Source organism: Cucurbita pepo, chromosome LG05 (assembly GCF_002806865.2).
Source record: "Cucurbita pepo subsp. pepo cultivar mu-cu-16 chromosome LG05, ASM280686v2, whole genome shotgun sequence".
Classification (NCBI taxonomy): domain Eukaryota; kingdom Viridiplantae; phylum Streptophyta; class Magnoliopsida; order Cucurbitales; family Cucurbitaceae; genus Cucurbita; species Cucurbita pepo.
The window spans coordinates 10,190,063-10,254,172 of NC_036642.1; the positions used below are offsets into that span (position 1 = coordinate 10,190,063).

At 38.6% G+C, this 64,110-nt stretch overlaps 15 protein-coding genes, 1 long non-coding RNA gene and 6 other non-coding genes across 30 annotated transcripts; 9 read left to right on the forward strand and 13 right to left on the reverse strand.

Annotated features, from left to right (window-relative positions):
- Positions 1–1,427: 1,427 nt before the first annotated feature.
- On the reverse strand, positions 1,428–3,087 carry LOC111794601 (putative cyclin-D6-1). Its single transcript, XM_023676655.1, has 5 exons — positions 3,076–3,087; positions 2,762–3,041; positions 2,379–2,682; positions 2,171–2,301; positions 1,428–2,087 (listed from the first exon to the last, which is right to left on the reverse strand). Exons 2-5 carry the CDS (start codon positions 3,023–3,025, stop codon positions 1,818–1,820), a joined length of 969 nt encoding a protein of 322 aa, XP_023532423.1. The 5' UTR covers positions 3,026–3,041; positions 3,076–3,087; the 3' UTR covers positions 1,428–1,817.
- A 2,520-nt stretch (positions 3,088–5,607) lies between these two features.
- LOC111794600 (equilibrative nucleotide transporter 3-like) lies at positions 5,608–9,577 on the forward strand. Of its 3 annotated transcripts, none has more exons than XM_023676652.1 (10): positions 5,608–6,032; positions 6,251–6,332; positions 6,405–6,509; positions 6,597–6,752; positions 6,841–6,984; positions 7,113–7,218; positions 8,001–8,173; positions 8,248–8,408; positions 8,484–8,742; positions 9,361–9,577. In XM_023676652.1, the coding sequence occupies exons 2-10, from the start codon at positions 6,291–6,293 to the stop codon at positions 9,466–9,468; spliced, it is 1,254 nt and encodes a 417-aa protein (XP_023532420.1). In that variant the 5' UTR covers positions 5,608–6,032; positions 6,251–6,290; the 3' UTR covers positions 9,469–9,577. The 3 variants fall into 3 exon arrangements, with proteins under 3 accessions (XP_023532420.1, XP_023532421.1, XP_023532422.1); XM_023676653.1 differs by having other exon boundaries at positions 6,258–6,332; XM_023676654.1 differs by having other exon boundaries at positions 5,608–6,030; positions 6,248–6,332.
- Positions 9,578–9,707: 130 nt separating this feature from the next.
- LOC111794602 (uncharacterized GPI-anchored protein At4g28100-like) lies at positions 9,708–11,054 on the reverse strand. The gene is made up of 2 exons (XM_023676656.1): positions 10,290–11,054; positions 9,708–10,170 (listed from the first exon to the last, which is right to left on the reverse strand). The coding sequence occupies exons 1-2, from the start codon at positions 10,863–10,865 to the stop codon at positions 9,844–9,846; spliced, it is 903 nt and encodes a 300-aa protein (XP_023532424.1). The 5' UTR covers positions 10,866–11,054; the 3' UTR covers positions 9,708–9,843.
- Positions 11,055–14,697: 3,643 nt separating this feature from the next.
- On the forward strand, positions 14,698–17,619 carry LOC111794621 (vesicle-associated protein 4-2-like). Its single transcript, XM_023676693.1, has 7 exons — positions 14,698–15,256; positions 15,526–15,596; positions 15,684–15,765; positions 15,874–15,992; positions 16,698–16,775; positions 16,869–16,988; positions 17,078–17,619. Exons 1-7 carry the CDS (start codon positions 14,992–14,994, stop codon positions 17,135–17,137), a joined length of 795 nt encoding a protein of 264 aa, XP_023532461.1. The 5' UTR covers positions 14,698–14,991; the 3' UTR covers positions 17,138–17,619.
- A 2,714-nt stretch (positions 17,620–20,333) lies between these two features.
- On the forward strand, positions 20,334–21,872 carry LOC111794779. The gene has a single exon (XM_023676917.1). It carries the CDS (start codon positions 20,447–20,449, stop codon positions 21,800–21,802), a length of 1,356 nt encoding a protein of 451 aa, XP_023532685.1. The 5' UTR covers positions 20,334–20,446; the 3' UTR covers positions 21,803–21,872.
- Positions 21,873–22,008: 136 nt separating this feature from the next.
- LOC111794778 (external alternative NAD(P)H-ubiquinone oxidoreductase B3, mitochondrial-like) lies at positions 22,009–24,572 on the reverse strand. The gene is made up of 8 exons (XM_023676916.1): positions 24,484–24,572; positions 24,099–24,390; positions 23,558–24,015; positions 23,163–23,487; positions 22,679–22,951; positions 22,473–22,594; positions 22,274–22,393; positions 22,009–22,116 (listed from the first exon to the last, which is right to left on the reverse strand). Exons 1-8 carry the CDS (start codon positions 24,570–24,572, stop codon positions 22,029–22,031), a joined length of 1,767 nt encoding a protein of 588 aa, XP_023532684.1. The 3' UTR covers positions 22,009–22,028.
- A 1,110-nt stretch (positions 24,573–25,682) lies between these two features.
- LOC111795775 lies at positions 25,683–27,428 on the reverse strand. Of its 3 annotated transcripts, none has more exons than XR_002815250.1 (2): positions 27,352–27,428; positions 25,683–27,069 (listed from the first exon to the last, which is right to left on the reverse strand). It is a non-coding gene; the product is annotated as an uncharacterized LOC111795775 (long non-coding RNA). The 3 variants fall into 3 exon arrangements; XR_002815249.1 differs by having other exon boundaries at positions 27,221–27,417; XR_002815248.1 differs by having other exon boundaries at positions 25,683–27,083; positions 27,221–27,417.
- Positions 26,004–26,109, reverse strand: LOC111796294. Its single transcript, XR_002815339.1, has one exon. It is a non-coding gene; the product is annotated as a small nucleolar RNA snoR97 (small nucleolar RNA).
- On the reverse strand, positions 26,233–26,346 carry LOC111796279. Its single transcript, XR_002815324.1, has one exon. It is a non-coding gene; the product is annotated as a small nucleolar RNA Z278 (small nucleolar RNA).
- On the reverse strand, positions 26,442–26,555 carry LOC111796278. Its single transcript, XR_002815323.1, has one exon. It is a non-coding gene; the product is annotated as a small nucleolar RNA Z278 (small nucleolar RNA).
- LOC111796276 lies at positions 26,634–26,726 on the reverse strand. The gene has a single exon (XR_002815321.1). It is a non-coding gene; the product is annotated as a small nucleolar RNA Z223 (small nucleolar RNA).
- On the reverse strand, positions 26,777–26,864 carry LOC111796302. The gene has a single exon (XR_002815347.1). It is a non-coding gene; the product is annotated as a small nucleolar RNA U36a (small nucleolar RNA).
- LOC111796303 lies at positions 27,172–27,310 on the reverse strand. The gene has a single exon (XR_002815348.1). It is a non-coding gene; the product is annotated as a small nucleolar RNA snoR134 (small nucleolar RNA).
- Positions 27,429–28,523: 1,095 nt separating the features above from the next.
- Positions 28,524–31,732, forward strand: LOC111794910 (probable galacturonosyltransferase 10). The gene is made up of 2 exons (XM_023677102.1): positions 28,524–28,958; positions 29,456–31,732. Exons 1-2 carry the CDS (start codon positions 28,809–28,811, stop codon positions 30,896–30,898), a joined length of 1,593 nt encoding a protein of 530 aa, XP_023532870.1. The 5' UTR covers positions 28,524–28,808; the 3' UTR covers positions 30,899–31,732.
- A 281-nt stretch (positions 31,733–32,013) lies between these two features.
- LOC111794912 lies at positions 32,014–34,994 on the forward strand. Its single transcript, XM_023677104.1, has 4 exons — positions 32,014–32,266; positions 33,309–33,379; positions 33,939–34,025; positions 34,675–34,994. Exons 1-4 carry the CDS (start codon positions 32,155–32,157, stop codon positions 34,693–34,695), a joined length of 291 nt encoding a protein of 96 aa, XP_023532872.1. The 5' UTR covers positions 32,014–32,154; the 3' UTR covers positions 34,696–34,994.
- A 77-nt stretch (positions 34,995–35,071) lies between these two features.
- On the reverse strand, positions 35,072–37,372 carry LOC111794911 (golgin subfamily A member 6-like protein 22). The gene is made up of 2 exons (XM_023677103.1): positions 36,463–37,372; positions 35,072–36,353 (listed from the first exon to the last, which is right to left on the reverse strand). The coding sequence occupies exons 1-2, from the start codon at positions 36,655–36,657 to the stop codon at positions 35,214–35,216; spliced, it is 1,335 nt and encodes a 444-aa protein (XP_023532871.1). The 5' UTR covers positions 36,658–37,372; the 3' UTR covers positions 35,072–35,213.
- Positions 37,373–37,613: 241 nt separating this feature from the next.
- On the forward strand, positions 37,614–41,895 carry LOC111794914 (formimidoyltransferase-cyclodeaminase-like). Of its 3 annotated transcripts, none has more exons than XM_023677107.1 (4): positions 37,614–37,796; positions 39,052–39,469; positions 40,363–40,843; positions 41,828–41,895. In XM_023677107.1, the coding sequence occupies exons 2-4, from the start codon at positions 39,079–39,081 to the stop codon at positions 41,886–41,888; spliced, it is 933 nt and encodes a 310-aa protein (XP_023532875.1). In that variant the 5' UTR covers positions 37,614–37,796; positions 39,052–39,078; the 3' UTR covers positions 41,889–41,895. The 3 variants fall into 3 exon arrangements, with proteins under 3 accessions (XP_023532875.1, XP_023532876.1, XP_023532877.1); XM_023677108.1 differs by lacking the exon at positions 41,828–41,895 and adding an exon at positions 41,569–41,806; XM_023677109.1 differs by lacking the exon at positions 41,828–41,895 and having other exon boundaries at positions 40,363–40,983.
- Positions 37,732–38,498, forward strand: LOC111794915 (oral cancer-overexpressed protein 1 homolog). The gene has a single exon (XM_023677110.1). It carries the CDS (start codon positions 37,853–37,855, stop codon positions 38,264–38,266), a length of 414 nt encoding a protein of 137 aa, XP_023532878.1. The 5' UTR covers positions 37,732–37,852; the 3' UTR covers positions 38,267–38,498.
- Positions 41,896–42,131: 236 nt separating the features above from the next.
- On the forward strand, positions 42,132–43,717 carry LOC111794913 (glutamate formimidoyltransferase-like). Its single transcript, XM_023677106.1, has 3 exons — positions 42,132–42,546; positions 42,609–43,020; positions 43,099–43,717. Exons 1-3 carry the CDS (start codon positions 42,289–42,291, stop codon positions 43,611–43,613), a joined length of 1,185 nt encoding a protein of 394 aa, XP_023532874.1. The 5' UTR covers positions 42,132–42,288; the 3' UTR covers positions 43,614–43,717.
- Positions 43,718–47,686: 3,969 nt separating this feature from the next.
- On the forward strand, positions 47,687–51,399 carry LOC111795254 (protein ULTRAPETALA 1-like). Of its 2 annotated transcripts, none has more exons than XM_023677559.1 (3): positions 47,687–48,297; positions 49,408–49,732; positions 51,047–51,355. In XM_023677559.1, the coding sequence occupies exons 1-3, from the start codon at positions 48,087–48,089 to the stop codon at positions 51,219–51,221; spliced, it is 711 nt and encodes a 236-aa protein (XP_023533327.1). In that variant the 5' UTR covers positions 47,687–48,086; the 3' UTR covers positions 51,222–51,355. The 2 variants fall into 2 exon arrangements, with proteins under 2 accessions (XP_023533327.1, XP_023533329.1); XM_023677561.1 differs by lacking the exon at positions 47,687–48,297 and adding an exon at positions 48,318–48,775 and having other exon boundaries at positions 51,047–51,399.
- Positions 51,400–51,452: 53 nt separating this feature from the next.
- On the reverse strand, positions 51,453–54,119 carry LOC111795253 (H/ACA ribonucleoprotein complex non-core subunit NAF1). Its single transcript, XM_023677558.1, has 3 exons — positions 53,165–54,119; positions 52,971–53,048; positions 51,453–52,815 (listed from the first exon to the last, which is right to left on the reverse strand). Exons 1-3 carry the CDS (start codon positions 53,942–53,944, stop codon positions 51,607–51,609), a joined length of 2,067 nt encoding a protein of 688 aa, XP_023533326.1. The 5' UTR covers positions 53,945–54,119; the 3' UTR covers positions 51,453–51,606.
- Positions 54,120–56,383: 2,264 nt separating this feature from the next.
- Positions 56,384–59,385, reverse strand: LOC111795809 (probable protein phosphatase 2C 52). 2 transcript variants are annotated; one of them, XM_023678399.1, is made up of 6 exons: positions 59,219–59,385; positions 58,080–58,372; positions 57,590–57,943; positions 57,390–57,507; positions 57,093–57,316; positions 56,384–56,988 (listed from the first exon to the last, which is right to left on the reverse strand). In XM_023678399.1, the coding sequence occupies exons 2-6, from the start codon at positions 58,338–58,340 to the stop codon at positions 56,503–56,505; spliced, it is 1,443 nt and encodes a 480-aa protein (XP_023534167.1). In that variant the 5' UTR covers positions 58,341–58,372; positions 59,219–59,385; the 3' UTR covers positions 56,384–56,502. The 2 variants fall into 2 exon arrangements, with proteins under 2 accessions (XP_023534167.1, XP_023534168.1); XM_023678400.1 differs by having other exon boundaries at positions 58,080–58,369; positions 59,206–59,385.
- Positions 59,386–64,110: the final 4,725 nt, after the last annotated feature.

Consider the following 64,110-nt stretch of genomic DNA (forward strand, 5'->3'; position numbering starts at 1 on the left):
ATTCTTAGCGTGGAAACCTCACATTTTAAAAACTCTGGTGGGAAGCTCGAGGGTAAAAACTCAAAAAAGACAATATCTACTAACAGTAAACTTAGATCATTACTAGAAAAGCACACAAAATAATGGAAAGGAATCCATGTTTACGTGAAGTTCACTCCAAAGGGACTCGATCTCCAACCAAAAAGGATTCTAAGGCATGAATGAGAAGAACTGGGAAAAGGGTTAAAGTATATAGAAAAAGAAAGGAACAAAGCGACTGTCTAGAAAGCTGATGAATTTTCAAGTCCAAACCCACTCATTTAGAGAACCTATAAAGTGAGATGAGCAATATATTATTAGAAGGAAAGCAAGATCAAATTAAGGTGAGTTGATGGATTGAATAAGGAGGTGGGTGGTGTTAATATCATCAAGCCCTGCCTGTATGGCTGTTGTGTAGTGTCCCATTCGTGAGTTGTGTGTAGTTGTTATCATGTTTTGGGTGCAGAGAGAATGGTGATCTTGAAATTTAAGAAATGGGTCCAGATTATATTTGATAGGGAAGTTTCATTACGGGGGACCATCGTATGTATGGGTTACCTAATTTCAAACATGTTATCTTTCACTAATCAACCCTTTCAAACCCACCCATTACTCCTTTTCTTTTCTTTTCAACCTTTTCAACAGTGGAGAAACAAAGATTTGGTTCTCTTTTTCACGTTGTACAACCCCTCGTGTCTCTTAAACATCGTATGATATTGTCTATATTGAGCATATGTTCTCGTGACTTTACTTTTGAAGAATGAATTTCTTATTTATAAACCCAGGATCATTGCGTAATTAGCCTGTAGGACTCCCTCCCAACCATCTTCCCCTAGAACAAAGTATCCATAGAGCCTCTCCTTGATTGAGACTCGACTCCTTCTCTAAAGTCCTCGAACAAATTACACTATTTGGTCGACACTTGAATCACTTTTGATTATACCTTCAAGATTCACAATTTCTTTGTTCGACAATTGAGAATTCTATTGACCAAGCTAAGTTAAGGACATAAATCTAACATCATGTAAGGAACCATGAGGCTTCACACTGGTATGATATTGTCCACTTTGAGTATAAGCTCTGATGGCTTCACTTTTGGTTCCAAAGGGTCTCATGATCCTCCCTTAATTAGACAATGTGAGACTCTTTTCTAACTATTGGACTATAAGTAGAATGAATGTGACTAAAAATCTTTAATTTTTTTTTTATAATTCATCATGACGTCATGGTTTCATCTTCATATAAATGGGTAAGAGTTCGATTTGAAACTTGAACAACTATAGACATGTTGGACAACGATTTAGTTCTTAAAAAATTGGACTTAAGCTCCTCACTATCAATCTCTTTGTTTTGGGTACGTCTTTCTTTAAAAAGCACATTCATATTTTTAGTCAAATTTCAAAATAAAATACGGTTCAAAGCTCTTTATTTTGGATTAGTATATACTACCGGAGCTCGAGAAGGAGATGTAAGTAAAATTACCAACTTGACCTTTTAACTTGAAAGCCAAGCCATACTAAAACCAAAAAAAAAAAAAAAAACACAAAAACACAAAAACACAAAATCCAAATCCAAACACCCCAGCTCCACTTCTAACTTCAAAGCTCTGTTTTGTCTTTGTTTTGGTCCCAAAATCCCAGCAAAAAGGAACAAAAATTCCCTCTTTTCCCCTTCCCCTGTTTTTTCTCCCTTACCAGAATCCCTCCATTGCTTACATACATACAAATCCCCTCTTCTTTCTCCTCGCCCCTCTGACGAGTCAGGCCACTCAACTGTCACTTTCAGTCTTCCTCATCTCATCAACATTGCTGGATCTGAGACATCCGCACCGTCTGATTCTTGCAGTACCCAACCATTACTTTTCTCTTCTTTCCACCCTTATCTGCTCTGTTCATCAGGCTGGAGGAGCCTCTGCCCGGCATGAACGTATTTTCACTTTCAGAGCTCGAAAAATGGTGGTCGAGCACATTGGCCTCCGTGTCTGACCTCTCTTCCATTTCCAATCCCCTTTCGTACCCATTTATCACTATCTCCTGCACTCTCTCGAAGCATTTCACCAACATTTCCTCCTGCACCCATACCCTGTTTTTATCAGAATCTCAAAAAACGAGCTTGTGTTCTTCTTTTAAACTTTTAAAAGTGGGGTATTTACTGTATTTCCATATGAACACTCAAGGATTGCTTTTCTAAAGCAAGGATATTGAATTGGGAAGAGCTCGTGCGAGGCTGAAAGCAGAGCTGCTGCTGCAATTACTGATGGCTTGAACTCCAAAACCTCAATCCCTACAGTCAAACAAAACAAATGAAATGTTTGTTTGTTTGTTCATTGATGTTTCTTTTTTAAATGTTTAATGAATTACCATTTTGAGCTATGAAGATGATCTCTGTAGCTCTGGCTTTGAGGGCTTGCAAGAATGGTGGGTCTCTGAGTTTGAAGAGGGAAATGAAGAAGGGGATGAAAGAGAAAGGAGTGATTGAGCGCATTCGCCATTTAAGAGCACCCAAGATGAGAACTTCCATTCTGTGGAGTGTTTGAGGATCAAATATGAATCCCTCATTGCTCTGTTCCATAAAATCGAAGAGATTGTGGTCTGTTTGCTTCATTTTCGCAGCCAGAGAAACACAAGCAACGGCGAGAAGCCGCAAGACCCATGGCTTCGGTTGCTGTAGCAGAACAGAGAAGGCAGAGTCAAGCAATTAGCTTCAATTTGCAAAGCAACGAAGAAACAGGGGAAAGGCTTACCGGAACTCCCTGAATGGAGAAGAAGCGGTCGAGATAGTTGACGGCGAGGTAAGAGAAGTGAGGGTCGATGTTGGAGTTGGAGGAGCAGTGTGAGATTAAAGAAATGGTGTCTCGTCGGACGGCGAAATCAGACGGAGAAGCTTGTAGAGAGTGAAGGTAAGATTGAGAGAGCATGTGATCGGATTCGATGAGGAAGAGAGAAGGGGCGTCGGAGGAGTGGAGATCTTGGAGATGGGTTAATGGGTTTTCGAGATCAAACTCCATGGAATTGGAGAGAGAGAGCTGAGAGAGCTGAGAGAGCTGAGAGAGACGAGCAGAGAGGGAGTTTCAGTTCAAAGGGATTGAGCGTGGAACACGCAAGGCATCCTAGTTTTAAGGCTGGGAGGAGAGCAGTGGAGAGAAAAAGGCCGATCTTTTTTAACATATTTTGTCTTGTCTAGCGTGTATTTTGAGAAAATTCTCCGACTGTCATCTAACATTGGATTGCTAAAGTAAATGTGAAATTTCACGTCACATTAAGAGTAAAACGAAATATTCTTTATAATGGTGTGTAAATCTCTTCGTATCAAATGTGTTTTAAAAACGTTGAAAATTCTCGAAAACAAAAACCTAAAAATGACCATTTCAATTCTTTTAATTTTTTTTCTCAAGATATGATCTCGTTTCATTCATGTATCAATTTTTTACTCATACGTCACACTTCCCCCGACTTCTAGCTTGGTTTGTCCCTAAACGACATCCTACTAGGAGAATAAACCCTAAACCCTAGGAGAATACTGTTATGATTCCTAAACCCTAAATCCTAAAATCTTAAAGATTTGTAATGTCTCGTGTCCAAAAATTTAGATCATTTCTCAATTTGTGCATGTCATCGTTACTTGAAGGTCATGTTAATCTTCTCGGTATGTTGGATGATGAAAGTCCCACATCGACTAATTTAGAGAATGATCATGAATTTATAATCAATGAATACTATCTTCATTGGTATGAAGTCTCTTAAGAAGCTCAAAACAAAGCTATAAGAGCTTACGTTCAAAGTATTATTATTATTATTATTTTGGATGGAAGAATAAAAAAGGATGGTGTCTCATATGGCGAATTTGATCGGGTCTAAATACTTTCAAAGTTGTAGAATAAAGTTGCCCAAATAATATGTAGAATAAAGTAATTTAATATATTGAAAGAAAATGCCTTGAAAAGGGAAAAAGAATTGCCAAAATTTATTTAATACAGTAATAATTTTTTTCAATCCAAATAATGAATTCAACCCAATCTAATTAGTCATTTATTCAAAATTTTATTTTTAATAAAAAGTAAAATGTTAATATACATATTTATTTATTTATTTAGTTTCAAACCTGATTAAGATTTGTAACTTAATTTTAGTATATATTTTAGAAAAATTCATGAATCAATATAATCTAGAACACACGACTTAAATCATACGAATTGGGTTGAGTCGAACACACAACTCAAATCTCATACAGGCTTAAGAGGCCCTTGGGGTTGAGGGCTAGCAGGGGCACAAACACAAGGGTCTACGTGGCATGCGCATGCATGAGATTCTACACACCTAAGTGCGCATGTTACGATCCATGCATCCTTCTCATTGACACCGAAATTCACGTGAATCCAACGCACCCATGCACTTAGACGATGTTGCATCAAAGCCCCTTTATAGGTATATAGTGAGGGATTGAGTTTTGATGTGTGGGTGTGTTGGTGTGCATAGATGGAAGAGAAAGTGTAAAGAAAGGGAAATAGAATGGTTAGTATAGTAAAGAATTGTTCCACACATATCCCCTCATGCACCCCTTTTACTACTTTTGGTGCATTCAAGTAGAGACAGAAATGATGAGCGGATATTTCACGCCGAAGCCCCCCATGCACAATACATAATCATCATCATTCAACCCACCCACCCCTTTTGCTCTTTGTTGGACTCTGTTTTCGTTTCATTTGCTGCACATTATCAGTGACTAACTGAGTGTCATCGAATTTGGATTCGATTGGATAAATGTTCTCGAATCTTCTCTTGAGTCGTATGTCTTGGTCTCTCGTGTTTAAGATTGAACTGCTTGTTGGGGTTAAGAGACATAATCGTTATGGTTATGGTCCCGAGATTTTTGGGTTGATATTGAAGGATTGGACTAAGGCGATTGTAAGTCAAATGAGGATAAACTGGTTTTTGGTATGGTTGGAATGTTTGAACTCTACAGTAACGATATAGTCATGTTTTAGAAGTTGGGTCATTATCGTTTTTTCATTAATCTTTTTAGAACATAGTAGGACGACTAAAAAGATTAAACTATAAGAATGAATTGAAATTAGATATTGTCAACTTAAACATAACTCAACTAGTTAAGACATATATATTATATTAAAAGATTAGGAATTTGACTATTCCTTCTATACTTTATACCATTGCACTCGAAAAAGAAACCAAAAGTAATATTAAGGCCAATTTGTCCTAAAATGTCCGAGGTTTGAATCAACCCGAGCTTTAAAACTAGACGAATTTATATGAATTATGACTCAATTTAGTAGGGGTAATTGGATTATAGTGGGTTGGGTAATTGGATTATAGTGGGTTGGGCAATTGGGCCTTGCCACGTTTAGAAAGAAAACCAATCATGGATCCCTTCCATTTCTAATATATGGATAGGATATGAGCCCTATATAATCCGGATGAGGGTTTGATGGGGTCAGTCCAATTGACCTGTTTTTTAAAATCTTTAGTATATAGATGGATGTGCATCAACATTTAGCCTATCATGATGATCAACTTTTAATGTCAATAAACATTCAAAACATTGTAATGACCTATAATAATATATTTTTTTCAATCAAATCTCGATGACAAGAATCCAAAGACAACATTAAAGATAATCTTTAGTGATCGGTGAAGAAGATAAGGCGACGACCCAATATCGTTTCGACCTTTCTCCGATTTTTTTTTCAGTGACAAATGTTCCAATTTCTCATTTTCTAAGAGAACCCATGATCAGATCTTTTCTTCCCCTCACTTCTTTGTTCAGTTAGCAAAAGCTCAATGAATTTTCAGTATCTACAATTCCCTTTTCGTTAACTGTGGCTCAACTTCCGATGAAACTGTTGACGGTCCAAAATGGGTTCGGAGAGAATTTAAAGAATACGAAGATCAGGATGAGGAAACAATCATGAAGATGAGGATCACCGTTTATTGTTCTTCATCATTGCCGTGGGATTCAGCTTTCGATTCCTCCTCTGCTTGAAGATTTAGACAAAAAAGGTCTGTCCCTTGAGATATCTTAGCTTGTTTTTATTACCATCCATGTTTTCTATTGAAATAAAAGTCAATAGTTAACAACTTCCCGTTTCAATCGGTAGTGGGTTTGATTTCTTCAAGCTAGATATTATTTATGGGAAGTTAATCACGCCATTCTTCGTCTTCTTCATTTTGTTATTCTAAATTTAAACATTCTCTTATTATACTGCTCGCGGCGGAAGAGATCAGGGGTCTTCTAAAAGCTATTGAAAGGAAGTGATTATGGCGGTGACGGATGAAAAAGCGGATGTCGTAAGGCTTGAGGTTTGTAATCAAAATCTTGGGTAGTAATGAAGTTGTGAAATCTCTGATGGGTATTGTTATTTTTGTTGAAAGGGTAAATATACTGCAATGATTGTGTGTTGGCTTCTTGGAAATGGATGCCTGTTTTCTTGGAACAGTATGCTGACCATTCAAGATTACTATGGCTATTTGTTTCCGGTAATTTTCATTGTCTTGAGCAATTTAGTAGCCTTGAACTTGAAGGATTACAATGATGGTATTTCCCCCTTTTGAAATGTTCTACAGAACTACCATTCTTCAAGGGTTCTCACTCTTGTGTATCAGCCATTTGCGCTTGGAACACTCTGCATACTCGCATCTTGGGAAGCAAATATCAATACCAGAAAACGGAATCTCTTTGGATATGTTCTGTTCTTCATTTCCTCCCTCTCGGTTTTAGTTGTAAACACTGGTTTCTTCTTTCTTTTTGTGTTCTTGTGTTCTGAATATGTAAAAAGTTTATGAAACTGCCATTGTTAATGTTTTGTAGTTGGATTTAGCAACATCTGGAAAAGGAGGTCTGGGTCCCTTCATAGGAATTTGTGCCATTAGCGGTGCTTTTGGGATTGCAGATGCTCATGTTCAAGGAGGAATGGTTGGGGATCTTTCTTTTATGCAACCAGAGCTCTTGCAGGTTAATAATGCCACTTTCCATGGTTTGTTCATTGACTTGTCTGATGATCTTTCCCTGGCATCAATTTTGCTTTACCTTGTCTCAAATTTGTAACTTTTTTGGGTGTTTTTTGATCTTGAATTCCTCAGTCTTTTCTGGCTGGCTTGGCTGCCTCCGGCGCTCTTACCTCGGGTTTGAGGTTAATTACTAAAGGAGCATTTGAAAATTCTAAGGGTGGCCTTCGTAAAGGAGCTCGTAGGTGCTCTTGTTTCTGGTTTATGGTTTGTTTTAAAGCAAATTGGTGTGTGCTTGGATTATAACTTTGAACTGCTATTGATATAAACATATTGCATATGGGTTTTGTTTGTTGATCTCTATATAGTTGGCCAATGGCCGTATAAATTAAGACCGATCTATCGAATCACTGTTGTAACAGCCTAAGCTCACCGCTACGCTAGCAGACATTATCCTCTCTAGGGTTTGTAACATCCCAAACTCGCCGTTAAGAGACATGTTTTAAAACCTTGAAGGGGAGCAAGGAAGCCCAAAAAAGACAATATCTGCCGGCGGTGGACTTGAGCTGTTACAAATGGTATCAGGGCCAGATACCGTGCGGTGTGCTAGTGCTAGTGAAGATGCTGAGCCCCGAAGGGGGTGGACACTAGGCGGTGTGCCAGTGAAGACGCTGAGCCCCGAAGGGGGTGGACACTAGGACGGCGTGCCAGTGAAGATGCTGAACCCTGAAGGGGGTGGACACTAGGGCGGTGTGCCAGCAAGGACGGTGAGCCCCGAATGGAGGTGGACACTAGGGCGGTGTGCCAGCGAGGACGGTGAGCCCCGAACGGAGGTGGATACCGGGCGGTGTGCCAAAGAGGAGAATATTTTCTAGCAACTATTTTTTTTTTTTATATTTTCATTTGATGTTTATGAAGAAGTGGCTTCCTTTAAACTAGTGTGTAATATACAGAGAACACAGTTATAGCCTTAACGACATCTGACCCCTCCCTAAAGACTGATTCTTCTACCATTCTCTGCAGTTTTGTTCTTTGCAATCTCAACATTTTTTGAGCTTCTCTGTGTTATCCTCTACGCATTTACTTTTCCAAAACTGCCAATTGTGAAGCATTTTCGGGCCAAGGCGGCATTAGAGGGGTCAAAAACAGTTTCAGCTGACCTTGCTGCTGCTGGGATCCATGGGGTAGCAGATGAGGTATGTAACATCTCAAAACATCCAAGCATCTTCTTATCGAACTTGGTCGAATAACGCATAAGAATTACGTGTAGGCCATGGGGAAAGCAAACGAAGTCGAGCGACTAAGCAATAAAGAACTGTTGTCACAGAACATAGATTATGTAGTTGACATTTTTTTGATATATGCTCTCACATTGTCCATTTTTCCTGGATTCTTATCTGAGGACACTGGATCACACAGTTTAGGAACATGGTATGTGTTCTCATTTGCACAATTCATTAAATGTTTTATTCATGTCGAGGATTGAGCATCTCTTGCTTCTCTCAGGTATGCACTCGTGTTGATTGCATCATACAATGTTTGTGATCTTATTGGGAGATACATTCCGCTCATAGGATGTATAAGGCTAGAGTCACGGAAATGGCTTATGGTCTCGATCGTTGCCCGTATCTTACTCCTACCGGCATTCTACTTCACAGCCAAGTACGGCGATGAAGGTTGGATGATACTACTCACCTCATTCTTGGGCTTGACTAATGGCTACCTCACCGTTTGTGTGCTCACTTCTGCACCAAAAGGTTACAAGGTAAGCTTGGTTAAATAGAAGCTAAAAAGGGGAAGATTGAGAAATAGTTTGTGTTAGAAATTACGAACCTCCACAATGTTGTCCACTTTAAGCATAAGCTCTCGTGACTTTGCTTTTGGTTTTCTTAAAATGCCTCGTACCAATGGAGGTTTATTCTATGATGATTCCCTTAATTAGTCAATGTTTGACTCCCTCCCAACAATCCTCTCCTCAAACAAAGTACACCATAGAGCCTTCCCTGAGGACTATGGAGCCCTCGAACAGCCTCTTGAGTTTCGACTCCTTCTCTAGAGTCTTCGAACAAAGTACACCCTTTGTTGTACTTTGTTCGACACTTGAGTCACTTTTGACTACACCTTTGAGGCTCACAACATCCGTTGTTTGATACTTGAGAATTCTATTGACATGGCTAAATTAAGAGCATGACTCTAATACCATATTAGGAATCACGCCCTCAACAATGATATGACATTGTCCACTTTGAGCATAAGCTCTCATGACTTTTCTTTTACTTATAGACCCATGATCATTCCTTTAATTAGTCAACGTGGGACTCCATCCTAACAATCGTGTTATGCATTATTAAGTTTAATAATGTTTGTCTCACTTGTTGTGCAGGGACCAGAGCAGAATGCCTTGGGGAACTTGCTGGTTCTGTTCTTACTTGGAGGAATATTTGCAGGAGTCACCCTGGGCTGGCTGTGGCTTATAGGCAAGGGCTGGTAAAGTAGTGTGTAGATTTATAGGCTGTTTGGGAATGCTCTTTAATAATTGCTTCTTGCAAAGCCATTTTCATTATAAGTGATTCATTACAATTCTCTTAGATTTGGTTCTATATCTTTAAACGTTTGTCTGTGACTCGTGGAGAAACCCCATTTTTGTGAGAATATTTGAAACGTTTCACAGAATTCAATGCACGTCAAACTGGAATATTTACTGCTGTAAAAGAAAACAAAACTGAAGCAGATCTGTCCCACCAAACCCAATTTTACTGTAGGGTTAAGAAAAAAGACACAAAATCAACAGCTTTCATGTGACAGACACGACATGGTCTTTCCCTCCAAAATATCCCAAGAAACTACGGCCCAACGGAAGCTCATATTACGGATGTGTCAAGAACCAGATGAAGGGCACTGCTGTTAAGGGTAAGAATGGATACATGAAGGTCGAGGGTGATGAAGTGGAGGACTGTGTGTTGTCTAATTGAAGGGAATCAACGGCCAGTGGCATGTTTTCTTGATCTGGGCTGCACTTTGAGTCGTGAGGCGGGTGGGCACTGTACATTATGGCTCTTAGAACCGCTGAAACTGTTGGAATGTACGCCGTTTTGTTGCGAGCGAGCAGCCATGTTAGCCCCATCAGTTGGCAGTCTCTGTTGAACATTTTGGTTGCTCTTTCGGTGGTGCTGGTGTCTCTAGCTCCCTTCACCTGATCGGAAACATAAATTAAGGAGCAAAAAAAGCGAAAAGATCCCATTTTTTAGCTACCCATTTCAATGTGGGAGTCGATGAGACAAGAATCGTTACGGTTAAGTTGTTTTGCAGTACCTTTTGGAGTGCGCCGAGGCATTTGGTGCAACCGGAGTAGGATGCGTTGCGGCAATTCTTCTCCAGATCACGCACTGCCGGCGTTGGGGTGGCGTTGTGGAAGCCGGAGAGATTGAATGCTGCTGGACAAGACAGGGAACTTATCTGGTGGAGACGAATTCCACAGAAGCACAATACAGCGTCGCAGCTGGAATTGGGCTGCGGAATTCTGATATTGCGCTTAACCAACGAGTTTTGTAATGACTCCACGCATTTCTGGGAATCGTCTGGCATCAATGGCAGATCTATTTCGGCTGTTGGCGCTGGAGCCGACACTTCTAACGCCGACCTGGCATGAGCTGCAAAGAGCCATGCCGCTAGCACTGGACAGCACCGGCTCCGGTCTAGGTTCCCATTGCAGGCTTGGCTCACTCCCCCGAATAGCTCGTCGGATAGGTCCAGCCGACAGACTTGAGTTTCGGCTTCTACTGGGATGGCCGGAACAGAGGATTCCCCTGTTACGCCAGCAACAGAAACTTGGAACAGAGTCGATAAGATCATAAGGATTGATGAAACTACAACCATCAGAGAGACCATATTTTGAAGTTTCCTTGATGGGTTTTGTTTTTGATGATCGGGGAAGAAATGGGTTGCGCATACAAAGTCGAGAGGAAGAAGATATAGATTGATCGGGAGCACGAAGGTTGTTAAAAAGAAAGCATTCGAAAGCGGATTTGACTGAAAAGTGGATAGGATTTGATGTCTTTCTACAACCAAAAATAATTCTAAAGCAACCTCGCCAAAGGAAAGCGTAAAGATCAAGAACAAGAAGAAGAAACTGTGAGGGATTGAAACGAAGTAGAGTTTGGTTTGGTCCGAAAGATGGTCTCTGAGATAATGAAAACAGGACATGACCACATGGGGTCTAACATTTTCTAAAGCGACAGAGAGAGAGAGAAATGGGCTCTGGTTTAAACTTTATCTTCGTACAGAGGGCATCAAATAGTCGTCCCGGAGCACCATGGGACGACCACAGCGAACCGGCGAAGGACTAATTTCTGAACTTTCCGGCACGGCGGTGGAGCAGAAGTACCTAAACTAAACCAAACCCATGGTGGGTTTTCCTCAGAAAGGAACGAAGAAGAAGGAGAAACACCATGATGGGCATCTTATCCTCTTAAAAACTGACAAATACAAAACACACAATTGGGTTTGGCATCAAAGAAGAAAATGTGAACAGGCCACAGCGACAACATCGGTGGCGTTAACTTAAAAGACAAACTGGAAATGTCAATCAAGAAGAAATGATTCGGAGGAAAAGCTCCGGCTACGGCGGGGCCCTTGTCTCTGTCACACCATGAGAAAGGCCGCTGCTTTTTGCCTAACCTCCATTATTTTTCAATCATATGAACCTCTCTTTCAAAGTTATACCTTCATTCATTATACTCATCGCATAAAAGATACATCACGTATTGTAATATGAGAAGAAATTGGGTTTAAATTGAGATGAGTTGTTGAGATTGTTGTTGTTATTGAATATCTCAATCAATTATTGACGAAAAATATGAAAAAGTCAGCCCATCAGTGGAAAAACGGGGAAATGAGCTGAAAAACATGAGGATTCTACCAAATACATTTTTTAAGTCAAAGTTAATTTGGCCATTACACCAAATCAGTAGACTTTCTTCTCTCCATTTTTTCAAACCACAAAAATTTCTTTGATTCAATTTTGGTTCTTTTTCTATGATAATCAAGAGTCCTTGCAGTCGTGTCACATGTAACAACTAAAATCTACCACTAGTAGATATTGTTTGTTTTGACCTATTATGTATCGTCATCAACCTCACTTGACAATGACGAAAATGTTGGTATTGAACTATTTAATTAGCCAAACCCACCATGTGACTTCCCTAACCTCATTCCATTCTTTCCAGGAACTCCAAGGAGTTACTTTAACTCGATCCATAATATTTTAGCCCTCTTCTGTGTATTATGGTCTTCCTTGCTGCTAGGAGCTTGGAGCCCAAGATTGGTTCAAACTCTCGTTTAAATCTCTATGCTTGCAACTATAGTAACTATATTGACAATGGAAGAATAGGTGAGTGACAATGGAAGAATAGGTGAGGTTGAGAACGAACATAAGGTGTAATCGTTCAAGTTCACTGTTAGTAGATATTATCTTTTTTGAATTTTTTCTTCTGGGCTTTCTTTCAAGGTTTACCTCTCCAATTGATGTGAGATCTCGTACCAAGTGTACAGCTAAAGCAGCAATAAACAGTCGTATTACAACTTTCATATGCATCAGCAAGTGATACTACGTTGTAGTTTGTAGCTTCACAAGCTGCATCAGCAGGCTCATAATCATTGTAAGGAGGATCTCTTGACTATCTTGAACATTAAAATCAATTGAATCAAAAGAAAATTCATTTTGTTCTAAGTTATCAATCCCTTCTGATAAAGAAACCTGAGTTCTATCAACCAAAAAATGTACTCAAAATCATACTGATAAAGTGTTTGGCTCTCAAACTGCTACCTTTTAGAAAAGGTAATCTGTGCTTCTTCCCTTCTTCACAGCTGAGATAAAATTGAACAAATCATCAAATGCATCAAAGCTTTGTTGTTGTAATGACCAAAGTGATGATGTCACTTCGGCCTTTAGTGCATTATGACATAAAGAGTCATTGTTCACAAAGAAAGCATTTCTAACCATGATGGCCCTTGCAATCTCTGCTCCTTGTGGGTCATAAATATCATTAACTTGGTCCTTCCAAACCATGAAAATCTTGTTATGCAACAATTCAGCAAGTATATATAAAGTCGATACGTAACGGGTTAGGGGAATGCTTCATTTCTCTCTCTCAGTAAGGTCTTGTTAGAAATCAAGACTCTCCACAATAGTATGATATTGTCCACTTTGAGCATAAACTCTCGTGACTTTGCTTTGGGCTTCCCAAAAGGCCTCGTACCAATGAAGATAATATTCCTTGATTATAAACACATGATCATTCCCTAAATTAGCCGACGTGGGAATTTCATCCAACAGGTCTTACAAATCACCTACTTGGGGGTCCAACATCCTCACTGGAACAATCCCAACGTCTGGCTCTGATACCATTTGTAACAGCTCAAGCCCACTGCTAACAGATATTGTTCTATTTAGTTTTTTTCTTTTGGGCTTCCCCTCAAAGTTTTAAAACACGTCTGGTAGAAAAAGATTTGAACCTGTCCAATAGGTCGACTCGTTGTCATCAACATGAAAGCCATAAACAATACATTTGCTTCTTAATTATTGTTGGTACAATATGTTTGCTCTTGTAGATGTTGGGCTTGGTTTTTCTTGACATAAACTTCTTCGTATAATCATTCTGGTTGCATAATCACAATGATAAACTTGCTTGTTTTTGGACCAACAGGAGCATGATTGGTTCTTTTCCTTTTCTCTCCTCATCTTTGGTTGTCTGTCAATCATCTTCTGCAACAGGTTTCTTGCCCTTTGGTATTGCCATGAAATGCACCCTCGACATGTTCCTCATTACACATTGCATCCCTTTGATCTTGAGCAAGTAAAATGTGAAACAAACTTAGGGACTGAAACTAAACATACCCAAAACAATCAAAACAAAGATCAACCTAAGATGTTAAAAGTAAAATCTTTAGAGAACAGTTAGATATAACCATAAATGGTATTAAAGCGAGAAATCGAGCGATATGTCAGCGACGAAGTTGAGCCCCAAATGGGGTGACCACGAGGTGGTGTGCCAGTAAGGATACTCAGTCTCGAAGGGGGTGGATTGGGGGGTGCCACATCGATTAGAGAAAGGAACGAGTGCCAGCCAAGACGCTGAGTCTTGAAGGGAAGTGGATTGTGAGATCTTACATTAGTTGGGGAGAAGAACGAAGCATTGGTTGTAAGAGTGCGAAAGAAAAAGCTCAAAAAAGATAATATTTTCTGACGGTAGCGGTGGGCTAATACTAATAAAAGATTTTGGAAGAGGGGTCAGAACCACATGGTGAATGGATGAGTGATTTTCTTCTATTACTTGAACACCTAAGAGGAACACACTCATCTGATCTATACCATGGTTGCTAATCATCATACTCCTTACTGCATGCACTAATGTTGTCTTTCCAAGCATAGCTTTTTCAATTCTTTTCAAGCAAAAATAGCTCACTATGTTCCTGAAGAAACAGAAGAACAAGTGGAAAGGAAGAAAAAGTGGGAATTTAAGGGAGAGATGGTGCTGAAAATGATATCTTTTGGCCCCCCACCATTAAATTTCAGAATATTTAGGATTCATCTTCCTCAACCAACTTGCTATTTCTTCATTTACATTAACCCATTGATGGGACTGCAACTTTTTCATTGCTTGTTACCTAACAGTTCTTCTGGTTAAACATCCAAAGATTCGTAGTTAGCAGAGTCTCTTGTTTCTTAATAAAAACAGAGCAACTGTCGGGCAGGGCAGGCGTTGCCAACTAAAATGCAAGGATGATTCGAAGAACAGTACAATGGAACCGTATTCCTTGTCGGGTATGACATAAATAACCGCATCTACAGCTTCAGCCCATCAAACGATCCAAATAGAAAAACCCAAAATAGAAATGATCCAAACCGAAGTTGGAAGAGTTGTTTTCGGGAGGAGCGAGTAAGTAAAACCCCTTTTGTGATAAATCCCAAATCCATAAGCTTCTCGCCTAGCAACCAAGGAATCTACCGACTTCAATGGCTGTCGCTGATCAGAAATCAGACCTCGATGGCAAGGTTTGGAGCCTTTGTAGTATACCCTTTTGGCAAAATGGCAATGTCTCCTCGTCTTCTGGTTCTTCGTCGACTGCTATTCATCGCGTTAATGAGCAAAGTAATGGTCATAAGCCAACAGAGAACTCGGGCTCCTATCCTTCTGGCAAGGTTTCGTTCATTGCGAAATCTCTACTCCCTACCAGAAGAAGGCTTCGTCTCGATCCTTCCAACAAGCTCTACTTTCCATGTATGTACCCTATTTTCTCATCTGGGTCGCCATTTTTTTGGGTTCATAATGAGATTTTGTGGCCTTTTTCGTTTTGTTCTTAAAACTGTGGTCGTCCTCCCCTGTTCTCTGGCTTGATGCTTACCAAATCACTCCCTAAAATCGATCTGTTCTTGCTTTGGTTTTGAGAATGTTTGTCCTTTTTGTTCATCTTTTCAGATTGTTTAGTTGTCTGATGCCCTTGAATTCCTCTCAGCTTGTGTTTTGTTTTCATTGTCTTTCTCTTAAAGATGAACCTGGGAAGCAGGTAAAGAGTGCTATTGAGATACAGAATACGAGCAAGAATCATGTGGCTTTCAAAGTATGAATCATTCCCTCACGAACTTTTATCAGTTTTGAGCCTACCCAATGCAGCCTTCTTACTTCTTACCCCCTTGAATTGTTCTAGTTTCAAACGACCGCGCCGAAGAGCTGCTACATGCGTCCTCCTGGTGGTATACTTGCTCCTGGTGAAAGTATCATCGCAACGGGTAAGACATTCATCTTAGTTTTGAGCTGCATTCCTTGAACTGAACATTACAAGTATGAACAGCATTTGGAGTCTTTCTGAGGTTCTTGTATCTGTGACTTTACTTCAGTGTTCAAGTTTGTGGAGCCACTAGAGAACAATGAGAAGCCTGTGGATCAAAAGAGGAGGGTTAAGTTTAAGATTGTGAGCTTGAAAGTGAAGGGTAACATGGACTATGTGCCAGAGCTGGTATGTCTTGCAGCCTTAACTTCTGACTTTACTATGCTTTTCCATGCTTTGAGTTTGTGACCAATGCTTATATCATTATTGTGTAAGAATATGTAACAATCCAAGCCTACCGACACTGTCTTCTTTGAACTTTCCCTTCCGGACTTCTCCTCAAGATTTTAAAACGCGTCTACTATGGCGAGGATCTAGCCCTACTCCGACCAGTGTCTCGCACCTTCTGGAACCTGGCTAGACCCCTTCATAGTAGACGCGTTTTAAAATCTTGAGGGAAAGCCCAAAGAACAATATCTGCGAGTAGTAGGCTTGGGATGTTACAAATGGTATCAAAGTCAATCACTGGATGGTACGAAACACTGGTCAGAGTAGGGGTAGACCCTCTCCAACCAATGTGGGATCTCACAATCCACCCCCTTGGGGGTCAGTGTCTTCACTGACACACCGCCCGGTGTCTAGCTCTAATACTATTTGTAACCGTCCAAGCCCACCGTTAGTAGATATTGTCCTCTTTTGGGCTTCCTCTCAAGGTTTTAAAACGGTCTGCTAGGGAGAAGTTTTTACACCCTTGTAAGGAATGCTTCGTTCCTCTCTCCAACCAATGTGGGATCTCACGTTAACAAACCATAATGCACATCTTCAAGTGAAAGACCAATTATAATTCATGCTAAGAAGTTTCTGATGGTAATTTTAAATAATGGCATTTCACAGTTTGATGAACAAAGAGATCATGTAGCAGTTGAGCAAATACTGCAAGTTGTTTTTCTTGACCCGCAGCATTCTAATCCTGTAAGTATTAGTAGTAAGAGGAGAGAAACACACTATCAAGTATGGTCAAGACTATCAATCTCCTTATTGGTTTGGATTCTTCTCCTTTTTCAGGCTTTGGAGAAACTCTTCCGACAACTAGCTGTGGCCGAGGCTGCAACTGAGGTGCGTCAAAAGCCAGCAGAAGAAACAGACCCGAAAGTCGTTGGTGAAGGACTCGTCATCGACGAATGGGTGAGACAACGAAACTGTTCTCAACATCTTCTTCAAACCTTATTAAGCTTTGCATTCTCTGACATGCTATGGTTGTTCTTCATTTGTAGAAAGAAAGAAGGGAAAGATACCTAGCTAAGCAACAGGTTGGAGGTGTGGATTTGGTGTGAAATCGAGCTGGTCGTGTTATGAAAGTTGGAATCACATTCATGTGTGAACCTTTCTTTGAGGCATTCGTCGTCGAAGAGCAGTCATCGACATCGACATTAGCAATCAAAAGCGAATGGCTTAACGACTTGATTTGTGATGGCGTTTCATGATCTTGTGTTTGTTTGATTGATTGGGTTGCTGTTTCTGTTGGAGTTTGAAGGTTTTGAGGTAAATAGTGGGTGTTGTTCTTGAAAAGTGTTGCTGTTTGTGATAAAGTTTGGGGCAAATGAGCCAAAGAATCAAGTCTTCAAAATAGCATGTCCTGTTGAGAGGCATCATTTGTGAGCCCACTTGCTGTGTGGAATGGTATCTGCTTGGTTTATATCTCCCTTTCTTTGAAATCTTTCCCTTAGTGCTTTCCTATCAGACAAAGGCACAAAAATGACTGCATATTAGAGCTATTCCACATCTTATGAATATATTCTAGTGAATCGGGCGCATTGTGATCAAAATACTAACTATGCTTTACTCTTTGAACGTTTCATTTTTATTCAAAATACCTTTATACTTTGTGTGAGATCCTATGTTAGTTGGAGAGGAGAACGAGACGTTTTCTTATAAGGGTATAGAAACTTTTTTCTGGTAGACATGTTTTAAAATTGTGAAGCTGACGACGATATGTAACGAGTTGAAACAGATAATATCTGCTAACGGTGAACTTAGACAGTTACAAATAATATCAGAACACGATAACGAACAAGAAAAACTTGTAATTGAACAGTAATGTAATGCAATGATTGTGAAAGGATGAGTTTTGCATTGTGAAAGGATGATTTTGTGTTTCAAAAGGGATTTGGAAAGGCAATTATCACATATTCCCACCATGTTATGAGTTGGATAAGATATTAAAGATATAAGCAAATTAAAAATGTTCTTTTCAAACAAAACTGAAGTTTCACAACGAACCTTTGATGATTCTATAGATATGACTAAGTCAGAGACATGACTTTAATACCACTTTTTGGGCATCATGACTGTAACAGCTCAAGCTCACCGTTAGCAGATATTGTCCGCTTTAGTCCATTATGTATCACTGTCAGTCTCACGGTTTCTTCAATTGATGTGGGATCTTATAATCCACCCCCTTGGAGCCTAGCGTCTTTGCTGGCACATCGCCCGATGTCTGGCTCTAATACCATTTGTAACGACTCAAGCCCACTGCTAGTAGGTATTATCCGCTTTAACCCATTATGTATTACCGTCAGCCTCACGGTTTCTCCAACTGATGTGGGATCTCACAGTCCACACCCTTGAGGGCTAGCGTCCTCACTAGCACACGACCCGATATCTGACTCTAAGATATTGTCTGCTCTGACCCATTACATATCGCCATTAAGCTCAAAGTTTTAAAACGCGTTTATTAGAGAGAGGTTTTCACATCCTTACAATGAATGTTTCGTTACCCTCTCTAACCGATGTGGATCTCGCAACAACCTTTCATATATCTCCACAATTATATATATTATCTACTTTAAACATAAACGGTCGTCATTTATATTTGATTCATCCAGAAGTGATTAATTAGACTCTTCAAATATAAAACTACAAATAATCCCTTGAGATTAATCATAGGCTGACCTGTCAAATTGCACTATGAGCCCATGCTGACGCCAAGCTGAGTTGGAAATGCCACAAATTTTAAAACATTGTCCTTTTTCTTTGTCAGACGTGAAGAAAAATAAATAAATAAGTATTTAAGATACTTCCAATACCATACTGCACCCCCACGTGAGACCCATTGCCTGCCACGTGGTTGTGTATTTCTATGTAACACTGTATCTGGACTATAATCCCTAACGCAACCACGTGTATCCATCAACGCCTCGTCATCACAACACGACAATTTTAATACTACCATTCGAATCATTGCACTCTTTTTTATTATTATTATTTTCTTTCTTTATTATAAATTTGGTGACATGGCTGAAATTCGTCCATGCTGGATTAGCCACGAAATGCCACGTCGCTTAAATTTTTAAAATTTTAAAGAATAATTAAAAATAAATTCTATCGAGGCACTCGCAAACTATATAAAGTAAGCTTTGCCGTCGCTCCGCCGAAGCCGGAACGATTTCTTTTCCCCTCATATCGGAAGTTATTTGAAAATGAGTTATCTAGGTCGGGTATGGATGGCGGCGAGTGTAGCCGTAGTCCACGGCGGCCAATCGGACGGCCGCCACGGATCGGCTGAAGGAATCTTAACTCTGCACCGAAATGCAGAAACAACCGCCGTAGCCGTAGATCTCCGCCAATTTTCAACAGCGACGAGTCACTCGAATCGCGATGGAGACGAGAAGAGGCAAGCCGATGAGTCTCTCCGCCGAGTTATGTACTTCAATTGCTGGGGCCAAGGCTGAGATTTGAGAACAACGGCAAGGACATGAGCGATCGAGAGTTTTTGCCCTTGTTTAGGGCTTTTTTTTTTTTTTCTGATCGGAAACGAGGATCGGCTCTGTGATTGTTGACCTTTTTTTACAGAACGATCTCATCCTTGATTGTAAATTACTGGAATCGGGAAGCGATTGATCGGAAACGAGGATTCGTTGTTGCCTTGCGTGTAATTAAAACTAAATGTATAAACGAAATCAAACTGTTCACGATTTCGGTGATTTTTTTTTTTTTTCAATAATCATCAACCTTGTTTATGATCCATTTCTGTGATCCTTTCTGGTGAGGGAATTCATTGATCCAATCGATCTGGAATTCATAATTAAAATTGCTGAACTCATTCTTGACTGATGAATCGATCAAAAAGTGGTGACCCGAAATTTCCAGTTTCGGGTTTAGACAAATTTGAGATAGAACACTATAATGAGTATCTATTCATATGAAATTTTTGAAGAATTTCGATATTTTGAAGGGAAATTTTTAAATTTTTAATTCATTGAAGTTGTTGAAATCCTTTTAGATTTGATTATTGATAATTTGCACAAGAAATATTTTGAATATCTTTCTTAATTAGGTTAGAATGATGGTCCTGTTCGGGCGCCTGGTTCGGGGCCCCATCTTATCGATGAATCGGAGCGTGATACTCTCCTAATCTAATCCAACGGCCAGGAATCCATGCAAAGAAGAAGAGCGCATTCTTCCAACGTCTATATTTCACCAACGGTCAAAAACTCAAAAATATAGAGAATTTCACAATCCCTCCCGATCTCAAAATCTGCAGTTTATTGTGTTTGTGTTGTTCAAAATTTGCCCGTTCTTTTCTTCTTTTTGCTGTAAAAGTTCAAATTTTTCATCAAAATTCGCCTACCCAGACACGAAACATGAGTGTTCTTGATCACCCTGATGACATCGACGCCCCAAACATTCAGGTCTGGAACAATGCTGCTTTTGACAAAGGAGAATCCGATGTTAGAACACTTTCTTGGTCGATTATGCAAGATTTGTACAAGAATCCTTGTTCCGAATCGTTCCAGATTGATTGCGGTAAAGAGAATTTATGCCCTGCTTCTGTCAAGTACTCTGTTTCTGTGGATCCGCTCAATAACAATGGCGCCATTGAAAATTCACAAGGAAAGCCATTTAAAACGCCCGCCAAAAGCTATGGAATCAAGGGAAAGGAGGAAGAGGAGGAGGTAATTTGTAAGGAGAGAAATATCGATGAAGAAATCGAGGAAACAGAGAGGGAAATCAATCGATTGTCGATGAAACTTAAAGCGCTTCAAATTGAGAAGGCTGATCAGAACGCTGCAAGAACAACAGTCCAGAGGGGTGGAAGATTCGTGCCCACCAAATCAATTGTGCCGAAAATGGGTATCCAAAATTCAGATGGGGTTAAAATGTTTGAAGACGCTTCAGTTGAACGGAAAATTGGTCTCAGAGGGAAAAGTTTGGGGCCGTCGGAAATCTACGCCGGAGTTGGGTTTCGGCGGCAGGGAAAGACGGAACTAACACCAATTCAGCAGATGAAAAGCCGTCGACAATCCTGCCTTCCGAAATTGCCAGATATTGACGAAGCTAAGACGAAGAACAGAGGAAGAAACGGTATGAGCCTTAGCCCCAAATCGCGGAGGACATTGATCAAGGCGCAAACTGTGCGGCAACCAGCCACCACCATCGTATCGAAAAGGCCGGCGAAAAAAGATGGGGTTGGGGTTGTCGAATTAATTCAGCCAAAGAAGCTCTTTAAAGACGTTGAAAAATCAGCCCCACCCACCAGCACCAAAAAGCCATTGAGGACTGGTAGGATTGTAGCGAGCCGTTACAATCAGACAAGCGAAAGCGCCCAAGTAGCCACAGAGAATCGCAAGACATCTCTACCGGGGAATTGCAAAGACGACGGAAGCAGTCGTTCTTCATCAGAGCTATGCCGGAGCAAGGCGCCGCAAAGCAGAGTGAAGAAGCGGTGGGAAATTCCAAGTGAAATAATGATACTCCAACAAGAAATGGAAGAGGGATGCTGCGAATCTCCAGTTTCCAAGCTGGGCGATATGCTTCCAAGGATCAGAACGACTCGTTGTTCGAACACAACTCCAAGGGACTCTGGACCGGCCAAGAGGGTGGCTGAATTGATTGAGAGTAACACAAATTTCTTTGCTGATACTGAGATGGAAGCATCGATCTGTCAGAAGTTAAATTTTGCAGAGGATGAAGAGATAAGCGAGTTTGGTGGGCTATAAACTGGTGGATCTGTTGTTATTGTATAACCAGATGAAGCATATAAAGGGATCAAGCTTTTGTTTTCAATAAGTTTTGTCTAAGATATTCAAGACTTCTACTACATGAGTACCAAAATTTAAAATCAAATGCAATGAAAGTAAAACAAAACTGGGATTTGAATGAATGTAAGGTTGGTTATAACTCCTATAGTTGAATTTGTAGAGTTAGGCTGCTATGAAGATGATATCAGATTCTGCTTGAATCCCTGCCAAATATGAATCTTCTACCCCAGTCTGATAGGACCAGAACCCTCGTGCGCCAGCTTACTAGCTTGCTGTAAAGATACATTCGTAAACAAAACATTAGTGTAACACTCCAAACCCACTGTTAGTAGATATTATCTATTTTGATCCGTTACGTATTGCTAAGGAGAGTTCCCACAACGTGTCTAGGGAGAGTACCAAATGACGTTTGGGGTTTGTGGGTTTTACCTTGTATACACAGAGTACCAAAGCCACTGGCTGCTATGACCTATTGAGATCCAATCTCCAGGTAGTTGAGCTGCAGTTTGTTCTCCACCAAGGGGAGCAAACTGCCCAAAATGCTTGTACCTTAACACAAAAACAACCAAACTTTCAGTCTAAAAATACCAAAAACACACCCATTTGATCCACTGTTTATGGTTTTTACCTAAAGGGACGAAATCGATGTCGCCCCGTCCCTCTATATCGGAGAGGGCCTTCCGGGTACTTCTCACATTGTTCCATCTTGTTGAAGCAGGTTGCAAGATACTCACCTTGTTGAGCAGCAACCTACAAGAATTTGAAAACAACAACAAAATAAAGATATAGTAGTTGAAGCAGCATGAGAATAAAGATTAGGATGTATGAGCTCACTTGAGCAGTAGCAGGCAGATTTTTCATCTGAGCATCGACTTCGGAAAGTAAGGACGTAAAGCTTTCGATATCGAGCTCGGTCGACTGGTTCTGCGTGTCCGATTGCGACTTCTTCAACAAGGCTGCAAAGTTCTTCATCTTATTCTTCTTCAGATAGATCTCTACTTGAGGGTATCTCTCACAAATATCCTTTACTGCTTCTTGAAACTCTTGCAGGGCTAAACTTCCTGAATTGTCTGTGTCCGCCTTGCTGAATATCACAGCAATATCTTCCTGCAAGTAAAAGAGTATCAATCAAGAAGAAAGCAATAACCGCCCAAAGCCACCCACCGCTAGCAGATATTGTCTTCTTTAGACTTTCCCTCAAAGCTTTAAAACGCGTTTATGGAAAGGTTTCTCTTATAAAGGGTGTTTCGTTCTCCTCCCCGTGGGGTATCACAAAAGCGAAGCAAAGGGAATGGAATGAAATGAACTCTGAAATTACCATGACTTTTCTTTGGTTTATTGTGGCACAATCACCAAAAGCATAGACACCATCACATCCTTCAACCCTTAGCCATTCATCAGTAGCCAAAGCTCGTCTGTTAGTCTGACCAATCTGCTTCATGAAGTCGACGACTTGAGGCCGAGGACCGATGCCGGTGGACCAGACAACCATTCCATAAGGAACAGACACAAACTCACCGGTTGCCCTTTCTTTTGTGGAGATTTCCTTATCAGTTACTTTCACAACCATGGAACCAGTTTTTAAGTTAATCCCATCTCTTTGAAACTTGTCTTCAGCAAAGGCTGTAATCCTCTTGTCAAACCTATAAAAACAAAGTGTCCTGAATTTGATGCTCCAAAGAAGCCAAAAAATAGCAGTAAGAACTCGCTTACATGTTCAAAATATGATCGCCTGCCTCTAAGAGGGTGATTTTCACGTATTCTTTCAATGAAGGATACAACTCTGCTAAATCCTCTGCAGCAAAGTCATGAAGTTCTGCTGCAAATTCCACTCCTGTTGGACCTCCTCCAACTATAACAAAGTGAAGGGTTCTCTTCTTCTCTTCTTCACTTAGATTTGGAAGGCTGGCTCGCTCGAAACAATCGATTACCGACTGTCGAATCCGCTGAGCATCTTCCACTCCCTTCAAGAAATGAGCATTTTCCTCTACTCCTGGTGTGTTGAAAGTGTTGGATTTAGCTCCCATGGCTACTATCAGATAGTCGTAGTCCACTGAAAACTCTTCCTTGCCACCCAAGTTCGTGTCTTGAGTTGATCGACAGAACACCTTCTTGTTCTCTGCATCTATCTTATAACACTCAGCTTCCCTAAATTCAATGCTCAATCCTTTCTGCAACGTAAAACATCAAATGGGTTACCTTAATCTTGGCAAAACACTGTCAAGAAGAACAGAGTCGCTACGAATTTCAGTACCTTCTTGGTGATGCTACGAATTGGTTCGACAATGCTGCGTGCCTCGACGGTGCCACAAGTGACACTAGGAAGCAAAGGGGTGAAAGCGAAGTAATTATGAGGGGATATGACATGAACATCATAAGAGGAGCTCTTGAGATTCTTCAAGAAGCTGGTGCCGGCCCATCCTGTTCCAAGCACGACCACCTTCTTCTTCTTCTTCTTCCTCCAATCATCATCTTGGTGGACTGCATCAGCAAATGCAGAAGGGTACAGAGATTTGCCATTAGTACTTGCCACCAGCCCACCTCCACTGCAGATCATAACAATGAAGATCATAAGATGAAATATAATTGAATTCAAAACAAGAAAACAAGAGAGGAAAGAAAAAGGGTCGGTCAAGAACCTGGCGGCCAAGACGAGGAGGAGCTTGGAGATGTTGGGATGGTCGTGATAAGCCTTAGAGGCTCTGTTGTAGAAGGAATTCCATGCCATTGTGACAGCCCTGAGTAGCTTCTTCTCTTGCAGGAAAAAGGGAGGGGAAGTTTTCTTTATACAGAAGAGCGACGACGAAGGAGTAACTTCCAAGTTTTTTGTGTAGAAAAAAAACGATTCACCGTTGATTTTGATATCCAATAAAGTGGGAAAGAAGGACAGGTGGGATTGACTGACACAGAAATCTCCAACGAATTAGGAAACTAAACACGTGGGATTTCATCTTCCATATATATTTCATTTATTTCCGAGTTTCTTGGAAATGTACGCTAATGAAAATCTCCCGACCATTGAATTAGGAATTAAAATCTCCATGGGATCAATTTACAAGCTAATAATATCACTTCTCCCAAAAATATATTCAATCCAAAAATATATCCATATTCCTTCATCCAGTATGCGTCCAGGGTTAGGTAATCTGTGGATTATTCTTCAAACCATTCAATTTCAAAAAATTGATTCGATCTCGTATTTTGGCTGAAATTAAAAAAAAAAAAAAATAGATTGAATAACAGAGTTGGTGTTTAAAACTATGTTACAAAAAGACAATTAATCAAAATGAGGTTGGTTGATAATGTGTTAACAAAAGCATAATTTTTTTTTTAATTATTATAAATTTATTCGTTAACAAATATAAATTTATTAATTTACAACAAAATATAAAAGATGGAATTCACAAAATTCATATTAGGAGATTCTCATTTTAAAGAAGTTATTAAGAGATTTCAACAAAAAATAAATAAATTTTATCTTTTCTAACAATAAAGATTTGATTTTATTAAAATTTTAAAAATTCCTTGTAAAAATTTACGGATTTAGGAATTAATGTCTTAATAATTGAAAGTGTAATTATTAAAATATGTGAATATATAAATAATTCAAAGTACATAAAATTTTCAATATATTATAATACATTCATAATTCATACAAGTGCTAATAGAAAATTGATTATCGAGTCCATTTGTGATTATTAAAACTTATATATTGAGTAATAATACTGAATTGATTCCTTTCACCTTGTTTATGAATTGATCGAACTTAAGCTTGTTTATGAATTGAACGAATTTTACAATTCACTTGATGCATTGATGTATATTTTCTTTATATCGGTAGAGAACAAATTTAATCTTAGTATTAACAAGAATACAATATCAATATCACTGTGACATCTGGGATAAAGAAACATGGGCCAATTAGCAATTTGGAGTTGAAATTACTGTCGAGAAAGACTACAAAGAAACATGAACTACAAATACAAATTCGAATACGATACAACAGGCGATTTCTTTTTTGCGACTAACAACATCCCATAACTGCCACGCATTGAACTGAATCTGCAGAAGAACACAAAGACAAACAAACAAAACAAAGACAATAACGAGAACACATTAAGCCTGCAAACAAATGAAAAATCGAATACAATGGTTTGGTGAATTTAGTGCTGTTATTTAACTCCGACCTCCTAATTTGGCGAGAAGAAGCTGATGACAACACACAATTTCCGAGTTTTTCAGACTACATTCCCACATTATAAAAGGGATGTGTATAGTTAAACTCAAATCAAGGAAACATGCTAAACAAAGTGAGTATTCAAGTAATAAAAATGGTAAAATAAACAAAAATTTGAATCAAGATTAAAATTAAATATGACTAAAAATAAGCCTCAGCGAAATCCATATAACTCGTACAAATGTTATTCCACCAAGTAGGTTCTCCCTGAAACAGGGTCTTGGCTTCACAACATCTCAGAAAGTTGGATTGTATCATCAAAGGCTAAAATCAAATAAAAAAACTCTAATATCAAATGATTTCAACACGAAATGGGTAAAAAAATGTGCATTAAACTATATTATCTAAAATTGTGGTGAACCCTCAGTTAAATCCATTAATATCATATGAACAAGGTTTCACCAAGTAGGTTCTCCCTGAAACAGGGTCTTGGATCCACAATGTCTCCGACAAACGGATTATATCATCATTGGAAAAATTATATTCACAAATGGATTAATACATAAACTATAACCTATAAGTGGACGATAGTAAAAATATTGATAGTAAAATTTAAGGCTCAGATAATATGTAACAGCTTTATCAATCATCAAATTCTGAAGCAGAACTGGCATATAAGCTGAAGTTCGATCATCACGGCCAGATTTGAAAAAAGTAACTAAATTAGCGAAAAAAAAATAATGATAGAAGAAATGTGGCTCATATTAAGAAATTCAACCATTAGTTTTTATGTTTGCTTCATCGTTTAACCTCGGAAGCGCGGATAATGTGTAATCATAGCCAACAACTCTTATCTATCACCCAAATAACGAAACTTTGAAATAAGAAACAGAGCTACAAACCAGAAAGTCGATTCAAATTGGGATAAAAAGATAAATATAGCGGAAGTTTTTAGAGGCACAAACATTGAAAAGATAGGCCCCCACGTGAACACCGCCGAAGATTAGATCTCGGCCTCTATGACTAGCTTCATTTTCATATGCTTTATCTGCAGAAAACAAGCTAAAGGTGTAGTGAGGCCCCCAATAATCCAATAAATTAAACAAAAACAAATTCAAGATTTTAAGATGGCTCTATATCCATGATAAAGGAATCTTGCCGTTATTTTGACACAGATAAGCCGTGGAGGCAAGGCAAACCTGCAACACTAAACGGCAGCACTCTAGCACGAGCAATGGGGCTATCACCGTCATGGAGATAATCAGAGTAGCCCGGGGTGCGTCGTGCAAATGTTAATTAAGCAAGTAAAAAATTTCAAGAAGCGCTAAACCTCAAGGATAAAGGAGATCGCCCACTCAGCCGACGAACCCTAGATCAACCTCGCCCTGGACGCATACTGGATGAAGGAATATGGATACCTTGCGTGGCTTATATAGACTAAAACCCTAGAAAAGCTGGCGGCTTCTTGCTTCTGGATGCCTCCAATGTTTAATTGGGCCGTGGCCCATAATAACGATATGGCCCATGTATATCCATGCCTTTTCTTTTCTTTTATTTAGCTTTAATTTTAATGCGTTAAATTAAATATATTCTTAAAATACAGTTTGATTTTTTTAAAAGAAAAATATAGTTTTACAAACCATATTTTTTTTATTCCAAAAAAACGATTTTTTTTCTAATATTCTAAAAAATAATTTTATTTTTAATGGAAGAAAACAATTATTTTTTATTTCAATATTATTTTTACAACAACTTTATTTTTATTTTTTATTTATTACTATTGAAATGAAAAGCATCACCTTCAAGTTGCAATTGTAATGTAACTAAGAAATCAATTTGTTTTCTTTTTAAATATAAATATATTTTAAATTTGGTAAGCCTCTATGACTTGTATGGAGAGATCTCATATCGTGGGAGAGGAGAATAATTATTTATAAAAATTTGAAAATCTCTCCTAACTGACATGTTTCAAAAACTTGAGGAAAGCCCTTAAACATAAAGTAAAAAAAGACAATATAAGTTAGGGGTGGACCCAAGTTGTTAACTTATTATCGAAATTTCATATTTGTTGTACTAAAAAATATAACATATTAACGTACTCAAAATATTATCAAATCTCACATGTTTCTTGAAATAAAACTTATAACGAGTTTAGAATCTAATTGATAGGTAATATATATATATATTTAAGTAAATACGAGTTTGACAACCACGTTTTCAAATTGTTTTCGAAACATATAATGCATATAGTAGAAATGACGAAAATAACCTTTTGAAATTAAAATTTTAAAATGTAGTCAAAATAGTATAATCATTAATTTTTACTTTAAAATATTTTTAATATCTTATAATTATATGAAAATATAAAAGAATAATAATCCAATATTTAGAATAAAATATATGTTCATTTATAATAATACAATTTATAAATCCATTCCAATACATATATAAATAGAACTCTATTTTAATTCAATCATTATTTTCAAAATTCCATATTTAAATTGTCCCACATTTTTGGGAGAATAACTGCGACAAATACCGGGGCAGATTCGCCGTCGGAGAACCAATTTCGTGCCGATTAAAGATCGCGGCAAAGGATTTCTGCCACAAAGATAAACCCCATCTCTCCCTTCATCCTACTTCACCGGCTTCACTCTTCGGGATCTGTAAACACCCACTTCCAAAATTCAACTCCGCTGCTGATCAGATTCAGTTCTTTGCTTCGGCATTTTCGCCTCATTCAAGTGGAAACTGTATTCTGGTGGCGATCGGTAATCCTGCAAGAGGATGAGGCGGAGGCCCCCGGATTTCCGAAGGCCTGCGAGGAGAAGACTATCCAACGCGTTTTGGTGGACTCTGTGTTTCGTTTCGGTTTTGCTCTTCGTTTTTGTTCTGTGCAAAGGGAGTCGGATTGAGTCCAGGCCTGTCTTAACTAGGGTAACGATCTCTTCTCTTTTTTCAGCTTTCTCCCCAATTTTGGATGCGCGATTAGATTCGATTAGAATGTCGATTACCGGTTTTGTTAGTTCCAACAATTGGCTATGAATTGTTCAATATACTACTGAAATACGCATCAAAGTGTTATGAAATTCGATTTATTCTTCTCAGCTACCCTGTGTAGCTCATGAGTTTTGTTGATTTATGTCGTGCTAATCTGACAAGTGGAAATGCCATCTATGATCTGTTTTTAAGTATATCTTCATATGTGATCTCATGCCTCTGATTGTCTGGCTTTGAAGCTAGTTTGTCTGGGTTAATTTGTGACATGAACCAATTGAAGAAACTTCAAGAAATTGATATTTCCATGAAAGAATTACGATCAACTAGAAGTTCAAGTAATCTGAGGATCTTGTGTGTCTTAGGTTCTTTGAATTGCTACTGCTACAGCAACAACCGTTTGCTAAATTTTGATATTTTTCTGCACTGTTATGTAGATGTCATATAGAAATGAAAGAATTGTGGAAGGCCTCAATGTTACTGAAGAAATGTTGAACCCCAGTTCTATAGTCCGGCAACTCAGTGACCAAATTTCTCTAGCAAAAGCATTTGTTGTGATTGCAAAAGAGAGCAGCAATCTTCAGTTTGCTTGGGAATTAAGTGCTCAGATTCGGAATTCACAAATCCTCCTCTCAAATGCTGCAACAAGGAGAGCTCCTCTGAGGATTACAGAAGCAGAAACTGCAATCCGTGACATGGCACTGTTGTTGTACCAAGCCCAGCAACTTCATTATGATAGTGCAACGATGATCCTGAAGTTGAAAGCTAAAATCCAGACTCTGGATGAAAAAATGAGCTCAATCAGTGACAAGAGTTCGAAATATGGACAGATTGCTGCTGAAGAAGTTCCCAAAAGTCTGTACTGCCTTGGCGTTCGCCTGACCACAGAACGGTTCAGAAACTTAAACTTACAGAGGAAGCTCAATGAAAAGAAGCAAATAGATGCGAAACTTAACGATAACGATCTCTACCATTTCTGTGTATTCTCTGACAACATCCTGGCCACTTCTGTTGTTGTCAACTCGACTGCTTTGAATTCGAAAAATCCCGATAGGGTTGTTTTCCATCTCGTAACTGATGAGGTCAATTATGCAGCAATGAAGGCCTGGTTCTCAATGAACAGTTTTAGAAGGGTGACTGTTGATGTTCAGAAGTTTGAGGATTTTAGCTGGTTAAATGCTTCGTATGTCCCAGTACTCAAGCAACTCCAAGACTCGGATACTCAGAACTATTATTTTTCTGGCAATGGTCACACTCCGATCAAGTTTCGAAATCCCAAATATCTTTCAATGCTGAACCATCTCAGGTTCTATATACCAGAAGTTTTTCCTGCCCTTAAAAAGGTTGTGTTTCTTGATGATGATATTGTTGTCCAGAGAGATATTTCTGGTCTTTTCAGTATTAATTTGAACGGTAACGTAAATGGTGCGGTCGAGACATGCATGGAGACCTTCCACAGATATCACAAGTACTTAAACTACTCCCACCCCCTTATCAGGGAGCATTTTGATCCCGATGCTTGTGGATGGGCGTTCGGGATGAATGTTTTTGATTTGGTAGAGTGGAGGAAGAGAAATGTTACTGGCATTTACCATTACTGGCAGGAAAATAATGTCGATCGAACACTATGGAAACTCGGTACACTCCCGCCTGGACTTCTTACATTCTATGGGTTGACAGAACCATTGGATCCCTCCTGGCATGTGTTAGGATTGGGCTACACAAACGTCGATCCTCGGTTGATCGAGAAGGGCGCTGTGCTTCACTTTAATGGCAACTCGAAGCCATGGCTTAAGATTGGGATAGAAAAGTACAAGCCCCTTTGGGAGAAGTACGTTGACTATACTCATCCTCTATTGCAAAGCTGCAATTTCCATTGATTGAACATAGAAATTTGTTTTCCCCAGCCAAGATTGTTGTTTATGAATATCAAAAGATCTGGGGACATGGTGCATCGACGTGCCATTTTATCACGAATTCAAGCATGACAGGTTGCTGTGACATGAATCCTTGAATATAGATAGCCTGATGTTTCGAAGTCAATTCCTGTCCTCGTAGGTTAGAGCGAACAACATTAGACCATTTCTGTTGTGCCACTAACAGCAGTTGATTCTATATTTGTATCAGTAGCAGTCATGCTCCCCAGGGATAGGCATCCTAACTTATTTGAATTTGGATGTCTAGTTCTACGGAAGTTTGCAGCACTCCCTGTTATTTATGTATTGATGGAATGCGTTCTTCATTCCCTTCAGAAATTTGGCTATTTCTCTCTTAAAGATGATCTTGCAGAAGAGATATTGTCCTCGACTTTATCTTCAAAGGTCTACTCAAGGATCTCTTCTCCTCGACTTTATCTTCAAAGGTCTACTCAAGGTTTTAAAATGGGGAGAGATTTTTACATCTACTCTACATGGGATCTCACAATCCACCTCGCACACCCCTAGTGTCCGGCTCTAATACCATTTGTAATGGTCCAAGCTTGTTGTTAGAAGATATTGTTCTCTCTGAACTTCTTCTTGAAAGGTCTGTCTACTCAAGGTTTTAAAATGGGGAGAGATTTTTACACTGTACGTGGGATCTCCCCCCTAGTGTCTGGCTCTGATACCAATTGTAATGGTCAAGCTTGTCGTTAGAAGATATTGTTTTCTCATAACTTTTTTCCTTCAATGGCTCCCCTCATTGTAAAACGTATCCGTTTTTACCCATTTATAAGAAATGCTTAATCGGATCTCACAATTTTCACCTTATCTAGAAAACATTTACATTTTTTTAGTCAAATTCTAAACAAAAGCAACATTTTAAAGTCGACTTCAACAACTATTTGATTTTTTATGTCCATCAACTTATGTAACACGACAATGTTTACTAGACGAGCATGAGGTGAGACCAAAACTAACGATAATATATATTTTTAGACTTTTTAAATATTTAAATATTTTTTTATGGGTACTTTTCTTAATTTAGTTTTTTTTTATAGGAAAATAAATAAACAAACAAGTGAGGAGGGTTAATGCGACGTCGTCTGCAGTTGCTTGTGATTGTTTTGAAGCGCTCGGGTCTCTATTTCTTTGCTCCGTTTCGCTGTATCAGCGTCCTTGATCTCTCTTTCTCAGTGTAGGGAAGAAAATCTGAATCCATGGCTACCTTAGCGGCTGCAGCAGTTCGTCAAGCCAGAGCCCTAACTCGAGTTTCCTCTCCTCAGTCAACCGCCACCCTTATTCAAAGGCGCGGTCTCGCTGGCGCTGCCGGTAGGTTTCATCTCTCGCTCACATTTTTACGCATTTAGATCATCTGCTTATACCAATCCCATTTTCGGATTTGTTCATTTTTTTTGTGACGAATTTTTGGTGTTTCGTTTCGAAATGGTAATCGTGGTCATATACTCCTCTCCCCGAGTTCTGTTTTAGGTTTGGCTAGCATTGATATAAGGATCTTGAAAATATGAAATGGATATGCGAATTAATTTAGTTGTTGGAATGCGTTTTCCTAATTTGAGAACCCGATTTTGTTAGCGTAGATTTCACTCTTATTCTTCGATAACGAGGGTTCGTTGTCTAGAATTGAAAAGTGTGTGCTACATATAATTTAACTCAATTATGCATTGGAAACTTTGATATGAAATTTAAGATCCCTTTAATAACCATTTCATTTTTGTAAATTAAGCGTCCACCTATGAGAATTATACTTTTTGCATTTTTTTTTATTTTATTTTGAAAGCTTGTTTTTTCCTTCTACAATTTGACTAAGAATTCAAACATTTATTTAAGAAAGGTAAAACCCACCATAAAGAAATGGTTTTCAAACGGGCCTAAAACTTGTATTTTTCTCGCACATGGTTACCTTATCGTTTGGTTCCATTGGGGACTGTCGCTTTGCTATCGCCCTCATGGTGAAGAATAGAACAGGTAAAGTGAAATATAATGAAGGCATATAAGTACTTTTTTCTGGGGAAAGAAACAATTCCATTTAGGCATGAAATTACCAAAGAAGGGAGAAACCTCAAAGGGAGATGATTACAATAAATCTCTCATGCTATGTAGGGAATGGTTGAGAGTGGTTTTAAGAACATGCCCATAGTTTGCTTTAAAATTATACTTTCAGGTTTTGTTTACAAGAATGCACTCTACACATGCATTTGAGCTCCTCTTGTAGTTCCTTTTGTAGTGTTTATATTGTGTTGGAAGGAAGATGAACCAATAGTCAAACATTAAAAGAAAAAAGGGAAACATCAAAAGATGAAAGAATAATCCTTTTTCTCGTAAGTTTGACTCTCTTTGTTGATATCTGCAGACCACCATGGACCGCCGAAGGTTAACTGTTGGCAAGATCCTATGAGCCCATCTAAATGGAAGGAAGAGCATGTGAGACTTATTGTTCTATATGAAATTAGTAGCTTCTTTTTCTTTTCGTTCTTTTGTTTTTCTGTCTTTTTCTTTTTTGACTTCCTATTTTTATCTTTACAAGTACTAGGATTTAATAATGAAACTAACAAAAATATTAACATTCTTAGGTTTTCTAACCAGGCTCTCTTTTTAATCTGTTATCAACTCAACAAAATACTTGATTTTATTGCTTAAGAGATAGGACGCAAGGGCACAGTTTGTAGTGTCAGTATTATAGACCAGTCTTTATTTGTTTAGCTATAATTCGGAATTTATGGGATCGAATTAGGGCTAAATGCAGCTGTTTGTCTCATGTATTACTTGTTCTCTTCGCTCTGCATAGGATTTGAAGTTGAAAGTTATAATTCCTTTAAGTCAATATTTACACTGAAACTTATGAGTTTTATGCAGTTATGCACTCTTCTCCTTAAGTCTTCCTGTCGTGGAGAATAAATAAATGACGTGAATATCATACCTGTGCCGTATTTAGCTAATGAGCAAATTGAACTTGTTCTGACGGGATTGTGGACTTTTGCAGTTTGTGATTGTCTCTCTATCTGGATGGGGTCTACTTTTCTATGGAGGGTACAAGTTCTTTACCGGGGGCAAGGGAAAGAAGGATGAGGTACTTCTGCACTTATTATCTATGCGCTCTTAATACTTAAACCCTCTTGGAAGTATTACAGGTGCTGTTAACTGAATATTATTTAATGATCATTGATTGTTGTTTATGTCTCATATTTCTGACGGAGTCGCCTTAAAAGTGCTGCCCTAGCGCTTTTCTTGGTTTTACCTTCGTTCTAGCTGAGTAATTTTCTAATTTCCATGTCAGATGTAACGTGAAATGTTAGAAATAGGAAATGTTAAACCCGCCTGGAGTATTCTGGAATATTTGAAAGTATAATACAAGGTCTAGAATTTATGTTTGTCAAGCAACATTAGACTACAATGGTTAGGCAGGCTCCTGTTGTCTGGTTCTTGGCAAGGTCTTGGCGGAGAGTAATATGCAATAAAAGGAGTAGTACAATGGTTTTGTTGGCTGGAAAATGAAAAACATTTACCCGATTTCTCTCCTTTGATAACGTTACAGGATTATATCGTTTGCAAGTACGTCTACTTTATGAATCATTTGGATCATTAGACATTGAGTATTCGTAACTTGTAACAGTATGAAGGTGGCGTAGTACAACCTAGATGTATCATTATGTAACTTTACACATGAAGTTTTTCACAAGCTTTTGCTTCTCTCCTAATTTTTTGCCCTTTGCCTTCAGAAACCTGTGGCAACATCATAACGAGCTGATCTATGGACATTTTCCGGCTGTTCTGGAGTTCTCCCTGAAATAATGTATACCTTAGACCTCTTGCTGTCTGCGGATTTCATTTCACTCTTGAATTGTTTCTCGTATATGATCCTATCTCGTAGTTTTTTTCTCTTGACATTTTAGTTGTTTCATGCACGAAAGTCCTATATCTAATAATACAATTTGCCCCAACACCTCATTCATAGAGTTCGAAGGGAGGGAATTTGTGCTCCGGAGCTTGTGATTGAACAAGGCATTTTTTAGTGAGAAAAACTCAGTTGATTGCTTTATTTGGGATGACAGGTAACGAACGTTACGATGTGAGTTGCTTTTTGTTTCTTCAATTTCACAGTTAATATGAAAGTTGTCGAGTAGAAAGTCTACTTGGTTTGATTACTCATAATTTAGTAACATGATCGAGCAAGCTCTATGCACTACAACACAACTAACACAACACCCATTTGCCTACTCAAATTATCAAAAAAATAAACAACACTTGGGCATTTGATTTAGAACTCGTCCTCTGTCTCTTCCTTGTTTGTTTCTTCTTTAACGTCGTCTCCCACATCAGAATTGGATTCCCTATTGAAATGACCATCGTCCTCCTGTTCTTGTTCCTGTTTTTCTTCACTTTTCTTCACTTTTAGCTCATTCTCTTCATCTGGGTTTTGCTTAATGCTATCATCTCCCACATCAGAATTGGATTCCCTATTCAATTCTTCTTCTTTTAACCTTTTGTTTTCCTCTTCTCTAGCTTCCTCTGGGTACTCTTTCATTTTCTCCTCATTGAAAGTCCCTCCCTTAATGAACTTCCTATTGGTCGTGCTAGTTGCCACACTGTCTTCCAAATGTCTGTTGTTTTCCTGCTTCCTTTTCTTCGAAATCAGTCTCCATCCGTTATCCCCCGACCTTTTCTTGGCGATGTATCTCCATCTTTTTCCTCTCATCTTTCTCGTATGCCCATATTTGCCTGTTTCTGTTTTCATCTTCATCCCATCATTCAGGATCTTATCAGCTCTCTGATTTTCAATTGCTTCAGAATCATGACCTTCTTCCCCCTTGTGATCGTTGGTGATCTTAGATTCCTCGCCATCGTCTTCAGAGCTCACTTGCTTCTGCACTTTCGCAGCCTCTTTCTCCCTTCTTTCAGGGGTTTCCTCTGACTTTTGAGTTTCAGTTTCAGTTTCAGTTTCATCTCTTTTTGAAGTGCTTTCCTCGCTGAAGTCTGGTTTACTCTCTCCTCTGTTATTCTTCATTGATTCTAGCAATATCTCGCTTTGTTCTTCAGTCTTTGTTGAATCTTCATGTGGGTCTGATGGATCATTAGCAGCCACAGCTCCACGAGACTCAAGTCGACGTCTCAAATCCTCCAACTCATCTTCCTTTTGCTTGAGGCGTTGAGTTAGAACAACCACTTGAGAATTTTCATTCCCATTTTCAGTCTCTTTCTCCCTCAACATCTTGATCTCACTCTGCTTCTCTTGGAGTGCAACTTTTATGATCTTCTGCTCGTCTCTGAGCGAGTCGATGGTCGATTGCAACTCCAGCAGCCTCCTATCAAGTTCCATTTTCTGGGTTCGGAGCAAAAACATCGATTCTTTTATGTCTTCATTGTTCTTCTCCAATTCCTTACTTCGATCTCTTTCCTTCTGTTCATTCAACACAAGAAAAGTTAAGAAATGAAAGTACTACACCAGCGTCGCATTCATAGACACAGAGATAACACATGCATGAACGAGACAGACATAAAGAGTTGACCTGGAAGAGGAGTTGAAAGGAATGGAGATCTTCGTCTGTGCGCTTGAGGAGAAGGTTGCATATGCGCCTTTCTCTGAACTTATGAAGGAGCATGACTCCAAGCAAGGCTGCCCCAAATGCAATCAGCAGCATCAGAGCGTAAGGCCTTCCTCTGCTGTTGCTGAGTTTGCTGTGAACCCCTGCAACCACACCCATTTTAGAAGAAGAAGAAGAAGCGAAAGTTTGGGAATTTGGGGGTGTTCTTGAAGAAGGAGAAATGGGTTATTAATTTATATGGAAAATGGAGGTTGCTTTGCTTGTCATGTAAAAAGACTACTCTGTCTCGTATGCAAGGCAGCGGAGTTGACAAGGTAGAGGGAGCATGGGCACTGCGCCCAAACCGCTGATTTTGGATGCTATATTTCTCTTTGCTCCTTTCTTTTTCTAATCTTTCTATCTTAATCCCATTTTTATTCTTCTTTCTTCCCGATCAAACAAGGTCACTTTGAACTAAAAACGTTCAAAATGATGAATCAATGTCGACTATAACATGTCAAATGTGTCTCAAAAGCAAGAACACCAAACAAAACACACCCAAAAGTAATTCGATTTATTCACACCAAATCACAAATGTTTTGAATCCGCAAGAAAACATTATTTTTCTTAATTTGAATTGAATGGTGATATATAATTAGCCTATTTTCAACACCATATTCATAGTTAACACATTGTGTTCTTTTAAGATTTGTTTCGGGTTCTTGAAAAAGCTACTTTTGTTGGTATTTGCATTTATAATTATCGGATTTTTTAGTTTAACAAAGTATATTGTGATGTAATGTAGAAAGGCATCAATATAATGCATCTATACGTTATTTCTATATATGAACTGAATGATCTTAATACTCCAAAAAAGATAAATAGCTATTTTTATGCTTTTGCTGAAAGCAATACCTCTAGCTTTTTTGACTTTTCTATTTCTTTCTTTTGAAGAAAAATCTATTTTTTAATTAATTACGGAATTCCATATTAAATTAAATTTATTCGACAATTCTTACACTAAAAGAATAGATATTAACAATCTATTGGATGAAACTAAAAGCTTAAAAAAATTGGAATTGATTCTCAAAAAAAAAAAAAAAAAAAAAAAAAAAAAAAAAAAAAAAAANGGCTGTCTCTGAAAACCCTCGGGCTAGACTACCGTCAAAGCCCGCCAAAAGCACCCCAATTTGGAGACTGCGCGGATATCCCAATGCCTAGAGAGGATTGAGCTCTCTTGATTTTGGCGGAAGAGAACCGCCCTCGTGGACAAGACCCCCTCTTTGCGAAAATTGAAGCTACCCCAGCAGCCCCAACAGGTAAAATTTACAAATAAACAAGTTTTCCTTTTCCTTTTCTCGATAAATTAGTTTCCATGGACGACATCTTCGATTCCTCCCTCAATCTTGAAGAGACCCATTTGAAGGAAGGCTACGCCGAGGGCTACAAAGACGGCCTAGTCGCTGGCAAAGAAGAGGCAAAACAAGTAGGCCTTAAAGTTGGTTTCGAGGTCGGCGAGGAAATTGGGTTCTTCAGAGGGTGTGTGGACGTCTGGAAATCTGTTATTCTGATCGACCCAGAACGGTTTTCGAGTCGGGTTCAGAAGAGTGTGAAGCAGATGGAGGAGTTGGTAGAACAATACCCGCTTCAGGACCCTGAGAATGAGCAAGTTCAGGAGCTGATGGAAGGATTGAGGCTCAAGTTCAGAACGATTTGCGCCACTCTGGGTGTCAAATTAGAGTATAGTGGCCATCCTAAATCGGCTTCAGATGGACAAGAGATCTTTTAGGAGACTTCACAGTTGGTGATGAAACGATTGGTGAAATTTGGGAGTTTTAGATGATTGTTTACTCTCTTCTTACACTTAAATAAGAACTCTCTGTTTCAGCTTTTGTGGAGACATCTTTTGGTTGTGGTGTAAAGGCGGGCTGTGTTGTTTGTATTCTTACATTTTGTTTCTGTTATAATTTGAAAATAGGAAATTGGAAAGATCATTCGACAGTGAAAAATATTTCTTGGAAGTTTCAAGTTTATCATAACTGATATGACATTCACACTTATTATATTTTCACCGCCGCTAGTAGATATTGTGCACTTTGATCGGTTATGTTCCTCAGCCTCACGGTTTTAAAATGCATCTACTAAGAAGATGTTTCCACATCATTATCAAGAATGTTTCGTTACCCTGAGTCATCGAGAGGTGTACCATTGAGTATGATGGTCCCTCAAGGGGGTGGATTGTGAGAGACCGCATCGGTTGGAGAGGAGAACGAAGCATTCCTTACAAGAATGTGGAAACCTCTCCCTAGTAGACGCGTATTAAAATCGTGAGGTTGACAGCGATACGTAATAGACCAAAGCAGACAATATACGTAAGCGGTAGGCTTGGGCTGTTAGATATGCTAAGCATTTTTCATTTCTTGCCTGGATGAACTCACGTGCAGCATTGCTTGACTGTTCAAATAATGTTGGATTGGCTGCATAAATGAGTTTTTTTTATTCAAAGATAAATTATAGGCACAGAGTTGCATCTTTCAGCTACTAGTCGTTACATGTTCATACAATTTTGTGCAGCTAGTGACCTGCAGTAAGGAGAAAGTAATGTCAAAATTGGCTCTTGCTTGCTGCAAGGTTTACATATCTGAAAGCAGAAACAAGGCTGCGCTGGAGTCCATTGAACAAGCTGCCAAGCTCGTCCCTGAAGCACCCATTATCAACAAGTTCACGAATGAGGTTTACAATAGAGTTGGGTATACCCTTGTTTCCAAGCTCCCATCAAAGCCATCTATAAAGCCATGTTCTCTGAGAAGTGCAGTCCTGAACATGGTTAAGGCTGCATTTTCGGCAATCGACTTGGACTCGCATTGTGGCAGCCACCCACGACTCGGAGTTGTAGATCATACATGCTTATATCCTTTGGCCTTTGCTTCCTTGCACGATGCAGCTGCAATTGCAAAATCTTTGGCTGCTGATGTTGGATGTGGTCTGCAAGGTTTGTACTTTACACACCATACTACAATGTTAAATTTTAGGCTGTGGAAATGAGAGGAATGCTAACTTCAGTGGCATTTCCATTCATATGATCAGCTGATAAAACAGTGACATAAACTTCTGCTCTGTATTTTTCTCAACTTTTTTCATGCGCTTCTTTAAGGCAGTGTTCACATGTTAGATATGATCTTGTTCCTTGCCTTTTTTCAAAGAATGCATTCGATTCTAAGACTCCTAAGATTAATGTATTGAATTAAGGTAGAGCGTCAATGCTGTGCTTTCAAACTTTATGTAACAGCTCACGCCCACCGCTAGCAGATATTGTCTTCTTTGGGCTTTTCCTTCTGAACTTTCCCTCAAGGTTTTAAAATGTGTCCACTAGGGAGAGGTTTCCACATCTTTATAAGAAATGTTTCGTTTCCCTTTCCAACCGACCTAGTGGACGTGTTTTGTATAAAAGGTTTTAAAATGTGTCTACTAGGGAGAGGCTGTTACAAATGGTATCAGAGTCAGACAGTGGCAGTGTGCTAGTGAGAATACTGGGCTCCCAAGGGGGGTGGATCGTGAAATCCCACATCGGTTAGAGAGGGGAACAAAGCATAGCTTGTAAGGGTGTAAGGGTGTGGAAATCTCTCCCTAGTGGATGTGTTTTAAAACCTTGAGGGGAAGTTTGAAAAGGAAAACTCAAAAAAGACAATATCTGCTAGCGTTAGACTTGGGCTATTACACTTTAGAAGCTAGACTTTGTCAAAAAACCAAATATCGTTGCGTTACGACTATTATTTGTGATCTGAGAGTTAGGTTTTTCCAAGAGTTCCATGCTATCAATTGCCTTGTGTTATCCTTCTGTCAATTATATTCTGAGGTGCTGGTGATCTAAACTATAGCCTGCAGTCCCAACATTTCTATATGGAGCGGCTCATGAAGAGGGAAGGAAGCTAGCAACGATCCGAAGAGAGCTGGGTTATTTCAAGCCAAATTCTGATGGCTTATGGGCTGGAGGGATGAAATCAGATTCATTGCCACTAAAGCCAGATGAGGGTCCAGCTGAAGCAAGTAAAGCAAAAGGCATCGTCGTGATAGGAGCAACAGAGTGGGTTGATAACTACAACATCCCGATCTTCTCTACCGATATCGCCGCTGTTCGTAACATTGCAAAACAAGTCAGTGAGAGAGGAGGTGGGCTTCCTTCAGTTCAAGCAATGGCCCTTGCTCTTGATGAAGGTGTGATTGAGGTGGCTTGTAATTTGCAACAACCAAGTAAAGTGGGAGGAAAAATGGTTCAGCAGGAGGTTGAACGGCTTGCAGAAAGTGAGGGATTAGGTGTGGGGAAAGGTTACTTCACAAGCCCCTCGCAAGAGGCTATGATAGAAAGGTACCTCAAACTTCTTTCTACTATGTAATCTTGAAGTAACTTCAGATTTTTGCTTACCTCTTATATTCTGTGTATCTTATGCTTTGGATCTTATACGAGATCTTGATATCCAGCTGAATGTTTTAATCTTGAGTACAAAATACAAGCCCAAATTTTTTTTAGGGAAAGTCCGAAAGAGAAAGCCTAAAGAAGACAATATTTGTTAGGAGTGTGTTTGAGCTGGTACAAATGATATTAGAGCCAAACACCGGGCAGTGTGCCAATGAGAACATTGGGCCCTTAGGAGAGGTGGATTGTGAGATTACACATTGGTTGGAGAGAAGAATGAAACGTTGATATTAGAGCCAAACACCGGGCAGTGTGCCAATGAGAACATTAGGCCCTTAGGAGAGGTGGATTGTGAGATTCCACATTGGTTGGAGAGAAGAATGAAGACGTTGGATCCTAGAGGTGGATTTGTGAGATTCCACATTGATTGGAGAGGAGAACGAAACATCTCTTATAAGGGTGTGGAAACCTCTCCTTAGAAAATGTGTTTTAAAGGAAACATATCTAGTAACGGTGAGCTTAGGCGGTTACATCGGACCAAAAAAAATGTAAGCTGTAATTACTAAATTAAAACAGCCTTTTTTTATCAGATTTATAACAGTAATTATAGGTTCTGTTAATGAGCTCTCTAAGCAAACAGTGTTCATTGAATTGTCTTATTACAATGATTTTTTTAGAGAAATATGGACAATCTATGAATCTAAATGTGAAGCATAAGATGAACAAGAGGTTGAAATTGAAGGACACGACATCGGAACATAAAGCATAATCTTATCTATTGCTGTTGAATGTCCAATGTATGTATGATTCGCTGTTATCCACATCGCCATCCACACACAGATGACTGTTCATTATTTAATGTAACTTTCAAGTTTAGGTTTTTAATTTTCATATCTTAAATAAATTCTCGAATTTTTTTAATTTTGTGTATGATAGATCTCGACATATTCTACATTATTTTACAAAATTGGGGGATTTATTGAATTTTGTGGCCTAAACCTAACACAACTGTCTATCCTTGCACAAGATTTCACATCGATTGGAAAAGGATGTGAAAAAGATGTGGAAACATCTCTCTAATAGATGGGTATGCTAAAAAAGGACAATATCGGCTAGTGGTGAGATTGGTCGATTACAAATAGTATCAAAGTCAAACAGTACGCTAGGCCTTGAAGGGAGTGGATTGTGAGGTTCCACATCGGTTGGGGAGAAGAACGAAGCATTCTTCACCGGCGGAGTGCCTGCGAGGACACTGGACCCTAAAAGGAAATGGATTGTGAGATTCCATCATCAGTTAAGAAGTAGAACGAAACGTTATTTATAAGAGTGGAGAAACCTCTGATTATGAATATGTGTTGAACAAAATGAAGCATTGAGCACGTGGGTGGATTAGAAAAATGAAGGAAAAGTCCTCTGTTTTTTTAGCAGACGGAGGACGCCGAATAAGACTGGTAGCCGCTGCAGACATAGTCACTCAGGACACAATCGCAGCACTCCATTTGGGTGACTTTAAAGTTGTTAGAACTCACGGGTTCCCATCTCCCCCGACCCCCAAAATCCCCCTTTTAAAACCTCACCCCCTTCCCCCTAATCTGCAACAAACAACCACGCTATCAGATTCACACCTACAAATGGCTTTCAATCTCACCGCCAAGGTAAACACTCTGTTTCTCTACCCCAACCTCTGTTTTCTTTTCTGATCTTCTGTTCATTTCAGGACAAGAGAATAAGCTTGGAGCAAAAGGAACTTCTGTGCTGCAAATACTACGTTTCTGAATCCCGCAATCGCTCTGTACTGGAAGCCATCGAGAGAGCTGTAAGCCAAGACCCAGATTCTGTAATCGTCAACAAATTCGAAGACAGAGCTTACAACAGGACCCGATACACCATCGTCTCCTACGTCGTCCACGACGCTAAAGGAAACGCCATTTACAGCCCATTGCACCAAACAGTTCTGGCCATGACTGAGGTTGCTTTCGCTAACATCAACCTCGAGTCCCATTCTGGCGCTCACCCTCGTCTTGGAGTCGTCGACGACATCGTTTTCCATCCCCTGGCTCGGGCGTCACTTCACGAAGCCGCTTGGCTCGCTAAGGCGGTCGCTAAGGACATGGCCACTATGTTTCAAGGTCTCTACATGATTCAAAATCAAAACTTTTTAATGGGAATTTCGTGTTAGTGTTAAAATCGTTTGTGATTTTGTGCAGTGCCTGTATTTCTGTACTCTGCGGCTCATCCAAGCGGGAAGGCGCCGGACGATTTGAGACGGGAGCTTGGGTATTTCCGGCCGAATTACAAGGGGAATCAATGGGCTGGATGGTCGATGCCGGAAACTTTGCCGGAAAAGCCTGATGAAGGTCCAAATTCTGTATCTCGAGAGAGGGGAATTACAATGATCGGTGCGCGTCCGTGGACGGCGATGTACAATGTTCCGATATTGTCGACTGATGTGGCAGCTACTCGGAGAATAGCGCGGATGGTGAGTGCTAGAGGAGGAGGGCTGCCGACGGTGCAAACCATAGGGCTTCTTCACGACGATGAGACGACGGAGATTGCCTGCGTTTTGCTGGAGCCCAACCAGATCGGAGCCGATCGGGTCCAGAGACGGGTGGAGGTTCTTGCCGCCCAATTTGGGTTGGAAGTTGAGAATGGTTATTTCACCGATTACTCGCCGGAGATGGTTGTCGAGAAATACTTGAATTTGATCGCCGGAGATCACTGATTACCAATGATTTCTGTAATGGAGATTCGGATTTCGTAATAAAATGGAAATGGAAATTGTAAAAATACAGAATAATTGAAGCTCTACAATAATCTGTTTTTTTTTTTTAAATATTAATGTAAAAATAGAAAATAAAAGTCAATAATTTATCTTGAATTATTTAAACAAGTTCGAAAAAATAAAATGATAAATTATTATTATTATTTAATTTCTCATTTAATTATAAAAAGACCATTTGGGAAATAGTCCCTTTTTTATTTTTTCTTTTATGGAATTAATTTTATTGGAAACGTATTTTTTGGGTTTATTGATAAAGACTATTTAAAATTATCTTAAAACTCCGTTCTTGTGAGTCGTGTTTCTCTATGTTGAAAATAATTTAAATTATTTTTTAAAATAATTAAATTATTGTCGGTAGTATCGGTATAATACTTGAAATTAGTTAATATATATATTTTTTTTGTTTATTCTTTTTTGTCTTTTTCCATGTCATCAAGTAGAAGAAAACAAGTGTATTGAAAAAACAAATCCTAAAAAATCTAAATTAGAACGGTTAATTCAATACACAAAAAAAAGTAATTATTGTATATTATTTTTTAATGGAAAATTTTAGAATTCTAATTAATTAATTTTAAAATACTTCAAATTCATAAGAATTTATTAAAACATTTGATCATGACGAATGAAAAGGATTCCTCTTAAAACATGTTTTTTTTTTTTAAATTTATTCTATGAACATAATTTTTTAAATTTTAAATTTTAATATAAAAACATAATATTCCACTTTAAAAAATACAATGTTCTTATTCAAATGGAAACTATAATATATGATATTCGGTTGATGAAGACAAACTTCGCGTAAAGTTCAAGAAACTACAAAATTGGGCAAAAAATGGATAAATGAGCTAGTTTGTGGGACAGTGAGCGCGAGCGTTTAGAGACGAGTGTCTTAGGCGACTTCTTTTGAAATAGTATATATATAATGGGGTAGAGCAAGACGAAAATTGAACAGGGACGAATATGACAAAGTAGAATGAGACGGAAAATTGAGCGGGAACAATGATGACAGAGGGAGACAAAAATTGAGTGGAGACAAAAATCCTCAAAATTCCCAAAAATCTCTCTTTATTCTCTCATTATTTTTTACTATATAGAAAATAAATCTCTCCAAAGGGTAATGGTAAAATTTGAGAGGTAAAAGTTAAATGGAAGATAGAAAATGGCGAGGAAATGAGAGGGAGGGTCAGAAAATTCAGAGGTTACAGATTGAAATGAATAAACTAGGGCCCATCAACTTACCCTGCTCCTGACCGCACCCAATATTTCCCCTCCATTCACAATTTATGCATTCTCTATTCTTTTTTTGTGGCTAAAATTATGTAACACGTGAAATCTTTCGTCCACACGTACTAGGAATTTAAAATTAAATTATATACTCAAATTATGCTATACCAATTCCCATAATAAACGGTGGAAATTAAACGAAACAAGAATCAATAACCTAGTTCGGTCTACACCTACATCTGTTATCAATGAGTGCACGTCTCGGTCCATGAAATTTTACACAACTCGACTCCCTCGACTCTTTTCCTCCGTTTCTAGGGAACTATTATTCAAAACTCTATTAAGTCTAAGCTCTCGATCTCAAAAAAGAACGTTGTCTTAAAAAATTTAAAGATATCTCCATATGACTTTTTTGTTAAAAAAAAAATACTAATTTATAAAAATAACATTATATCCAAATTTGAATCTCGAAAATAAAATCAGGAGATTTTTTTAATTTTAAAATACAAATAAAATCTTTAAAAGATATTCTCTAAAAAAAATGGCACCATTTTATAAATAATTGTGAATATTTCTCAAAAAGGTTATTAAAATTTGACGTTACAAATTGCTTAAAATAAAAATTTGATCCATAAAAATTTGAAATTTAGTCTTTACGATTTTACACGTTTTAATATCATGTTTATAATTTAATTAGATAATAAAAATTTAAATTTCTATTAAATTTGTAATTTAATATTTTTAAATAAAAAAATAAATATGAACCACGCGTACATTATAAAAATGATATTTTATTAAAGAGATCTATTTTTAAAATGTATTTAAGCTAAAGGAAACGTTTTTTTTTGTAATTATAATTTAAAAATTATTCCACCCCATCTGGCAACCGTCATTTCCCTCTTTTTTTTAATAATAAAATATCATAAACTTGTTAATGAAGGCAACTTTTATTTAAATTTTATCCATTTCTTTTATTTTTAAATTATAAACGTCCAATCATATCCCTCACCATAAATCGAATCCCATTAATTTAATTAAATTCAGTCATCAAATTGAAATATATTATTATTTTTACATTTTCATATTAAATTATTTTTCTTCCTATCTATTTTTTATTCACCTTTCAATTATATCTATTTTTTTTCCAAGGAGAATATAGAAAATATGTAAATTAAAAAAAAACATTAGAAATTTATTTAATCCTCTTTTTTTTTAAAAAAAAAAAAGAAAAAACAAAATTTATTTACAAAGAAATTCTTCCCTATAAATTTATAATGTTTTTGTTTGAATTGATCACCACCAGACTCCATTTATGACTAAATTAATACTATTGATATCAGGCACGTTGGTTGGAGAGTATAACGAACCATTTCGTATAAACGTGTGGAAATCTCTCCCTAGTAGACGTGTTTTAAAACCGTGAGATTGATGACTATACATAACGAGCCAAAACAGACAATATCTATTAGCGGTGAGCCCAAAACTACGACGGGTGTAAATGTGGGTTTAGCCAAAGCGAACACTACCATTCCTAATAATTTCAATCGTCTCAAAATTACTTCCAAACAGGTCAGATGAATTTGGGCAGATAGCCCAAAAAAAAAAAAAAAAAAAAAAAAAAAAAAAAAAAAAAAAAAAANATATTTTTTTGTGATACAAAAGGAGTGGTGAAGAAAGGAGTGAACACAAAAGCTATTGTTTTTCTTTTGAGCCCAACCCATTAGCAACTGTCTGCTTCATATCAAACATTGTAAAGTCTGCTCCTTTCTGTACTTTCTGTCAGCTTAATACAAAAGAAAAAACATTCAACAAAACCGGTGGCATTGAAATTTTGGTCCTAATCCTCTTCAACTTCAATCAATCCTGCTACTGTTACTAACCCAGAAGCCCATTTCGCCTGTTTTCTGCCCCCTTCGATGGCCCTGATTGATATCAACCAAAATGATGAACACTCCAATTCTGGCCAGGAAACAGTATCAACGGCGGCGGCGACGACCAAGATTCCATAATCAATCAGTTTTAACCATAATGATTGGTTTCACATCAGATACAAGAAGCTAATCAGGGTGAAAGAGTTGGGCATTGCTCGATGTGCAAACAGGGCACAGGGCATCATGCAGCGATCAATCGCGCGCAGCCCAAGACAGGGCCACACCGTAACTGCATGGAAACAAACCCAAGTGCATTGTTGAAGACAAAGGTACCTTTTTTGTTCTGTAGAGGAACAAGAGTGAGCTCATCCGAGGAGACATCACTACTAGAAAATGCAATGCGGTGTGGATAACCAATGTGATTATGGTTGACAAGATTTGAGGTATGCGGCTGTGGGTGTCCATCATGCACCACTCCATGCATTGAACTCAACCTTTACCATTTACTTACAACAAAAGTTCATTTTCAACTGCCTTGAAGACCTCAAAACTCATATTTTCAGTTTCTGGGTCTTAAAAATGGTGGGATTTTGAAGATCCTATTAGCTAGAAAGTGAAGCTAGATGCTTAAAGTTTAAGGCAAATGGCATGGTGGGTTGCGTGGGTTGCGTGAGTTTGTGGTCTGTATCCGCAAGATTAATAGAATTGATAAGTTTGATTCAAATAAGTACTCGTTTGTGTACTGTCAAACTTGCTTTCAACTTATCGAAAAGAGTATCAGTTGCTAAAGTACATTTCCTGAAAACAGTGCGTCTCGGGAACAAATTCAATAAAAAGACGACAACAAATCAAAAGGGGGAAGGGGAAGAAGAACTGATAATAAGCGAGTGCCTAAAATTGAAATGAAGCGAGTGAGTGAGTGAGTGAAAGGCCCTCTTCTATTTCTGTTCTCTAATGTCATATCATGCAAATAGCCTCTCTAAACCCTTTAACCGCCCCCCACTGTTTCGCCCCACGACATTTGTTTTTCTGATAGCCAGCTCATTCTTTCTCTCTCTCTTTTTCTTTTTCCAACCCTTTTCTCCACCAGATCTCTCGGAGTGATCCATGGAGATGCGTGCTTATTGAAACTCTCCGTGGGTTTCTGAAATTTTCTCTTTATTTTTTACCTTTCAAACTTGTTTCCCCAATAACCCATTTCATAGCGAGTGCAAACCCTCTCATTCTCAAATTCTTTTGGGGTTTTCTTTGATTTCGCTTCAATATTCCATCTGGGTTTTCTAAGTTTGCATTGAAGGAAGCGTTTTCTTTAGCGAAAATGGCGAATGGAGTAGAAAGAGAAGTGGGGTTGAGCATTTTTAGCGATGAGGAGCTGAGTGAAATGAGTGGGATTAAACGAAGTGGAGACCATATAGAGGTTACCTGCGGATGTACGAGCCACAGATATGGTGATGCTGTAGGGAGGCTTAGGGTTTTTCTTAATGGTGACCTTGAAATCACCTGCGAGTGCACCCCTGGTTGTCAGGAAGGTCTTTCTCTCTCTCTCTCTCTCCTTCTATTCCTAGTTCTCTGTCTCTCCTCGCTCTTCCTTGGAATGGATGTTTTCTCTTTTGCATGTTAAATGCGCGTATATTAGAGTTTCAGGCGAATCTTTTCTCTTTTCGAGACAATATGGTTTTGGATTTTTATTGCATGTTGGGTTTGTGTAGTAGTATTATTTGTCTGAGTTTTTGTTCAAATGGGGTTTTGGGTTGATGGCCTTGAGTATCAATTGCTTCCATTTGTACCGTTTCTCTGCACACTCTTCCCTTTTTTCTACGTTACACAGCTTGAATGTACGTTGTTTTGTCTGACCCAATGAAGTAGCTCGCTACTCAAACATGGCGCTGCGGCTGCTTTTGGCTTTGGTTTTGGTTTTGGGTGCTTTTCTCTTTAGCTCACGCATTGTTTTGCTTGGTTACTGTGTTCTTCATTTGATTTCAGCATCTGTTCCTTGTGTTTGGCAGAGTAAGATGTTGTGTGACTTCTAGCCTTCTTGCTTCCATCGTTCTTGACTTCATGCTCGTGAGGATACTTTATTACAGCTTTTGGACTTAAGTCTTATATCAGTATCAGGTGTTCTTAACTTTCCAATTAGAATACAATCCATGCTAAATATATGGAGTCGTAGTAGTGATGTTGCTTTCCCAGGTGAATCCTACTGCTGATGTCTAGCTATTCATAAGCTTGGTCGTTGAGGATATTGTTAGGAATCACGAACCTCCGCAATGGTATGATATTGTACACTTTGAGCATAAGCTCTCATGGCTTTGCTTAGGCCTCCAATGGAGATGTATTCCTTACTTATAAAACAATTAGTCAGTGTGGGCTCCCTCCCAACAATCCTCAACAGATATGACATTCAATTCTGTGAGATTAATGTCAGATTGTTTGTTTCATCTTTATGTCTGAGTGCTTGGTTCTTTTGGGCGTAATTCCTTAAACGACAGCAGCTGTTTGACCTTAAACTCTGCTTTACATAACGAGGAGGATTCTGTCGTGTTTATATACTCATATGATGCTGTTTCCATGTGTTCTAAAACAACATTTAAGCTCTTTTATTTGTTTGTTTACCATGGTTTTGGTGATTTGAACACTAGGGAAGCTGACACCAGCTGCATTTGAAAAGCATTCTGGAAGAGAGACAGCTAGAAAATGGAAGAACAATGTCTGGGTCATAGTTAATGGGGAAAAGGTTCCGCTTTATAAGACGGTGTTACTCAAATACTACAACCAGTCATCAAAGACTGGTAATGGGTCAAGTAGATCCCAAAATGGACGAGTCGTTCATCGTGACGAATTTTTTCGCTGTAGTAGGTGCAGCAAGGAACGTAGATTCCGTCTTCGGCTGAAGGAAGAATGTCGGGCTTACCATGATGCCTTAGCAGACATGGATTGGAAGTGTTCAGATTGGCCTTATGATAAGTATATCTTTGTTCTAAACTCTTGATATTATTTAATTCATGTTTAAAGAAGAGATAGTACGTTTTCTATATTAGCTCTGCTAGCCATCGTAATGATATTGATTAACATTGTTAGAGGTTTAAACTCAGAAATTTATGCTGCTGAAAATTTGTATGAGGATACGATCTTTCATGTTCGTGTTAAGTATTCGAGCTAGGAGAAAAGACTTAATTCATACATGTCTCGTTGTTTAGTGATGGCTCTACTGTTAGATATTTTCTGATTCTGCTGATGTTTTTATGTTTCATGTTCGTGTACGTTTGGTTCGAGTCGAGTTATCAAAACTGTTCTCATAATGATAGCATTCCTTTGGACTTGGAAGCTTGACGTAGTTTAGGACCGTACAAGTGATGAGCTTTGATCCTTAATTCTTTCACTTTAAAATGAGAGGTCTGCCTTCTAATGAAAGGCGACGTATCAGATACGAATCGAAAGGCGTAGCTGCAGCAAAGTAGGAATTTCTTAACTACATGTGGTCCTAGGGAGCAAAACTGAGAACGATTGTTTTAGCCACTATGATGTTGCTGTTATGTCTTAATTACGGGTTATTTAGCGACATTAGTTGTAACAGCCCAAACCCACTGCTAGTAGATATTGTATTCTTTGGACTTTTCCTTCCAAGTTTCCCCTCAAGGGTTTAAAACAGGGTTTAAAACACGTTTGCGAGGGAGAGGTTTCCACACTCTTATAAAGAATGTTTCGTCCCCTCTCCAACCGATGTGAGATATCACAATCCACCCCCCTTCGGGGCCCAGCGTTCTTGCTGGCACTCATTCTCCTCTTCAATCAATGTGGGACCGTGAGATCCCACATCGGTTGGAGAGGGGAACGAAACATTTTTCATAAGAGTGTTTCATAAGAGTGTTGCGTGGAGATCTCTCCCTCGTAGATGGATTTTAAAACCTTGAGGGAAGCCTAAAAGGAAAAGTCCAAAACGGACAATATATGCTAGTGATGAGCTTGGAATAACAAAGTACTGTCGGTTTGTATTTTATGTGCAGATGAATATATTAGACTAGCTCATCTTTTCCTTGAGTTTTGAGTCGGGCGGTATTCGGCTGCCACTTCCCTCTTCTGTTACTGGTCGGATACTCACTTAAGAAGATATGTTTCTTGCATATGCTTATTCCAGAATGAATGGACTTTACTGCAAATCAAAACAGCTGGCCTGTTGCATGAATATATGAACTTGTTGCACACAATTTGTGGTTTTTGTTTAAGATTTGATGTTATAGCTGTATACATGTACACTAACTATACTGTTCTGTTGCTTAGAATAACATGTGATGACGATGAAGAACGAGCAAGTCGCAAGGTTTATAGAGGCTGCACTCGTTCGCCGACTTGTAAGGGGTGCACTTCGTGTGTGTGCTTCGGGTGTGAGACATGCCGTTTCTCAGATTGCAGCTGCCAGACCTGCATTGACTTCACAAGAAATGCAAAAGCTTGAGGCTTTTCTCACTCATATTTTCTTTTCCTATCCTGGATGTTCCCTAGGATTTATTTAAACTTTGAATACCGCACAGAATTATGTCTGGCATTCAACGGATTTACCTATTATTGATTCCAAAATTGTCAGTCCAATCATTTGCAGAACTACGTAGCTTTAAGGAAAATCGTTTCTGTAATTTCTTGCAGTATCTTTGTTCAAGTAATATGCAGAAATGGAGCCAGGAAGTGATTAAGAACAGAAAGAAACCTCTTTAAAAGCGATTGAAATACATACTTCATAATTCTCATCCAACCTGGAACGGTGGAGGGTTTTACAAGATAAGAGTAAATCAAAATGTAGTACTTGCAGATGTGAAGGCAACCTATATGAAACAACTGAAGGTTCATCTTGGTTGACGCCCACCTCCTCTTCTACCTCTAAAATGAGGTCCACCTCGACCATACGATTTCCTTCCCCGGTTCGAAGATGAGCCTTGGTTGAATTGCTCTGGTGCTACATTTCCTTGGAATGGTACAGGTGGGTGCGGGTTTGGACGATTGAATTGCTGTGTTGGAGGGTGCATGTTTTGATTCTGTCCAAACTGTACTCCACCGGAATGGATTCCTTGTGCCCCAACGGCTGTGAGGGGATTAGGTAGGGCGGATGATGTACCTACAAACCCCGGCGGATATGGAGCTCCAGCAAATGTATTCATCATAGGCATTTGAGGCTGAGGCACCTGCTGTACCGGATTCTGTAATAGCCAGGGCATGCCAGTCATTGGAAGACCGTTGGGAAATAATGGATTCTGCTGCTGCTGCTGCTGCTGAAACTGAAATGGCATTTCTGCTGGCCTAATTCCGTTCATTGCTGGGGGAAAGCAGGGGTTGAACGCTGGAGGAAATGATGGCATAACACCAGGTCCATTGATAAAACGTTGTTCAGAAGCTGAAGGGTTTGGATAACCACCGTGATATACAAACGGCGCCAAAGGAGGGCCAGTGTGCTGATTCTGATTGGAGAATGAGTGAGCCATATCCATCTTTACTTGCTGAGGTGCTGGCTGATCAAACTTGCTGCCTTCAGGAACTGTTGCTTGCTGGGGTATGGCCTGGCCGTAATTCCTGGACTTGTCATGTTCCTGCGGTGTCTCAAATGTCCGCTGACCAAATTTCCTGGCTTTAGCATTGTTTTTCTTCTTCCTAGCATTATTTCTGTTCTCATTAATCTGTTGGTTGTCATTCATACCCCTCTTAGCCAGCTTTTGCATCTTCTTGAACTCAAGCTCTTTCTCATCATCTGAAAACTCGTTGTCGGACACCTCTTCATCATTCGCTCCAGATGCATCATACCCCTTCTTGTACAGGTCTTTGTTGTTGAGCACATAATCGGCAAACTCCAGAACAAAGGAGACGTGAGTGCCACTACTTATTCCAGTAGGGACTTCACTTTCAGAATTGTATCTTACTGAATAATAAGGATTTTTTACTGGTCCAAAGATCTCGTCTACCAACCCCAATGGGGATCTAGCTACAGTTAGCCACAGGATAGAGCCTTCGTTTAGAGGATTGTGCTTCTCAACACCCTCTACAATGACTTGACTGCCAATTATCTGAAACGTAGAAATAGAACATCAAGTTCATCACAATTCACAAGCTTGTTATGGATAATTTAGTTTCACAAGCAGGGAAACCATGTAATGGGGCAGACGTTGATAGAATTGGAGTACTCTTTGATGTATAATTCTATTCAAATTAAGGAACTTACGGACAAAACAACTCCGACAGGTACCATCTGGTGGTGTGGCTGCAGCGTTGCATGCACCTGAGGAACTGGAGGAAGAACCTACAAGGAAGCCAATAAGAAATAATGAACCTATTATTGATCAATTACCCCAAGCAACATCAGCCATGTGTCTCCAAAACTATTTGCAAGCTTAAGGATGAACAAAGAAAACTGACCTTAAGCTCGTTTTTAGAACTAATCGGACCTCCCTCAGGTCCAGCCTCTTCTTCTTCGTCTAGTTCCTCACCATCACCATCCCACGCAACCATGTCATCTGCAGAGGCCTCCTTGTCTTCATTGTCAGCGTCACTTATCTCACCTTCTTCAAGTTCACCGATTTCTGTGTGTACATCCGCTTTTACAGAGTTCTCCTCCGTCTCTACATCATCATCGCAGCTGCTGTCGCCGCTACTTGAAGACGATGAACTTTCTTCCTCATCTTTTTCATCATCGCTGCTTCCGCTAGAGCTACTACTATCACTAGACGTTGAAGCTGAACTTGTGCCCTCGGACTCAACGTCACTGTCATCATCATCCTCTCGAGAATCCGACTCAATGTTCCCAGTGCTTCCTCCATCAATAACCAAACTAACCTTCGACATCCCTTCCTCAATGATGCAATTCAAATCCGTAGACTTACCACAAGCCTCACCTTCCGCCTGCGCAATCGGCTGAATTTCACCAACAATTGGAACAGACTTTTCGACTAGTTGATTCACATGGGATTCCGCTTCAGGAAGAATCGTTTGTGCATCAGCCATAACAGGAGATGTAAATTCGTCAATCCAGTCGGTTAAGGAATCGTAATCAAGGAAGGAATCGGCAAAGGAGTAATCGACGGGCTTGGAATCAAAAGAGTCAAGCGGAAGCGGCTCCGAGTTCTTAAGCTTAGAAGAAGCGTGAAGGAGGCCGTCAGGCGCAGACGCAGTGGTGGAGTTGGATGAAAGCTCTACCATTGCAGAGCTACAAAATTGGGACTTGATTGAGAGAGAAGAAGCGTAAACATAGCTTTAAGAAGAAGAAAAAGACGGGCAGCGGCAGAACTGTAAATAGCGGTGGCGGATTTGAAGGCGGAGAGCTGGTTTCTTAAACCCTAGTGGACTCTGGAGAAACAGCCCATACCTGAGGTTTTTGAAGCTTTTCCATTTATGCGCCAACTTTCCTTCCCTGTAATACGACGTCGTTCTTCGCTACCATAATTTTTCCTTTTTAGTTTTTTTTAAAAAAAATTACGGTAAATTTTTTCCTTAAATTTGTGATATTATTTTATGTTATATTTTTTTATCCTAAATTCTCAATTTCATGAGTAAAAATCATTGAGACATATATGGTATTGTTAGAGGTAGAATTTAACCATAAGGTTGAATGTAAGTGGCACAATGAGAGTGGGTCATCATAAGGGGCGATTAGTCGTGACGAGATCGTAGAAGGCCAAATCAACTCATCATACTCGACCCTTTTGGTTGATTTCTCAAGGGTTTGGTAAATAGCCTAATTGGTTGATCCCCTAAGTTGATTTGGCCAAGGCTTCACGATTTTAAAATACTTCTACTAGGAAAAAGTTTTCACGCTCTTATAAGAAATGTTTTGTTTCCCTCTTCAATCAAAGTAGGATCTTATAATTCACCTTCTTGAGCCCCAATATCCTCGTTGACACACCGCTCGACGTCTAGCTTGGATACCATTTATAACAATCCAAGCCCTCTGCAAACAAATATTGTTTATCTTGGCCTGTTCCGAATCGCCATCAACCTCACAGTTTTAAAACACGTTTACTATGGAGAGGGTCACGAAACCTTCCTTATAAGAGTGTGAAAACCTCTTCTTAGTAGACGCATTTTAGAATCATGAGGCTAACGACAATACGTAACAGCCCAAAACGGACAATATCTACCAGCGGTGAACTTGAGCTATTACACTATGCATGAGATAATCATTGAACAAATATCTTGATCTAGATCATAAATGAGTTTCCACACATTTGCAGAGGAACTAGTACAAACATCATCACTATTTTCTTCGAGACTGATATTCATACTTCATTAAAATCAAACTGGAAACCTTGCAACTGGCTGATGAACATTGCAGACTTATTCTGATGATTACTGCTAGATGGACGGACTCAAGGGTAGGGTGTTTCTTTAACACCACTAATCTTGGCTGGGATTGGTACCTCAAATCCAGGATTTGGAATGAAATTATCATCCCCAACAGGAATATATTGACGTCTTGGAGCTGGGTTAGTGCCATATGAGCCTGCCTGCCCTTCTCCAGAGCTGCCTTTGTCATGTGGTGACAGTGTGAAGAAACCTATGTCATATGTCATGTGCCTTTGCCTATGTTATGGATGGATGTATGAAGAAACCTATAGAACGTATCTACTAAGAAAAGATTTACATACCCTTATAAGAAGTGTTTCATTCCACTCTCCAACTTAAGAGATCAAAGTTGGATTGTGAAATCACACATCGATTGAAGGGAGGAACGAGTGCAATGTTGAGCTCCGAAGGGGGGTGGATTGTGGATTCTCACCTCGGTTGGAGAGGAGAACATGGAAACCTTTCTCTAGAGGAGTGCTTCATTCCACTCTCCAACCGAAGGGATTGAGGTTGGATTGTGAGATCTTACATCAATTGGAGAGAGGAACGAGTGCAACGTTGAGCTTCGAACGGGGGTGGATTGTGGATCCCCACGTCAGCTGGAGAGGAAAACATGGAAACCTCTTCCTAGTAGATACGTTTTAAAACCTTAAGAGAAAGCTCGAAAAAGAAAGTTTAAAAAAGACAATATCTACTAGCTAACAGTAGACTTGGACGGCTATATTTACCATAAATCACAAGTATAGAGACAATGGCAGCAGGAAATGTTGGTGGGTGGTTTTAATCTCTCAATTGGGAAGCTATCTAGACTGGAATGTCTCGTGGGTATGCTGTGACCACTGAAGTCTGCAACTATCATGATGAATTGGGTGAGGAGTGAGCGTGGGGGAGTGTGCTTTAGCCATGTGAAACAAGGTACTAACCATTATGTCTCTGTTGTCACACTCGCTTTGGTTGAATAAACAAAAGTTTTGTTGAACTCAAAAGGTAAAAAAATTTGTATATTCTTTCTCTTTTGAGTACCAACTTGATTGTTTTTAATCTTAGTCACTCATTGTTTTTCTTGAATATTGCATACACACTTTAGTTTCATTGCTTTCTAAAAAAACTCATGTGACAAATGACTTAGACAGCATAGTTATGCCTCTACATAACGATGTCTATCAAGAATAAACGGATATTTATAAAGTATAGCACTCATATCAATCTTGTAAGTCTCGGGTAGTGTTCGACTTTCACATCTATAGCTAATGATTAAACCATCTACACCAAACATCTTTATGATTAGATTGAAAATGGATCAAATGTTCCCTGTTCATAGGGAGTTGAAGTTATGAATTGAATTCTTCCATGGAAGCTCAAACCAAGTTTTTGTGCATTGTAGTGATACAAAGTGATGGCCGGAATTGAGTTGTTCATCCGCCATTACAACCTTCTTCAACTATGTTCTTAGTACAAGAAAATCTAGGAAGTTGAATCAGGGAGTTTACTCTCGTTACACCCTCCAATCCTAACCAATTCTCATCTTTAGCACAGATTGATTCTCCATTCTCTTCGCTTTGTGAAGATCGCCCTCCGATTTGCTCTTTTTCTTCCGATGATCGGACCGTATTGTTCCTCTGTAAACTTGGCTCCAACCTCTGCTCTTCATCTGAATTTTCCGTGTTATCCATTTCATCGGTTTGAAGAGTTGCAAGAGATTGTTCTTCATTTTCTGAATTTGAATCCATTTTCCCGTCCAAGAATAAGCAAACGACTGCACAGTCGTCCATTTTTGAAGTAGGGTACTTGAGCTTCCATTCATGAGCAGCCGAGTCTACCACCATCCGAGCTGCCGATGAGCGAGTTGGGGCAGAATGAACTATCTCAACCACCTCTTGGTTGCTCAATACGTCCCAAACCTGCAAAGGAACTGTCTTGAATTCTGGAGATTGACAATTGAAATGAAATTCAAACACAGGCTTGCTTCTGCTTGCCTGCAGAATTAGAGAATTAGGGAAGTTACCCCATCGGAAGCAAGGACAACAAACAGATCGTTATCTGTAAGCACACGGTGCGAAAATTCGGGAATAGAGATAACTCCATAGTCCTTCAAACAGAAGTCGCCAAACGCTCGAGCCATGGCTAAGCCAGGTGCATTGTCGAATGGCAGCCACACTCTTGGCACTTCTGGTTCATCTTGCAATGCAAACACCCTTCCTTTACACTTCTTTATCCTTTCAGCTTCTCCTGGAAGATGAACAAACAAGCAAATTACAATCACGTATTAGTTCGTAAAAGTAACGTAATGGACTGGACGTACTGGGTAAATCAGGCTTTAGATCTACTGTCAATTGGGTTGCTACAGGCGAATCACTGCTATCTTTCGATCCGAGAATTGCTCGAGAATCCCCGATACTTCCCACGAATAGATCGGAACCCTGTAGGTAAATCAAAATTACTGAAAGAAACAGCAAGCAAATCCGAAAACAAAGCTGCGAATTGGTTAGGATTTACGTGTACCTGCTTAACCAAAGTGACTGCAGTACAACCACTGCAGAAACAGTCCACTTTGGGATGAGATTTGAGCTCCTTATCCATGGCTTTATATGATTTGAGAAAAGCTTTTCTCCATAAAGAACTTGATTTATCCTCCTGCGAACCATCCATGTCGTGTCGTTCACCATCTGCTGAATTCTTCTGACTCCACCGGAAACAAGAAGTTCTATCTGATCTATTATGCTTTAACTGAGATGACTCCCAGGATGACTCCAGCTTTCTTGGAAGAACATCTCTAACCTTTCGTGCAACGACATGACCATGAGGGCCGTGACCATCAAATACCCCACAAAAAATTGCACCATCTGATATGAAGTCCTAGAGAAATCGAACCCCTCATAAGAAAACATGTAAAACAACAGAATACCGAAGCCGATACATTGATCTAACTAAATAGCCACACACATACGTTACCAAACTGAACAATCCAACAAGAACAGATAGAAGAACTTACTTCCCACACAACCATGGCATCCTGATTTATCCCCTTCCGACCCTGCTGAGTGAAAATGCAAGAATTTCGAGTCTTCCCGTTATAAACAAGCCTATTCGGTATAGAATTCAAATGCTGAATAGAAAAAGTATGATCTGAAAATGTTCTTTTTCTTTCAATCCGGCCAGAAACTCTAATCCCCAAACAGGATCCAGAGATCCTCTCTCCATTGGCTCCCCCATTGCAGCTACACTGATTGCCAGTAGACAAACAGATCCCCATTTACTCAGCTCCACAAATTAAGAAGACATCTGATTGACAACCTCAAACATATCAGATTGGTATCAAGTTTCTGGTTTACTCAAGAATAATCAGTGAAGCAGAAGGGTCAAGAACTCAGGTTAACCAGAGACTCAAATGTTAAAACATTTGAAGTTAAGCTCAGTGGATACTGAGAACAGAGGAAGAGAGCTAGTTAAAGAAAAAGCATGTGGAGTAGAAACATAATATACTAAAAAGGGAGCTGGCTTCATAATTTTGTCGTTGATCAGAGATTCACGTTGACAGAAACGATATGGGCAAGAGAATTTTGTCTTAAAATAATGGATAGATCTCGGTACACGTTCACAAACACATATACAACAAAACATATACAAACTCAGAACATGTCCAAGAGCCAAAACTCCTGTCCTTCTGCCAATGGATTATTATAATTGAACTACCAATTCTTAGCCTCAAAAGATAGAACAATACACAGAATTAGCGAAGCTTATACAATGAAAGCATATCAATAAGCGAAGTAAAAGGGGGAAAAAGTGAAAAATAAGAAGTGGGTATGATGAATTGAAGAACGTAAAGCAAGAAAAAAGTGAAGTTTCAAAATGGAAGGACCAAACAAAGGCAATAAATAGCAGGCTCCATTTCTTAGTCAACAAAGCTCAAAATTGAAAGAGAAGAGGGGGGAAATTGAAAATGCATTAAAGCGGTGGAGCAGATCATAAGAACAATCAACAAATAAGGGAAGAAACAAAATGAAGGAGAACTAAGACACAAAGCATACCCAGAAAAGTAAAAGAAAGAAATGGAATTGAGTAATGAGTACGATGCGAAATGGGTTGAAATCTAAAAGACAAAGGGAAAGGAGTACCTGGAGAGGAGAGGAGAGGAGAGGAGAGGGAGGGAAGCTGTGAGCAATGGGACGGAACAAATGGAAGAGGAGTGAAAGCAGAAGGGTTTGTTAATTTTGTTAAGATTTTTTTGGTTATTTTGGTTTATGGAGAAGATGGGCAGATGGTGCATTAATTCAAAAGCTGAGCATAAAGTAGAAGAGAGAGAGAGAGAGAGAGAGAGAGAGAGATGGGGCATTAAAAGCTCTCACCGTCTTCTTCGTGATTAAAAAGATTGCTTTTTTTTCTTTTTTTTCTTTTTTTTCTTTTTTTTCTTTTTCTTTTTCCTCTCCTTGAAAAAACAAATAAAGGTCTTGAATTTGAAAAATGTATTTTGGGGTATAATAATGTTTTTTTTCTAGGTGAAATTGATAAAAAGAAAGGATGACCACACGATACCATTTTTACTCAAATTAAAATCATTTAATGTTGATTAAACAATAGAAGGTGTCGGGCAACAACATCGTATCTAGTATAAGTATCTTCCTTATAAGTTTTTTTAGTCATCGGCCTAGAGATAAACTACCAAAAAGATGGCTCAGAGAAACATAGCCAACTCTAGTTGTGTTAGCAAAAACCCTATTTAGCACTCTCGATGATTGTTGAAGAAAAATGAGAGAGTATAATATCGATTTAAGACGAGAATAGCCACCCAAACACAAACCTAACTCAAACATGTGGTCATATTCTCGATGTATGGACAGATTGTATTGATACCCTCTACAAATGTTGTGGTTTGGCCTTTTACCCTTTATCTTCATTCAAGAGAGCTCCAAATTTCAACATTTTACGCACCATATATGCCTCTCTCTCTCTCTCTCTCTCTCCCTCAACATCACTGCATAGTGGACTTATCCCTTTATGATTTCCTTTTTATCTTCCATTTGATCTCTTTAATGACTCAAATCATTCTTTTTAAATATTAAAATTTTAATATAATGTCCACCCTTTCCCTTTTTGTCCTTTACTAACCTATGTTTCTTTTTCAATTCAGTAGACTATGTAGCTCTCTATTTGATTTCAGAACTTTATGAGTACTTCAAAACCAAATAGTATTTTTAAGTTTGAACTTTTTTTAAAAAAAAAAGGTTTTTTTTTTCTCGTCTCAAGCTAATTAGTTTAAGCCTGTTTTTTTTTCAGCCCATTAGTTTTATTAGGCCTGTTAACAATCTCGGCCCATTTTTTCAAGACCGTTTATTGTCAGCCCATTAGTTTTTTCGGCCTATTAACAATGTCGGCCCATTAGTTGAAGCCCGTTTCTTGTCAGCCCATTAGTTTTATTCGGCCTATTTACCATCTCGGCCCATTTTTTTCAAGCCCGTTTATTGTCAGCCCATTAGTTTTCTTCGGCCTATTAACAATGTCAGCCCATTAGTTGAAGCCCGTTTCTTGTCAGCCCATTAGTTTTATTAGGCCTATTAACAATGTAGGCCCATTAGTTCAAGCCCGTTACTTGTCAGCCCATTAGTTTTATTCGGCCTATTAACAATGTCAACCCATTAGTTGAAGCCCGTTTCTTGTCAGCCCATTAGTTTTATTCGGCCTATTAACAATGTCGGCCCATTAGTTGAAGCCCGTTTCTTGTCAGCCCATTAGTTTTATTCGGCCTATTTACAATCTCGGCCCATTTTTTTCAAGCCCGTTTATTGTCAGCCCATTAGTTTTCTTCGGCCTATTAACAATGTCAGCCCATTAGTTGAAGCCCGTTTCTTGTCAGCCCATTAGTTTTATTAGGCCTATTAACAATGTAGGCCCATTAGTTCAAGCCCGTTACTTGTCAGCCCATTAGTTTTATTCGGCCTATTAACAATGTCAACCCATTAGTTGAAGCCCGTTTCTTGTCAGCCCATTAGTTTTATTCGGCCTATTAACAATGTCGGCCCATTAGTTGAAGCCCGTTTCTTGTCAGCCCATTAGTTTTATTCGGCCTATTTACAATCTCGGCCCATTTTTTCGGCCCGTTTATTGTCAGCCCATTAGTTTTATTCGGCCTATAACAATATAGGCCCATTAGTTCAAGCCCGTTTCTTGTCAGCCCATTAGTTTTATAAGGCCCTATTAAAAATGTCCGCCCATTAGTTCAAGCCCGTTTATTGTCAGCCCATTAGTTTTATTAGGCCCTATTAACAATGTCAGCCCATTAGTTCAAGCCCGTTTATTGTCAGCCCATTAGTTTTATTAGGCCCTATCAACATGTCAGCCCATTAGTTTTATTAGGTCCATTAACAATGTCAGCCCATTAGTTCAAGCCCGTTTCTTGTCAGCCCATTAGTTTTATTAGGCCTATTAACAATGTTAGCCCATTAGTTTAAGCCTGTTTTTTCTCAGCCCACTAGTTTTATTAGGCCCTATTAACCATGTCAGCCCAATAGTTAAAGCCCGTTTCTTATCAGCCCATTAGTTTTATTCGGCCCTTTTAACAATTTCAGCCCATTAGTTCAAGCCCGTTTCTTGTCAGCCCATTAGCTTTATTCGGCCCTTTTAACAATATCAGCCCATTAGTTGAAGCCCGTTTCTTGTCAGCCCCATTAGTTTTATTAGGCCCTATTAACGATGTCAGCCCATTAGTTTAAGCCTGTTTCTTGTCAACCCATTAGTTAAGCCTGTTTTTTGTCAGCTTATTAGTTTAAGTTTGTTTCTTTTCAGCCCATTAGTTTAAGCCTGTTTCTTGTCAGCCCATTAGTTTTTTGGGCCGTATTAAAAAGATTAGCCCATTTGTATAAGCATGTCTCTGTCAGCCCATTAGTTTTACTGGGCTGTATTACGAAGAGAAGCCCATCAGTTTAAACCTGATCAGTTTTATTGGGCCGTATTAACAAGGTAAGCCCATTCTTCCATCCATATTGTCATCGGCCTTTCAGTAATAGTCAGTCTCTAAATGATAGCTATTTAATTAATTTATAAGATAAAAATATTCAAACGACCTCAATTTATTTTTTCTTATATTTCCATGGTCTCTATACTTGATATAAGTATTTTTGCTCAGGATATATATATATAAATATATTATTTATTTCTATAATAAGTTTTTTTATTATTTAATCTCCTACTGCTTTTTAAAATATATATTTTTTAATTTTTAAAAAATGTAATTATTAAAATATATATCGAAGTTGATGGCAAACCTTAACTTAATGTTTGAAAATAACTAATATTTTATTTTTACTGTTCGGATTCATCATTATTTTAATTGAAAAAATGAACTCGACGCAACCCAATCCAATTGAGAAACACCCATAGTTTTATCCAAACTGGAAATGTTATAAAAATAAAAAAATAATAAATTAAAAGGTTTTAATGATTAAATGTGCTCGAAATATTGAGATTGGGCCCATATTTTCATGCAAGCCCATTGTTTGGTGTTTTGTTAATTACCTGAAGTCTTAATACACGAGTCACAGATTCTTTACATTATACAAACCGTGTCTAATTTTAATAATGTATTAACCACATTGAATTTCATAAAATATTTATATAACAAAAACACAGAAAATACAAAGGTATGCTCAATTTTTAATTCAGACATTTAAAATTACGACCAGCAGAATTAAAATGTGCCGTGCCCTCTTTTTTTATATATAAAAATATAAATATAAAATATCAAACAAATATTGGACACAAAGATTTTTTTTATAAAAATATTTAAATTAAAAGACATATCACACTCCTCTAATATAATAATAATAATAATTATTATTATTATTAAATTAAGCTTATAAATATCATTTTGTACGATTAAGAAATGTTTTAAAATTTGAAAATATAATTTTATTTTATTTTTAGAACAAGGTTAAATATTTTTTTTTAAATAAACAAAAATTAAAGAAATAAAATAATTATAGAATATAGTCTAATAATTGACCAGGACCACTTTGTTAGGCACAATCCATATTTGACTTTCTCCATAATTTCCACCTTCACTTTCATCTAAATATCATAACATTTGGAAAGCTCAGCCTTGTTTCTTCTTTTCCTAATCCTCCCCCTTCTCTATGGTCTTCAAATATAATGGAATCCCTTAAAATTAGAACCTTACACGGGCTGTGTTGAGTTATATTAGATAATTTTTTTGAACACGAAACATTCACAAGTCATAACGAATCACTAACATCGGTTATAAACACTAAATATCTTTTATCTTCATAATAATCTTAAAAGTAGAGGTTTAAAACATTAATTTTATGATCATTAATAATACAAATTTCATGTTCTTTTAAGGTCCCGGTTTTAAGTAACAAAAGAATTTATGTTTAACACGAAACATAAATACCGTAATATTAGGGGATAATGTTTTTGTTTTATGCATGGAAATTATCTTATGCCGCCTTCCTCTTTATTTATTTATTCACAAGACGCCTTTGAATGCGGGGAAAATATTTTTTTAAAAAAATATTATATTAATAAAAAATAAAACTCACGTTATTTCATTTATTAATAATTAATAAGATTTGAATAAAAACAAAAAGCTACGTAATTTCTTTTTCATTTATCAAATCAAAGCATGTTTAACTCATCATAAAAATAATTAATTAGAATAATCTTATACAAGAATAATTAAGATCTTGTCAAAATCAAATATCAAATACTTATTAATCACATTAATGTCAAAATATTGGTAATCTTAATATCAATTTTAGAATAAGGTAGATGTAAGAGTCTAAGGCCACCATTAGTAGATATTGTCTGCTTTTGCCTGTTACGTCGACGTCAGCCACACACACGGTTTTAAAACGTGTCTACTAGGGAGAGATTTCTACACTTTTATAAGAAATGTTTTGTTCTCACAATTCACTTCCTTGTGGCCTCGTGTCTCACAGACACATCGCCCAGTGTATGCCACTAATACCATCTGTAACAGTCCATGTTCACTACACCTATACTAAGAA

Bases quoted from the DNA above. Each gene is read 5' to 3' on its own strand.
- LOC111794601 (XM_023676655.1), bottom strand. From the start codon at position 3,025: ATGGAGTTTGATCTCGAAAACCCATTAACCCATCTCCAAGATCTCCAC. The intron at 2,683-2,761 runs GTAAGCCTTTCC...GTTCTGCTACAG, and splicing joins TCTCCATTCAGGGAGTTCCG to CAACCGAAGCCATGGGTCTT. The intron at 2,302-2,378 runs GTAATTCATTAA...GTTTGACTGTAG, and splicing joins CATCTTCATAGCTCAAAATG to GGATTGAGGTTTTGGAGTTC.
- LOC111794600 (XM_023676652.1), top strand. From the start codon at position 6,291: ATGGCGGTGACGGATGAAAAAGCGGATGTCGTAAGGCTTGAG. The intron at 6,510-6,596 runs GTAATTTTCATT...AATGTTCTACAG, and splicing joins ACTATGGCTATTTGTTTCCG to AACTACCATTCTTCAAGGGT. The intron at 8,743-9,360 runs GTAAGCTTGGTT...CTTGTTGTGCAG, and splicing joins CTGCACCAAAAGGTTACAAG to GGACCAGAGCAGAATGCCTT.
- LOC111794602 (XM_023676656.1), bottom strand. From the start codon at position 10,865: ATGGTCTCTCTGATGGTTGTAGTTTCATCAATCCTTATGATCTTATCG. The intron at 10,171-10,289 runs GTACTGCAAAAC...GTTTCCGATCAG, and splicing joins GCCTCGGCGCACTCCAAAAG to GTGAAGGGAGCTAGAGACAC.
- LOC111794621 (XM_023676693.1), top strand. From the start codon at position 14,992: ATGGCTGTCGCTGATCAGAAATCAGACCTCGATGGCAAGGTTTGGAGC. The intron at 15,597-15,683 runs GTATGAATCATT...GAATTGTTCTAG, and splicing joins AGAATCATGTGGCTTTCAAA to TTTCAAACGACCGCGCCGAA. The intron at 15,993-16,697 runs GTATGTCTTGCA...GGCATTTCACAG, and splicing joins TGGACTATGTGCCAGAGCTG to TTTGATGAACAAAGAGATCA.
- LOC111794779 (XM_023676917.1), top strand. From the start codon at position 20,447: ATGAGTGTTCTTGATCACCCTGATGACATCGACGCCCCAAACATTCAG.
- LOC111794778 (XM_023676916.1), bottom strand. From the start codon at position 24,572: ATGGCATGGAATTCCTTCTACAACAGAGCCTCTAAGGCTTATCACGAC. The intron at 24,391-24,483 runs GTTCTTGACCGA...TATGATCTGCAG, and splicing joins CTCCTCGTCTTGGCCGCCAG to TGGAGGTGGGCTGGTGGCAA. The intron at 23,488-23,557 runs GTAAGCGAGTTC...TTGTTTTTATAG, and splicing joins GGCGATCATATTTTGAACAT to GTTTGACAAGAGGATTACAG.
- LOC111794910 (XM_023677102.1), top strand. From the start codon at position 28,809: ATGAGGCGGAGGCCCCCGGATTTCCGAAGGCCTGCGAGGAGAAGACTA. The intron at 28,959-29,455 runs GTAACGATCTCT...ACTGTTATGTAG, and splicing joins CCAGGCCTGTCTTAACTAGG to ATGTCATATAGAAATGAAAG.
- LOC111794912 (XM_023677104.1), top strand. From the start codon at position 32,155: ATGGCTACCTTAGCGGCTGCAGCAGTTCGTCAAGCCAGAGCCCTAACT. The intron at 33,380-33,938 runs GTGAGACTTATT...GGACTTTTGCAG, and splicing joins CTAAATGGAAGGAAGAGCAT to TTTGTGATTGTCTCTCTATC. The intron at 34,026-34,674 runs GTACTTCTGCAC...CTTTGCCTTCAG, and splicing joins GCAAGGGAAAGAAGGATGAG to AAACCTGTGGCAACATCATA.
- LOC111794911 (XM_023677103.1), bottom strand. From the start codon at position 36,657: ATGGGTGTGGTTGCAGGGGTTCACAGCAAACTCAGCAACAGCAGAGGA. The intron at 36,354-36,462 runs GTCAACTCTTTA...TTGAATGAACAG, and splicing joins CCTTTCAACTCCTCTTCCAG to AAGGAAAGAGATCGAAGTAA.
- LOC111794915 (XM_023677110.1), top strand. From the start codon at position 37,853: ATGGACGACATCTTCGATTCCTCCCTCAATCTTGAAGAGACCCATTTG.
- LOC111794914 (XM_023677107.1), top strand. From the start codon at position 39,079: ATGTCAAAATTGGCTCTTGCTTGCTGCAAGGTTTACATATCTGAAAGC. The intron at 39,470-40,362 runs GTTTGTACTTTA...TATAGCCTGCAG, and splicing joins TGTTGGATGTGGTCTGCAAG to TCCCAACATTTCTATATGGA. The intron at 40,844-41,827 runs GTACCTCAAACT...TGTGTATGATAG, and splicing joins CAAGAGGCTATGATAGAAAG to ATCTCGACATATTCTACATT.
- LOC111794913 (XM_023677106.1), top strand. From the start codon at position 42,289: ATGAAGGAAAAGTCCTCTGTTTTTTTAGCAGACGGAGGACGCCGAATA. The intron at 42,547-42,608 runs GTAAACACTCTG...TGTTCATTTCAG, and splicing joins CTTTCAATCTCACCGCCAAG to GACAAGAGAATAAGCTTGGA. The intron at 43,021-43,098 runs GTCTCTACATGA...GATTTTGTGCAG, and splicing joins CATGGCCACTATGTTTCAAG to TGCCTGTATTTCTGTACTCT.
- LOC111795254 (XM_023677559.1), top strand. From the start codon at position 48,087: ATGGCGAATGGAGTAGAAAGAGAAGTGGGGTTGAGCATTTTTAGCGAT. The intron at 48,298-49,407 runs GTCTTTCTCTCT...TTTGAACACTAG, and splicing joins CACCCCTGGTTGTCAGGAAG to GGAAGCTGACACCAGCTGCA. The intron at 49,733-51,046 runs GTATATCTTTGT...TCTGTTGCTTAG, and splicing joins TCAGATTGGCCTTATGATAA to AATAACATGTGATGACGATG.
- LOC111795253 (XM_023677558.1), bottom strand. From the start codon at position 53,944: ATGGTAGAGCTTTCATCCAACTCCACCACTGCGTCTGCGCCTGACGGC. The intron at 53,049-53,164 runs GTCAGTTTTCTT...GCTTCCTTGTAG, and splicing joins GTTCTAAAAACGAGCTTAAG to GTTCTTCCTCCAGTTCCTCA. The intron at 52,816-52,970 runs GTAAGTTCCTTA...TCTACGTTTCAG, and splicing joins CTGTCGGAGTTGTTTTGTCC to ATAATTGGCAGTCAAGTCAT.
- LOC111795809 (XM_023678399.1), bottom strand. From the start codon at position 58,340: ATGGGGATCTGTTTGTCTACTGGCAATCAGTGTAGCTGCAATGGGGGA. The intron at 57,317-57,389 runs GTACGTCCAGTC...TTCATCTTCCAG, and splicing joins TCTAAAGCCTGATTTACCCA to GAGAAGCTGAAAGGATAAAG. The intron at 56,989-57,092 runs GTAACTTCCCTA...GTTCCTTTGCAG, and splicing joins TTGTCCTTGCTTCCGATGGG to GTTTGGGACGTATTGAGCAA.